The sequence below is a fragment of the Humulus lupulus genome, chromosome 5 (assembly GCF_963169125.1).
Source record: "Humulus lupulus chromosome 5, drHumLupu1.1, whole genome shotgun sequence".
In the NCBI taxonomy this organism is placed as follows: domain Eukaryota; kingdom Viridiplantae; phylum Streptophyta; class Magnoliopsida; order Rosales; family Cannabaceae; genus Humulus; species Humulus lupulus.
Window position 1 is genome coordinate 155188092 of NC_084797.1, and position 56361 is coordinate 155244452.

Here is a 56361-nt window from a genome sequence, read left to right on the forward strand (position 1 = left end):
GTTCGCAATGAACCCATCAATTCCTCTACTTTCATTGTGTCGAGATCTTTGGCTTCTTCAATTGCTGTGAGCTTTGTTTAAAACCTGTCAGGAAGCACTCTAACAATTTTTCGAACTAACACATTATTTTCCAATTTTTCTCCCAAAGCAAAATATTCATTAGCTATATCAGACAATCTTTCATCGAATTTTGTGAGAGACTCAGTCTCTGTCATTCTAAGATTTTCAAATCTAGTAGTTAACATAACAAGCCTAGAACGTTTTACATCAGCAGTTCCTTCAAATTCAGTTTGAAGGATTTCCCAAGCTTCTTTGGAAAATTCACACGAAGATATTAATTTTATGTAACCTTCACCAACGCCATTAAAGATAGCATGCAAGGCTTTGTTGTTATAACTGGATAATTTATCTTTAGCATCAGTCCAGTTAATTTCAGATTTTACCTTTGTGACATCATCAGATTCAGACGGAGGTGTCCAATCGGTTAAGATTGATCTCCAGACCTTTTCTTCTTGAGATTTAATAAAGGCTCTCATCCTAACCTTCCAATAAGGATAGTTAGAATCATTCAACAAAGGAGGACATGTTATAGATCCACCTTCTGCAAAGAAAGACATTTCACAAGACACAAAACAAACGGAAAAATACAAGATCGCACTAAGAGTTTAGTGACCCGCTCTGATACCAATTGAAATTTCGTTTTTAGTAATTACCAAATTAATTAAACCATGAATTAATTAAAATGCGGAATGGTAATTAATTGTTTACACAGAAAGCAGTTCTGTCGGAACAGAATCCGAACTTGTCACGACAGAACTGAACACAATAAATAGACAGTGCAAAAATTAAAGAACACAGCGAATTTTTACAAGGTTCAGAAACCCTTTCGGATAACCTACTCCTTGGGGCCACGCCCAGAGAATAAACCAATTAGTAAAGAAACAAAGTGTACAAAAGCATTGACTTAAACAATGTAAGACTCCCTCTTAAACTATTGCCGCAATCTTGTTGTACTCTTCTCTACGAATCTGGTTTGATGAAACGCTGATTCTCTTGAACTCCCTTCAAAGAATAGCGAGTGCACACTTCCTCCCGAAGTGAGACTTAGATAGAATCCTCTCCCAAAGATCCTTATGAACACGTTCACAATAGACATTATCTGATTGCAATGGACTAGATAGATATCCACAAGTACACTCAGCACTCTCACAAAGATTAAGGTGAACAAACTTAATCTCTACAAATAAACACACTCTTCAAAATAACATAACGTATACAAATATTCAAAATGGAAGAGGTGAAAATTCCAAAGGCCTTGGAAAGGTATTTATAGGCAGGGAAATCGTCCAAGGCCATCATATTGTGGTATCTTTGAAATCAATTTGCGAATTCCTTTGATTTAGGAAAACAGCCAGCCAGATGGATTATGTGTCGACAGAAAAGGAAACTGATGAGTCAGCAACGAAATCAGTCTCATCTGGCAAAACAAACATGGTCATTTCTTTTGATCATATTCATTTTCGACATCAACTTAATTCCAGAATACACATAATCCCATATAATCCCTGAAAATAATCTCAAGGTATTTGCACAATATATTTTTACCAAAAATTGATTATTTGAGATTAATAAGGCAACAAATATATTAACACTTAAAGATCTTTTCACATTACAAAACCAGCTAAAAATATTGCCAATAAAACCGAAAATCAATATGGAGATATGCTACTGATTTTTCTTTAAACAAATAAAATATTTTGTCTAAATTAAAGTTTAGCCAAAAAAGGATTTTACAATCCTGTACAAATCTTCGCTAGAACGTATGAAGTTGTCCGTCAAGGACTTGGAGCCCTGCAACCAAATGATTTACGGCTTCTTCGGTGAGGGACTCGCCCCGGCAGGGTCAATCAGACTTCCAGTAACAGCAGGTACAGCTCCTGCTACCAGGACATTACTTGCTACTTTTATAGTAGTCGATTGTCCTTCGGCGTACAATGCTGTCATTGGAAGGCCCATACTGGTTGATCTTCGGGCCGTCACCTCAGTATGGCACGTGGCCATGAAATTCCCGGTAGACGCAGGGGTAGGACGTGTGTTGGGTAATCAGAGGGAAGCAAGGGAGTGCTACAACACCTCAGTCACAAAGGCGAAGAAGGGAACGTCGAAGAGCACTCCCCCAGATAGGTTGCAGATGGATATTGATACACAAGCCCAATCCAGTGATGGAGTCACCAAATAGGGTGTTGCCCAAAGTGAGGATAGGGATTTAGATCCTCGCTTTGGGGATTTTGAGGACGATGTTGGACCCGTCGAGGACCTGGAAGAGGCCCAACTTGACGAAAAAGACCCGACCAGAGTTGTAAAGGTCGGGAAAAATTTAGAAGCAACAACAAAGCAGGCACTGGTGGAATTCTTGCAAAAGAACCAGGAAGTTTTTGCCTGGTCACACAAAGACATGGCTGGGATAGATCCTGCAGTTATCAGCCATATCCTGAACGTTGACAAGAGTTTTCCACCCATGCAACAGAAAAGAAGGTTGCTCGATAAGGATAGATCGAAAGCCTTAAAAGAGGAAGTCGAAAGACTAAAGGACAATGGGTTCATCAGGGTGGCCTTTTATCCATCGTGGGTCTCTAATCCAGTACTGGTTCCCAAGCCTAACGGCAAATGGCAAACTTGTGTGGATTTCACAGACCTTAATAAAGCCTGCCCAAAAGATTGTTTCCCACTCCCAAGGATCGACCAGCTGGTCGATGCAACTATAGGACATGAGATCCTCTCTTTCATGGATGCATACTCAGGATACAATCAGATCAATATGCATCCCCCTGACGAGGATCACACTAGCTTTCAGACCGATACAGGGTTATACTGTTATAAAGTAATGCCCTTCGGACTGAAAAACGCTGGTGCGACTTACCAGCGATTGGTTAACGACATGTTTAAGGAGTTGATTGGAGTAAACATGGAGGTGTACGTGGATGACATGCTGGTAAAGTCGAAAAAGGCAGAAGGACATGTGAAGGATTTACAAGAGTGTATCAATGTTCTGAACAAATATCAGATGAAGTTAAATCCTCTCAAATGTTCCTTCGGAGTAGGACCAGGGAAATTCTTGGGGTTCATTGTTCATTCAAGAGGAATTGAGGCCAACCCTGACAAGATAAAAGCCCTGATCGACATGAAATCGCCGATGAAAATCAAGGATGTGCAAAGTTTAACTGGAAGAATTGCCGCACTAAGTAGATTCATTTCCAAGTCGACGGATAAATGCGTCCCTTTCTTTAATCTGCTTAGAGGTAACAAGAAGTTTGAATGGACAAGAGAATGCGAACAGGCTTTCCAGGCCTTAAAGGCCCACATGGCACAGCCTCCTGTTTTATCAAAACCCATAGACGGAGAAACTTTATTCATTTACCTGGCGATCACCGAATTTACTGCCAGTGCGGTGTTAGTACGAGAAGAAGAAGGCGTACAAAAGGCGGTTTACTATGTAAGCAAGAGGTTAATCGAGGCAGAATTGAGGTATCCTCCAATCAAAAGATTAGCCTATTGCTTAATCTTGGCTTCAAGGAAGTTACGTCCTTACTTCCAAGCCCATCCCATCACAGTCTTAACTGACCAGCCCCTTCGACAAGTTCTGCAAATGCCAGAGGTGGTTGGACGCTTGTTAAAATGGGCAGTCGAACTCGAGCAGTTCGATATCACATATTCACCGCGAGCAGCAGTAAAAGGACAAGTCTTGGCTGACCTTATCGCTGAATTCACTGAGCTACCAGACGACGAGCAGTGCGAACAACCTAGTGTGCCTAAGCCCCACGTCAAAGCTCCTTCATGGAAGTTATTCACGGACGGATCGTCCAACGAATCTCACGCAGGAGCAGGAGTGATATTGATAATGCCAGAAGGGCATCGATTTCACTGCGCTATTAGGTTCGATTTCACCGCATCAAACAATAAGGCCGAATATGAAGCACTCCTTGCAGGGCTAAGGTTAGACAAAGACATGAGTATAAAAGTGCTTGATATCTTTAGTGATTCACAACTGGTAGTGAATCAGGTCTTAGGGGAGTATCAAGCACGGGGCCTCAAAATGGTGGCCTACTTAAACAAAACTAGAGATTTGTTGGCGCAATTCGAGAAGTATACCCTCCAGCAAAATTCCCGTGATCAGAATTCAAATGCAGATGCTTTAGCCAAACTCGCAAGTGTGAAAGACGCTAACACTTTAAATATAGTGCCAGTAGAGAGATTATGCGAACCGAGCATACGAGCAGACATAACCAATATGGAAATCCGGATGGAGGATACATGGATGGCACCGTATTTGGAGTATCTAACGAATGGTGTACTACTAGTAGATAGAAACAAAGCTAGAACTCTTCAAAGATAGGCTGCTAGGTATATACTGGTCGATGGTGTTCTTTACCGAAGAGGATACTCCATGCCACTGCTCAGATGTATTACACCAGAAAAGGCTAAAGAACTAATGAAGGAAGTACATGAAGGCTTCTGTGGGGACCACGCTGGGGGGCAAAGCTTATCAAAAAAGATTATGAGGCAGGGTTATTTCTGGCCGACTATGAATGAAGACTCAATGGAGTTTGTGCGAAAATGCGATAAGTGTCAAAGATTTCCAAGATCTCACGCACGGCTCCCAACGAGTTAAAGCAGATGCAGAGTCCTTCGCCTTTCGCACTATGGGGGATAGACTTGATTGGATCCTTGCCAACGGGAAAGGGTGGAGTAAAATACGCAGTCGTAGCAGTCGACTACTTCACCAAATGGGCTGAAGCTGAGCCGCTCGCTACCGTAACGACCAAGAAAGTTCTTGACTTTGTCATCAAGAACATTGTTTGCCGGTATGGTTTGCCTCAAAAAATTGTCTCAAACAACGACACCCAATTTGACAGCGATTTATTCACAAACTTCTGCAAAAGGCATGGAATCTTCAAAAGCTTTTCTTCAGTCGCACATCCACATGAAAATGGGCAAGTCGAAGCAGTGAACAAAACACTTAAAAATGCCCTGAAGAAAAGACTTGAAGACGCTAAAGGAGCATGTCCAGAACAACTGCCTGAAGTACTCTGGTCGTATAGAACTTCTCATCGAATAGCGACAGGTCATACCCCGTTTTCCTTAGAATACGGGTATGAACCTATGTTGCCCGTCGAGTTAGATCCTTCCTCACATCGACGAATTACATACGACCAAGACCAGAATAGCCAACTGATGATGGAGTCCCTAGACTCGCTTGTAGAGAAACGGGAAAAAGCCCAACTTCGAGTAGCTGCGTACCAGCAAAAAGTCACCTGGTATTTTAACTCAAAGGTGAAAGAGAGAAAGTTCAACTTCGGAGATCTAGTACTTCAACGAGTTTTCTTAAACACCCGCGACCCAACTGCTGGAGTACTCTGACCAAACTAGGAAGGACCTTACCAGATTGAGGAAGTCCTTCATCCAGGCACCTACAAGCTTGCACACTTTAATGGAGATCTCGTTCTACGCTATTGGAACTGAGAACACCTGCGCAAGTATTATCAATAAACAGTCCTTTTTAAAGGACTGGCTTGTATTAAATTTTACTTTTTACAAGTTTTGAAAAAAGGTTAGCCATGTTATATGGCTAATCGCTTATAAGTGTAAGATCTTTTTAAGATCACTCGTAAAGACATGTTTAGTCCATTTTTAATACGAGAATTATAAGGGACTATGCGCAGCCAGTCATTCTTGCCAACCTTTGTAAATTTTTTACAAGTATTTGTTCATTACGTGTGTTGTTTTGCTGTATTATAAGTGTTGCATTTCCTACCGAGCAGTAATGTTCGTACAGGTCGTGGTCAAGGCAAATGACCAAGGACCTAAAGCTCCTCAGTCACTTGGGGGACATATAAGGTACATTGATAGCAAAGCATACCAAGAGGTATGTAAACACATGAACAAAATGAGTGAAAGCATGCTATGGTACTTAGAGTATTTTTCAAAATTTATATTTTGTTAAATCAAGCCAAAGTACTATGCTAAGTTCGGTCATGCGAACATATGTTATAATAAGCAAAAATATTATAATGTAAAAAAGAATTCTCTTACACCGCAAGCAGTGCTGCTTGGATGTAATTGTTTAAAGTAAAAGGAAAGTTCGCTGCCCATGCAACAAAATTAAAAATAAAAATTTAGTCTTTACATCACAATCTGTGGGTCGTATAATCAAAGAAAAGAAAAAGAATAAAAACTTCAAGGAGCATTAGGAGCAGGAGGATCTTGGTCAGCACTCTGGTCGACTACGTCCCCGGTGACTTCTCCTCCCTCCGCTCCGGCAGCTGGCTGAATGCTTGGGGAAGCGGGAACTCTAGCTTTTTCTTCTTCCGCAGCCAGCCGAGCAGTGTAGCGGGCTAGCTCAGCATTCCTGGCATCTTCTGGGAGGTAGCTGAAGTCGGCACCTTGGTTGTGTTTCCAAAAATCATAAAAACACCGAAGTGTCGCGTTCTTATACCTCTCCAGGTCCTTGGCATTAGTGAGCTTGAGCTGATCCACCTGGCTTTTGAGAACATCAATGGTCGCGTCCTTAGCGAGATGCTCCTCCCTAAGTTTCTTAACTTCACGCCATTGGATTTGGCTGGACTCCAGGTAGTCATCCCTTTGCTTCCTCAAAGTTTCCTGAGAAGCTTGCTTCTCATCCAGTTCTGCTACCGCTGCATCCCTCTGCTGGGTGACCACCTCCAACTCCCCGGCATGCCTAGCCTCTGCGGCCTTAAGCTCCTCAGTAACCTTCGCCCAGGACTGCTCGATGCTATCGGTGGCGCAAGTGCGAGCAGTAGTCATTGTCAGCATGGCCTGCAGTCAAAGAATAAAAGTTAGGCTATATTACAAGAAGGAAAGATAAAGGCCAAGAGAAAGAATACTTACACTGGCCACTTCATTAAGAGCCTTGTTAAGGATCTGATCGACCCCCATGCTCTCAGCTTCAGCCATTGCCTCCCTGCAACGGTCATGCTTCAGGATATGAGCAAGGCGATCTTTAGCTGATCGCAGGGAGCGGATCGAGAGTCTGGCCCCGGGAAGTTCCGCTTGCGGGGCCTGTTCTTTTTGGGCCGCAGGTGAAGGGTTGGCAGTAGGGGTAGTCTCCTTCTCAGCAGGAGCAGGGGGTTGGGTAGAAGGTTGGCTAGTAGGCTCATCCTTGGAAGGATCAGCTGTTCGACCCTTCTTGGCCGAGGGTGCTTGGCTTGATTCGCCATCATGTCTCCTGGTCGATTCCTCTGGCGGACCAAGGGGACCTCCTCTTCCTCCTGGGTCTGGTACAGATCAAAAACATTGGGGGAAGCCATCTCTCCAGATAAAGAAAAATATGCAGACAGTAAGACAAAGGTAGATAAAAAATCATGGCAAATCAGAAAAGAGGTCACAAAGTTTAATACCCGAGCTACAACTACTTGTCGCTACACTACTGACTCTATTGGTCATACACTCACTATCTGGCACGAAGAAGTCTGGTCCTAGATTTGGAGTATACGTAAAATTTCCGTCCCCATCAAACAAGTGACAGGGAATTGGCAAGTTATTTAAAAGCAGAATAACAGTACCGTTTTTGTCTGAAGACTCATCCAAGTCTATGACAGGCTTTATTGCCTTTTGTTTCCCCTTCCCTTGGGGCGCAGAAGGCCTCTCTGCTGAAGGGCCGCCAGTCGGTTCCCTGATCGTAACCCCCATTGGCCTCCTTCGGGGAGGAGACGCTGGGGGTTGCTGCTCGGGATCCCCCTCGGCAGTGGTGTCTGCCACCACAGGTCCTCTCGTTTCATGGCGAGAAGCCAGGAGGCCAGATAGCCTCAAGTTTTCATCAATGACCAGGGACTTAACGCTTTTTTCAGCGTCTGCCAGTGCGTTGGACCTCAACACCATGTCTGGTGTTGGGTTCGAGCGTAACCATGGTCCTGAAAGGCACAATATACTTTAGAGAAGTGTAGAAGAACTTGCGAAGGAAAAGTAGTGAACAGTGAAAAGTGACATTTACCTCCTCGAGCGAAGGCCAGGTTGTTCGTGGTCATGTCTGGCATGAGGAAATACTCTTGATTGTACTTCCCCACGTTGGAGATATGAGTAGTGTCACTCAGGAACGTTCGGTTTGTTTCCTGGTGACAAAGATGAAAAAAGCCTGTCCCGTATTGTTGAGGGTTGGACTTAAGGTCAAAAAGGAAGGTGACCTCGTGAGGAGTGGGTTCTGGCCATTTTTTGAGTTTATAAAGGATATAGAGTGCGACCAACATTCTATATCCGTTTGGGGTAATTTGAAAGGGGGCAACACCGAAGTATTTGGCCACCCCCTGGTAGAATGGATGTAGAGGGAGGATAGCCCCCGCCTCTATGTGATACCTTGACCAAGCGCTGTAGACGCCCCCAGGCAGGTTAGCTCTTTGGTCAGCAGCCGAGATTTTGAGGTTAACTCCGGTAAGGGGATACCTCCTAAGGTAATTGGCGAGCATCCGGGGAGTCACCTGGCTGGTAGGAGAAAGGTACCACTCGACATCAGGAAGGTTTTGATGCCGAGGGCGAGCCCTAACTTGAATGCGAGGGTCTGGGGCAGCATTTTCTCGACCACTGCTCGAGGGAACCCTAGCCTGTGAATCAGGCGGGGCAGGTGGATTTGTGTTGTTTTTGGGATTTGGTTTTTTCTTGCCTAGAGATTTAGAACGGGCCATTTGAGGTGGTGATGGTTGAGGTCTAGAAGAAGTTCTTGAAAACGGAATCTCGCTAACACGCTGGGCCGGCTGTTCTTCGCCTTCAAGTAGTTGTGCAAGAAGATCTTCGTCTATTGGCCGTTCACCTCCCCACAAATCTGGCATTAAAATCTGCGAACAGAAGAATGGGGAGGTGAGGATGAAGAATCTAGAAAGTTTTTTAGAATAACGCTGGTCGAGTATAAAAGTTAAGCCTTTATACAATAGCATTCTAACAAAAAACTAATTTTTTCACACGAACAGTTTGAAAAACAGATCAAAAAGTGAAAACAAAATGTTATTTTGAAAAAAGCTTTTTCAACTCCTTTTAGGGAGGGAAAACCTTGGTTTTTCAACTGGCATAAAAATCAAATTTTTACTTCGGTTTTACGTCCTAAAGTCGTGATCTCAACTATCAAACTAACTCGTAACTCCTTAATGGCAAAGAAATATCATCCTATACAACATCACCCATTAAACCCCCTACTGTCATGCATCTCAACCCAGAAATGTAAAAGCTTAACAGTCCATCCACAGAGACATGCACGGCAAAAATAAAGAGCATAGGAGTTCTGAGACTTACCAGAGAAAAGATCGTAGAGGTTTAAGAGAGTTTCGAGTGTCGACGAACTGACGGACTGGATCTTGAAAACACTGGAAGATGGTCTCCAGAAGAAAATTGATGTTCTGATTTTAGGGTTTCTTGAAGGAGGAATGACTTGTGTAAAAAGGAAAAGAAGGCTCTGGGAAGCCTATATATATATTTTTTCCGTGGCATGAAAGAGGAAGTAATCATCAGTTCCTCTTTTTCGAAGCATTGGGAAGGGTGATAGCCGTCAAAAGGTTACTTGGGAACCGAAAAGCCGTGATTAGACAAGGGTAGGTTACTTTTCCCAAGGTTGCACGAATTACTCTGACAGGTCTGTTGGAGTAATCGAAGGGTCGTTTCCTTAAAGTTTATTTATTAATGGTCGTAATAAATAAACTTGGGGGGCAAATGTTATCCAAAAAACAGACACGGATGATGTGGCAGGAGATTTCTGAACACGTGGCTGACACCTGGCAGAATTCTGTTAGAGTATCGACCAGAAAGATATTGCAAGCATAACAGTTAAGTTTTTCTTACGACCAGCCTGGTCGTACACTCCGCATATTTCAAGATAATTTTGTAAAGATCGTAGTCAATCCCGAGATTGTCTCCAATAATTCCTGATGATCCGATTAATTAGGAGATAATATCTGTAACAAATTAATGTAGTTCTCCTTGAGCCTATAAATAGAGAAAGATAGTTCAAGGAGGGGACTTTTGGCCTTTTGATTACTTGAGAGTATAGATTTACGAGAGAATTAGAGCTAATACATTACGATATATTGTTTATTCTTCAGAGGTTGGTGAAACTCATAGAACTCTAGTTCTCTTATCACTCCTTTAAAATCCTATATTAATAATAGCTCAAGTAGACGTAGGTTATTACCAGTTTCTGGGGCCGAACCACTATAAATTCTTGTGTGCTTTATTGTTTTTTTCATTATATTCATTCCAACGTATCTGTCCACATCAAGCATTTTTGACTCTGTGTCAGTTGACTAAAATTAGGGTCAACATATTGGCCTACTATCTTTCATGATACATATGTTTATTGTAAAGCTTGTGAACGTTGCCAAAAGTTAGGAAGTTTAACTAAAAGAAACACGATGCCTTTAAATCCTATTCTTATTATTAACATATTTGATGTTTGGGGCATTGATTTTATGGGACCATTTCCTAACTCTTTTGGTAATCTTTATATTCTTGCTGGAGTTGATTATGTATCTAAATGGGTTGAAGCTATTGCATGCCACACTAATGACCACAAAGTTGTGCTTCGGTTTTTAAAAGAAAATATATTTTCCCATTTTGGTTCACCACGTGCTATCAATAGTGATAACGGTACACACTTTTGTAATAAGCCATTTGAACATTTGATGAAACAATATGGAATTACACATAAAGTCTCAACACCATATCACCCACAAACTAGTGGTCAAGTTGAAGTGTCTAATAGGGAAGTTAAGCACATTTTAGAAAAAACTGTGAATCCAACTAGGAAAGATTGGTCCTTAAGACTCACTGATGCATTATGGGCGTATCGTACCACGTAAAAACACCCATTGGCATGTCACCCTACAGACTTGTGTATGGGAAGGCGTGTCACTTACCTGTTGAGTTAGAACATAGAGCCTTTTGGGCTATTAAGCAATTAAATTTTTCTTTAGACAAGGCCAGTGAGAAACAAAAGCTTCAACTCAATGAACTAGACGAAATTAGGAATGATGCATATAACTATTCAAAAAAGTATAAGGATCGTATGAAATTTTACTATGACAAAAATGTTTTGAGAAAAGATTTTTCTCCAGGTCAAAAAGTCCTTTTATACAACTCTCGTTTGCATTTATTCCCGGGAAAGTTACGCTCTAGGTGGTCTGGTCCTTACATTGTTCATATTGTTTTTCCACATGGAGCTATTGAAATTGAAAATCCTAAAAATGGTGATATATTTAAAGTTAATGGACAAAAATTAAAACCATTCTTAGAGTTAAAAAACGATGAAGTGGATGAGATCCTCCTTGAGGACCCTGTTTACCATGCTCTTTGATTCCTATTTGATCTTGATAAACTTGTGTTTTATTTGTTTTATGCGCGATTTAATTTTTGTTTGTTGTATCTTTTACTCTTTTCACGATGCACCATATCGAGGTACGACCATTCTAAACTCTAAACTCTTGTCAATTTTAATTTATATTTATATTTTGACACATTGAGGACAATGCTTAAATTAAGTTTGGGGGTATCGAGTTTATATGGTTATTATCATTAAGGAGAGTATGATTTATTGTGTTTATGCTTTACATTGTTTTTAATTTTTTATGTTTTGTGATAATTTTTGTGTTTTATTTATGTTTGTTTGAAAAAAAAATATTTATATTTATGTGTTGTTTTGTTAATTTTTTTTATTTTGTTCATTTTTCATAAAAATTCAAAAAATAAAAAAATAATTTTTTTTGGGTGATATTTTTCATTTTCAATGATAAAAATCTTGATTGAGTTTGAGTTTAGTTCTCTTAAAAATATGAATAATTCTTAAGCTTTGTTTTTAATTATAGGGTCAATTTTGTTTGTAACAAAAATTACATTTTTCATAACAAGAACACTCTTATTTCCTATAAGTTTAAGTGAAAAATAATTTTAATGAAAAACTATTTTCTAAAAGCAAAATTGACAATTTAATTAATTACACAAGCTTAACTTTTATTCATAATAATTTTTTAGATTTATTTTCATTGTGCAATTTTTGAGAAAATCATTTTTATATCACCAGTAAAAAAATGTGTGTTTTAATTTTTCTTTTGCTTGAGGACTAGCAAAACTTTAAGTTTGGGGGTGTAATAACTCTACAAAATAGAGTTATTTTACCATATTTTATTTGCTAATTGTTGCTTAGTTCTTGAGTTCTTAATTAATTTATTAAGTTTTTAAGTAATTTTGAATTTATTAGTCTTATCATAATTTTATATACTTTTGTGTATTTTTATAGCTATTTTATTATAATATGTTGTAGTTTAATTATTTGAAATTAGTATTTTTAGATTAAAAGTTAAAAAATGTAATTTTATTTAACTTAATTGCCAAAGTAAATTAAATTTTAATTAATATTTTCATAGATTTAATATGAGTTATTTTATAATTGAAAATATTTGATTATAATTTAATGTTTACTTATTTTGTAGAATGTACTTTTCACTTTTCATGCTTGAAAATAAAGAAGAGAAAAGAAAAAAAAAAGTGATATTTTTATGAGAAGAACAAAGAAATGTTGGCATTTTTCAAAGGCCCAATACCTCCAGGCCCGCTGGCCATTTCCCAGGCCCAATGCCTGACCCTCTTCTCTGCTGCCTCCCCAGCTCACGCCAAGCACCAACCCGTGCCTCACTCCATCATATCCTCTTCCAGCCGCATCCCTCTCCACTGCCTGAAGCTACACCCAACCGTGGGCCTGCTTCTTCCACTGCCCAATAGCAGCAACCAGCCGCCTGGCCATTTCCCAGCCGTACACCACTGTGGTCCAAGCCCGCCCAGCCGCCTGGTCCCCTGCCACAGCCCACCTAGCCACTTTTCCTTGTTCCCTTGTCCCATAATACCCAAAAATGCCAACTATTAACACATTTTTCACCACAACAGCATCATTACACCCCATAATTTACCTCTACATACCATATTTATTTTATTTAATTAATCTAATCAATTTAAATTGATTATTTTAATAATCTCATTTTGACTATAAATATGGAATTTCAAGACCATTTTTGGTGTGCTTAATTTTTGGGGTTACCATCTTCTTTCTCTCATTTTCTCAACATCATTCCCTCTTCCATTTTGGGTTTTTTCAAGAGCATTTTCAAGTATGTATGTCATTTATTTTGTAATTTCTACTCTAGTTATGTGCTTCTAATCTTTTTCATAAGATTATTAAGATCATTATGAAACAACTTGAAACTAGGTAATATTTATGTTGTATGTTGATTTCCCTTGTAATGCAACAAAGTTTATGGATTTTTCTTCTTCATATTTGTCTTTCATCTTTAATATCTCATATTTTGGATTGTTAGATAATATGCACTTTGTTCTTCATTTTTGCAAAAAAATATAATATTCTTTGTGTAAGATGTTTCATTAAATTGTACACATCCATGCTTAGAACAAAAATATTATGTTTTGCCTTATAAATAATGTTATTTGATTTTTTTTGTTGTTTCATTAGGTTGATTCACATTAAATACTTTGAAATTATAATTTTTGAAAAGTGAAGAAAAATCCTATCTTTTTAGAAGTAACTTGTGCTTAAAACTAGAAATTTATTTGAAAAATGATAGTTTGAATTATTTTAACTATCACTAAAACTTGGGAATCAATATACTAATAAATATTATTAAACTTACATTTTGTGGATTCTATTCTCTTAATAATCTTTTCTTTTAACACTTATTTTCAAATTATTATTGGTTTATTTTTTCTCTTAAATAGCATTATTTTCAATCTTTTATTTTATGTTCATAACATTAAAACTCATCAATCTTTGGAGCTAGGTTAGAATTTATTAATTTTGGTTTAAAATAGTTTTCTTTTTGATATTAGACAACTCCTTTGGGTTCGATCTCGTGCTTACACGAACAATATATTCCATATACGATTCGTGCGCTTGCGAGTATAAATATTTAAAACATACTCGTTTTGGGTCCATCAATATTGATCTGGAAGTTGTTCTAGGATTGGATCAACCACTTGTTTTGTACTGTGATAACAGTGGGGCAGTAGGTAATTCAAAGGAACCCAGAAGTCACAAGAGGGGAGAGCACATCGAGAGGAAATATCACTTGATCCGAGAGATAGTCAACCGAGGAGATGTTATTGTCTTGAAGATTTCCTTTAAAGATAATCTTGTAGATCCATTCACAAAGACTTTATCTATTTAAATCTTTTCAGGGTCATGTAAGAAGCACGGGGTTAAGGAAAATGCCTCATTTGCTTTAGGGCAAGTGTAAGATTGTTGGGAATTGTTCCCTTAAAGAAATTGGAGTTGACAATAGTTTTAATGAAATAAATGGATGAATTGAATTATTGTATATATGTAGCTTATGTGCTATATTAATGCAAATAATATTAAGTATATATCAAAAAATTCTCAAGTTCGTCTATGTGGTCTCAATCTCATATTGGTATGAGAGGATCGAGATTGAGATAATGAACTTAAATAGTTCATAGTAAAATAAAGTTATGGAATATTTAGATTAATTACTGCTAGAAAAGTTCACTAGTATTATGAATACATGTGACCTAGATCTGGGGTACTAGTGTAGTAGGACACTTTAGTGGAGGTACTTTTCATGCAGAGAGTATGTAGAACTAGATCAGATGTGATTTAATAATACTTGTTTAAATATCGTTTCGTAGTATTATAAAACACATCAACTGATGATCATATACAAACTAATCTTAATCCTGAAGTTACTATGAACTCCTATATATGTCATTTGATCTTTTGATTCATGCGTTACAATTTGACAGAATGATCATGCCAAGAACTATTGTTTTGGGGACTCAATAATGTATATGACTGGGGAACTCCTATATAGATTGAATGATGATTTCCTATTGGGTTGGCTTTTGGAAATGAAAAGGTTATTGACGTCAAATTCATAATCGGATTATAAATAAACCTTCACTAGTAAAGTTGATGGTACACTAGGAATCAAGATATAATTAAATGGGTAAAACATTAATTTTATTCCCACTTAATTATGAATCATCAATAGAGGATTAAATTTGTATATAATGATTATATAAATTGACACTTTATGGTTACAATAAAGTACACAGTAAATATATGTCTTTAATTCTCAAGAGTTCAGTCTCATATATATAGTGGAATAATCATGGGATTAATAAATATGATTATTGAATAAAAAAAATTTGGTTAATAATCTTTTATTTATTAGAGCTTGGAATTATTGGTCCATAGGTCCCCAAGGCGGCTCTATCAACACTAATAAAGGTAAGAATTGATACAAGGTTCAAACTGGGAATGCGCTCTTTGAGAGAATATTTATTTTTCGGGGATAAATGTGCAGTTATGTCATAATTGAAGTTCCATAATTTATTATTGCATTTGTGCAATTTTTTAAATTGTGTAGAAATAGACGAAATTGATTTTAATCAATTATTTTATTTAAGTGTGAATAGATAAATATGGGTAGTCAAAATTGATTTTGATTATTATATTATTTAATTAATAATAAGATGATAATGGAAATTCAAATTTTGAATTTTGAAATTTGAAATTTAAGTTGTCATCTTTTCCTTGAAAAGATGATACCTTATTTGAATTTCTAATAATTAATTAATTAAAATAAAAACTCATGAAAAATCAAATCTCTTTTTTAGAGATAGTGCCACACGCTTAGGGCTTGGACTGCTCTATGTGTCTGGCACTACTGATGTGATCAGTTATTGATTTTTTATTTAATTAATAAAACATTTTTAAATGGGTTTTAAAATAGAATGTAAGACTTTGTCTTTTATCATCATTATTATTATTATTATTATTATTATTATTATTAAAGAGGATTATTTTTTTATTATTATCATGATAATAATGTTTATATATTCTATATGATAAAAAATTGAAACAACAAGTTTTTACAGAGAAGAAAAACTATCATCTTTTTTACAAAAGAAAAACTTTTCTCTCTAGCCTATAATTAAGAGTCTCATGTGTTGAGAATACTTTTGATTCAAAAAATTGATTCTTGTTCTCTATGTGCCTACCCACATCTTGAGGTGTGGAGAATGTCTTGGAAGATCTAGGTGTGAGTACCCTAGCGAGGATAGGAAGATCTAAATATATACGAAAAGATTCAAGCATTATTGATAGGCTACAAGAGGTAAATCATTTCGTATTATTTGTTACATATACATATTATATATATATTGATTAACATATTTCATATTAAAGGATCCTCATATAAAGTTGTTTATATGAAACTTTTTGTTGTAGACAATACTACCAGTACTGCAATTTCCGCTGCGCACTAGGAACTGTTCCTAATAGGCTCAACTACATTTTGTTCAAAACCATGGGTCTTAATTTTTCAATTAAACCTTAGGTTCCTCGAGTGCAAAACTTGTTTAAGTCCATAGATTGACCTACTTTGCTTGCCGACTTTCCTGTCAAGCTACTTTAAATCCTTCTAATTGATCCATGTTAATGGTCTCATCAAGATAGCCATTAAAAATGATTATTTTATGTCCATTTGTCTTATCTGTTAATCAAGAGTTGTGGCTATGTATACGAGTTTACTAAATGAATTTCAACACGGCTACCGAAGAAAATGTTTTCTCTAAATCAAAATTTTCTCTCTGCCACGAGTCGAGCCTTGAATATCCCGGCCTTTCCATCAGCTCCTTTCTTCTTCTTATAGATCCACTTGCACCCCATGGGCCTAAAGTCCAATGGCGCATCTACAAGATCTCAGATAAATTTAGAGTACTTAGACTCAATTTCCTAGTACATGGATTTGAGGCAAAGATCCCTTTTAGACCTACCCATTTATTGTTTAAAGGCCATTGGATCATTGTCACTAGTTTTCCCAGCCAGCTTGTGGGTTTCAGTATCCATCTCATAGGTACCAGGTTTTGAGAAGCCCTCCCACTACGATGAGGCACCGTAACTTTCTGACTTTGATTAGAGGTTTCTAAATCTACCTTGTTTTCAACGACTTGCGTCGGTGAAGATGAAACAATAGTTTATCATTTTTTTATCTAATACTATTTTGCTACGAGGCTTGAAATTCATAATGTAGTTGTTATCCAGAAAAAGTAGCATTTGTAGAGCCAAACACATTTTTGTCTACTGGACTATAAAAAAGACCATCCAGAGCACCTTTAGGATAGACAACAAACAAGCAAACCTCAGTTCATAGTTCTAGCTTTCCTACATTTTTCCTTAGGACATAAGTAGGACACCCCTAAATTCCATAATGACGTAAACTAGGTTCACGGTAATTCCATAATTCTAGTGGTGTCTTGGAGACAGCTTTGAGACAGCACAACATTTAAAAAAATGTCACATTCGGTCTAGGTAGTATGTCTCCATAATAGATATGGGGTAAGAAGTCGGTAGTGTTGAATATCTTATCATAGAATACATATTTCCATAAATGCTCGATTCACGTAGCTCAACAACACCATTCTGTTGCGTAGTCCCTGGGGGCTTTAAACAATTTTCCAAGTTCAATTAAATGATCTTGGAATCGGTTATCCAAATATCCTCCACCTCTATCAGATCACAAGATCTTTAAGGTTTTACCTAATTTTGTTTTAAAGCCATAGCAATGAATTTTTTGAACTTCTTAAAAAATTCTTAGAATTCCTATGCTTTAGGTATTTACATGATTCTCTAGAGCAATCGTCAATGAAGGTGATGAAATACTCATAATCACCCCTCGTTTGAACATTCATTTGTCCCTAAACATCTGAATATACTAGCCCTAGTGGTTCTTTGGCCCTTTCTCCTATCATAGAGAATGGACGCTTTGTCATTTTGCCCTCGTGATTAGATTCAAAAACGGGTAGGTCACCCTAGGTGAGTTCCCTCAAAGGCCCAGCCTTTGTTAGTAATTTAATCCTATCATAGCAAATATGACTAAAACGAAGATTCCAAAGGTACGTCATTTCTAACGTTATTGACCTTTTGTCGTTTAATGATCCTAGGTTTAGCTATCTTAAACAACTCATTATTTAGTACATAGGGTTTGTTTATTTGTAATAGGTATAACCCGTTTTCCAGACATCCACCCCATAATTCACATCCATTTAAAGAAATAGGATTTTATTACTTGTGAAAGTAACTACAAATTGATGTTGATGTAATAAGGAAAACTAAAATTAAAATTTCCACTAAAAATTGGAATAAAATAAACATTGTCGTAAAACAATATATTTATTTTCAAAATTTATTCTTATCATTTTGCCTTGTCTGATATGAACAACCCTTTTTAGATTCCGAGCTTTAGCTTTTCATCCTTCACGACTTTCCTAAAGCTAAAAAAAAGTTGTATAAAAGTACATGCATGTGTTAGTAGATCTTGATTCAACAATCTAAAACCAAAGAATCATCCTCTAAAATCACATGCATCCAAGACAAATTTCATTATCTTGGGTTCCATAAGCCTTGAGTACTTGGCAATCTTGTGCCAATTCCCAATCTCCTTGTAGTTAGAAACACTTCCCTTCAGTGTACTTATAATCAGGTCTTGCTCCAAGATGCTTTGCAGCATTTGGTGCCTTGCCAGTGGACTTCTTATTTTTTTTGTTTGGATTTCTTCCTCATTTGCTCTTCGAAGAAGAAGCTTAAGACAGCTTCTCCTTGAGCATCTGGTAGTATTAGCCTTCTTTCTTTTGCTCGGTCCACCATCAACAATCATCTTGGAAAGATTTGGTGATCGTTGCATAGGGAAAATAGGATTATCTTTGATTATCACGAACTCGATGCTATCCAACATCAACACCATGTTGATGTTGGACAAACATTTCATGAGGTTCTCACCATAGAGATATTTTTTAGAGATTAGAGAGAGTATGGAGTGGGAAGCCTAAAGCTACAATAATCAACTAAGTGGAAATTAACACATTGCTTGACAAACATTTATTCATCATAATTTTAGAAATATCATAACATACAAAATCTTTTGAGATAAGCAAAATACTAAAACACTTATCTTCTATTTCTTAGGTACTTTAACTAGCCAAGAACCCATGCGTCCCGGTAGGAGAGAGACACAAATATTCACTTAGTTAAATAGAGTAACATCTTAATTAATAAAATGTCCTAGACTTTTATTAATTACCTGTAGAGTCCCAGAATTTACTTAGCTAGCTAGATAGTAGTAGTATTAGTAATAGCTAGTATTAGTTATAGTATGTTCATTACTGTGGATTTTGGTTCAAGCCGAGACTTAGTTGGAAACTCCTAGCAATAGTTATGGATTTTATAAGTTTAACCTATAGTTTAAGAATATTAATTATAACATAAGGTTTGATTAATATTGTTGGTTATTAATATGATAATTATTATAACCTAAGGTTTAGATAGAACTCATAAGAATATGACATTTGTCATGAGCATGGATTATTCCTAGGGTTTAGATAGAGCCAATAGAAATATGACACTTGTCATATGTATGATTATTAAAGAATTATTATTTTAATGATAAAATAAGGGAAATATAAGACTTAGTCTTCACCAGAATTTGTTAGGAGCATGACATTTGTCACAATTTTATTTATTTGTGATTTAGATATTTTATTTATTTGTGATTTAGATAATTAAATAGATTTTTCGTAACTTTAGGGTACTGTAACTTCCGACCTATTTTTGACCTAGTTATGTTATGCATTTCGAAAAATATTATTTCTAAAAAGTTGTAGATAATTTAATTATCTTTCTAACAGTATAAAGATATTCTAAATCGGAGTCCTACAGCTCCAGATTTGTTAATTTTACTGTAGGTTAGTTTAGAGTTACGAGATTTAGAAAGTTAGAAGTTAGGATTCTATTTTAAATTTAAATTTAAATTTAAATTTGGATTATAATTAGAAGACTTTTATTCCTAGAACTCTATAAATAGGACCTAGCACCAAGCTTTTTCATTCATTCTTCAAGCATTGATCAGAGCCTTCTAGGTGCTAGTGAGACTATAGAGTGATAAACACTTGGGTTGGGGTTATAAGCTTTGTCATTCTAAGCTTATTAGACACTTGGGAAGTAAGGTTCATAGAGTGTATTTCGGTTTCGAGGTGTAGTTCGGTCATAGAAATTTCAAAGGTATTCCTATTCTTAATTCCTTTTCTGTATTGTTAGTTCTTATAGTTTTTCTCTACTCAATTCCTAACCCAATCTTCTCTATTCTTGGTTAGGCATCTAAGTTCTTCGAACTTGAGATTTCTTGTTGGTAAGTATCTTCTCGATGGTTTAGTTCATTCCTCTTCATCTCTTTCTTTTAGAAAACTCACCTCTCTATTAATGGTTTTTAGGAGTGTTCCAAAATCCCGACTTTGTTCTCATTATCCTAGTATTTTGGTAAGGAAAATAGGATAGATCTGGTATGTTTGTATGATATGTTATGCTATGTGTTATGTTATGATAAGTGTATGTTATGATATGTTTATGCTATAATAAGTATATGTATAATATGTTTTGTAGTCCTTGGGCATATGACTTGTTTAGATAACAAGCCCCAAGATTATGTTTTTAGTCGCTTGGGCATAGGACTTGCTTAGATAGCAAGCCCCAAGATTATTTTATCATTTTCATGGTTTAGAGTTATGGTTTACCCTACCTCAGATATTAGACAGGGGACCTAGATGGGTTATCATATACTACCATGTGATCTAACCTACCTTAGATATTAGACAGGGGACCTAGATGGTTTATCACATGCCATGTTAATGAGTTAATGGCCATTAATATTGTAGTCCTATATGATATACGTTTTTATAGTCATATGTTTTTAGTGTATGCTTATGATTTATTATGTATGTTTTAGATAATATTATGTTTTATAGTATATGATGTAGTTTTATGCTTATGATATATGATGTATATTTTTAGTACGTTTTCCTTGCTGGGTATTAGGCTCATTCCTTTATTTTTAGTGTGATGCAGGAAAATGAATATGGAAGGCGGAAGGATTCTTGGTAGCTTGGCTTGTGTGTTGAGGATGGATGGAATGTGTGGACTGCATGTCGATCGAGGATGAAGTTATTTATTTTTTTTGTCTTTTAAATCATGTTTTTTTTCCGCATTTAGTTTTGTAAATAATTTTCTTTAGTTTAAAATTATGTTTTATATTTTAAACAATGGGTACCTATGCCATATTTTCTATTATTATGTATTTGATACAATATTTCACGATTTAATAAAGTTAGTTATATTATTTCTTATGTATCTTTCCCAAAATAGTAGTTATGCATAGTAGATCTAATGGTCCAAGGTCTTAGAAATAGTTGGGTCATTACATTACCTATCCATCCAATCAAAGTAACAAAAACTCATGTGTCCCAATAGGCGAGAGTCACAAATATTTCTTACTTTATGAGTTTGACCCACTTTTTCGATCATTATAGACTTAATTCCTATAGTCACCATAGGGATGAGTCTATAGAAGGTCCATCTATAACCATCCATACTAAGAAATTTAACAATGTTAAAAAGTCCAGTGAACATCTTCCGTAAGGAGACGAAATCAAAGTGCCATGAGGCCCCACTGAACTCTAACCTTGTAAATCAATGATGAAGATCAAATTGATATTTTTAAAACTCATTATTTAATTTTTCTAGATTTAACGTTTTATTCTTTTGAAAATTACCAACTTAGTTTTGCCAAATTATTAAAATAATCAATAATACATAGTTTATAATTTTCCCATTAAATCTAAAATTACCCATTGAAAATTAATCCAAAAATTAGAATTAATTTGTTTCTAATCAATTATTAGGTGTTACTAAAAAGATTAACCTAATACAATTCAATCCAACTTAGGTAAACGGGCCTTAACAATTCGAGCTTGCATGGAGGAGAGTTGGGTTCAGTATGTCGGACTCACTTCTAATGCTCCCTAACTTCCATGCAAATCCCAAAAAATATAGTAATTTGAACATTCGTTTTATTAATTGTTATTCAATTTATTATACTCACCCACAAGAGAGAAATTTAAACTTTACATGTTTAATTGGACCCAAATAAAACCTAACATTTTATGAAAGTCTTATTTGAGTTTTCCTACATTTTTCAAAACAAAAATTTGGCCATCATTATTCTTATATTTAAAGCCCAAATACAAAGAATAACTTAATAATGATGCTTGATATGTTATTAATTGGATGAGTCTAACATGTTACTGTATGAGAAGGTATTAATAAATTATGCAAATATACCAAAATAATATACTATTTTGCAAAAATACCATAATTAATTAACATAGAATTCATGAGACAAAATTCAATATAATTAATTAAACAAGTTAGAAAATATTAAATTAATTAAAATAGAATTTATCAAATAAAATTAAATTTTAAATAATTGATTTAAACTAGGTGGTTAAGTTGTTAAGAATGACAAGATAAAATATTTTAACCAATTTTAAAATATCTTTTACCCAAATTTTTAATATATTAAAATATCCAGAATTATTAGATAATAAATTTCAAATGTTTTAAACAATAAAAATATCTTGAATAATGAGATAATCAATTTTAATATTTCAAGTATTACAAAATTAAAAAAATATCTTAAAATATCCTGATTATCAGATAATCAATTCAAAATATTTTAAAAAGCTAAAATATCTAAAATAATTAGACAATCAATTTTAATTATTTTAAACTTAACTGCACAAAATATCCATTAAAAAAATTAAAATTAATTTTTTTTGGTGAAACGTGCAACTACAGGCTCCGTACGACTAGGATCCCGACGACTCCTTCATGTGTGCCCAACACGCACACTACCAGATCAGTCCAATTTTTTTTTTTAAAAAAATCAGTGCAGTTTTTCAATCCCAAACCAAGCTAAAAACAACCAAATCATTCCTAAATTAACATTACAAAATATACACATGTACCATCCAATTAACACCCTAACATATGTATCAATTTCATACATATTCAATCATGAAAATAAACTAGCAAACTAAGGCTCTGAGGCTAATTGTATGATATGCATATTACAATATCTTTGTTTATTTTCTTGTAATTTACATATTATCAAACAAACATGTAAATTCCTAGAACTTGCTCCTATGAAATTGATACAAAACAGAGTAAAATATAGAAACTTACATTTACGCAGCTGAACTGGAACAACTCATTCCTTCAATCTCTCTAACCCTTGAGTCTTTTCTATAGCAGAGTGTTATCAAGAGATTGAACTAGCTCAGGAACACAGTCTTCCTCACCAAGCCTTTGATCAACTTAGAACTAAAGTGGGCTGGTTCTCAACACATGAGATAGAGATCTAGAAGAGAAGAAGAAGGGCATGAGTGGCCAAGAAAGGATTAGACTATCTAGGTTTTCATTTACCCAATGAATCAACTGAAACTCACTTGTGAAAACTCTAGATATCATATTTCTTATATAGCCAACTTAATGGGCTTTATTTAAATTTAAATTAATTAAAAATAATAAAAAAAATATCAATTCCTTGGGCTCCCACAAATAGACTTGGGCCCAATCTCTTTGTTTTGAATTTAAATTTCAATTGGGCCAAAATTCAAAACATTTTTATTTTTTTATATTTTAATTAATTAAATAAATCCTTATTCAAATTAACTAATTATAATTTGAAACTTGATTTAATATTATTTATTTATATTGACACAAATTTATCAATATTAATAAATTTTCCTAGAGATTCTCTTTTATTTTCTAAATCTCATATATCTGTAAAAAAAAATTCAAATTGACGTAGTCAACTTTAAAAAGCCTAATTTATAATTAAATCAATTAATTAAGACATTCTAGATGATTTACTCAAAGGTGATGCGGGGACCATGGATCCATGAAATCAAGCTCCAATAAGTTATTATGAATTTATTTACGAATAATTTCACTACGTTATTAATTCCTTGTGACTCCAATATAGACTTGGAATTGAACTCTTGAATTCATAGAAGGTATTTTCCGAACCACAAACATGTTATCCATTGTTATAACCATTATAGTCAGTCAATCCTCTATTGATGACTTACTAACAAGCTGGGTGCAAATTACCGTTTTTACCCCTTATCAGTATTTTATCCTTAACTCCCACTAAGTTTTTTATAAATGATATTTCTGTGAACTTAATCACAGAAATGAGATCTAAATCATTTAACATTTTGAACAAAGCAATTAAGGAAGTTGTCTTTTCACTTCTCATACATAAGTTATAGATTTCATATCTATGAATAATACTCCCACTCAATTACACTAATAAATCTCCAAGATGTAAGTATGGGCTAGACCGTAGGGTAAGCTGGTAACAAACAAGTCAAAAAATTTAAATAATATTATCACTGAGAATTAAGATCGACTTGACCTATGGTCAACTTTGTGACATTGATTAGATTCGATAACAACGATATCTATTTATCTATCAATAATCATTATCGGTCCTAGTCCAATGTACCCATATACATCTGATCTTATCTACTTGGTCAATGCCTTAGATAAGACATCACACCCCAAATGTGTAAATAGATCATATCATAGATTATCATATTATTGAAAACTTAATTCACTGATTTAGTCTTAGGACTTGTTCGTTTGAGCAATATAATTACAATCATAATCCACTGTGACATTGTCACTATAATTATAACTATTTATACGTTCGTGATCTTATAAATGTTTGTATAATTCCAATTATCATGTAATAAAACAAGCAAGCAACACGGTTGTCAAACTAAATTATTTTTACTACTTTTACTGACAATATAAAATCGTGTTACATGTCCGACATGGTTTTATAAGGGCATAAAACCCAACCGATTTTGTATGTGCACAAGTGAATTAAGATCATAGATAATGAATAAAATTATCAGCGACATATTAAAGTATGAAATTTTTAATAAATGGTTGCTAGTACAATTTACTATGTATTTTTTGTTAATTCATGTGGTCTAGATCTGAATTGATGATGTGGATAGATATCTTAATAAAGATAATTTATATAATTTGATTATGAATTAATTTCTTTATAAACATACTATTTTCCATAAAGATTTAATTCATATCAAAATGATGATCGTATGTAGATCAATGTGAATCCTGAGTGATCATGAACTTTTGTTTATATCTATTGGGTCTTTTGATTTACTTCTTTAGGTATGTTAGTATAACGAGGCTAGTGACTTTTGTTTTGGAGATTCAATAGTATGAATGACTGGGAACATGATCTTACAAGAATGGAATCTAAGATTTTCTTGTTGGTTTTTATTGATCAAATCAGAGATTATGCGCAGCGGAACAACAATCAAATTGTCAGATTAATCCCATAAGATTTCTAGATCTACTTCTTCACACTCATATATATATATATTGAATCAAGGACAAGAATAGAAACATTACCTCTGGTCCTTCCTTGCTGCTATCTTTTCGTATGGCTGAATCCTTGAGATCTCACACCAAGATCTTCCAAAATGTTCTCAGTCACCCAAAGAACGAGTGTGGGCTCGCTATACAAATAATAGGCAATAACTATTTATCAGATATTCTCAACACATGAGATCTGATAAAGTTTGGACCTAGGTTTTGTGAAGAACAATGACCTTTGTTTTTGTCACTGATCTTTTGCTCTGAGAGAATCCTAGATATTTTTCTATCCCTAAAAACTTACGTTCTGTGAAAACTGATATCCAATATATTAAAATATTTGTTATTTTAAACAAATTCAAAATAACTGATCAGTTATCAGATTTTTGTTTAAATAATAATATTTAAATCAAATCAAAATATCTCATTATTTATTTAATATTTAAATAACTAAAATTGTGGAATCAAGAGACCAAGTCTATCTCTTATGCCTGTAGCACAGTGCCTGTGCACTGTGCCACACGTGTACCACATGCATGTGCAGGCATGTGATTTTTCCCAATTTTATTATTATTTAAATACCAAAAATCCCAAAAATAAATTAATTATATATTTTTTTGTTAAATCAAATAATTAATTAATTATACATAATTAAACAATAATTATGTTTGATACATAGAAAAATATTTTACTTATCACATAAGTCCTTTTTGCCCAATTTTTGTATTTGCCTTTGACTGTGATTGTTTGAGCCATTTTGGGGACCATGGACCTATAACATTAAGCTCCAATAAATTGAAACTAAATAATTAAACTCTTTAATTATAATAGTTAATTTATTAATTCTGATATTACTCCACTATAAATTCAGAACTGCACTCTTTATGTTATAGATATACTTTTACAGAAATCTTTTTCTTAAGTCGTCCATTGATATAACCATCTTACAATAGTTCAACCCTCTAATTAATTAGTTCATAAATTAGAATGGAAGAATTACCATTTAACCTTTCTAATTTACTTCTTATTCCTTAAATACCATTAATTCACTAGTGAATAATTAATCTATAATCTAATTATAGATTTGAGCTCAAAATCATTCAGTTCCAGAATTAACCCTAAGGGAACTAATATACAATCCGTTAGGAAAGATTAGATTCCATATTGTTGATACATGTTCCCAGCCATCCATGATATTAAATCTCCAAAACAAAAGTCATTAGCCTCATTCTTTGAAGAGACCTTAACGAGTGAATCAAAAGATTTAATAAATATGAACAAGAGTTCATGAACACTCAGGATTTAGGTTGATCTATAAATGATCATCATATATGATATGAATTACAAGTCTTTATTGTTAAATGGTTTTTGGATAAAGACTTTAATTCATATCGGTCCATGTCATATATAATCATATTATATAAAGCACATTTACCGAGATGTCTTTCCACATCAATAATCTGAATCTAGATTATTTGTATCATTATGATACTCAGTAAACTGTACTTACAACTCCAATTAAAGAATTCCATAACTTTAATTTGTTGTTGTTGACTATTTTTATTCATTCATGTGATCTTAATTCTCTCGTACTAATACAAGATCACACCCTCAATAATGAATATGGAATTTTTATGATATTTACAAAATTATTCAAACAATAATTTAACAATCTAAATATGACAATAATAATAAACCATTGTATTTATTTATTCACAGAAAAAACAAATGTCTTTACATGCTTTTAGGATACACTCCTAACATTTCTAACAGATCGAATATTGGTTCTCTTAAGGGTTAATTCTTGAATTGAATAGTTTTTGAACTAAAATTTATAATATGATTATAAATTAAGTGTTCACTTGTGAATTAATGATACTTAAGAACAAGAGGTAATTAGAAGAGTAAAATGATAATTTTCACCATCGCTAATTAGCAAACCAATAAATTGGAGTACAAGCCTACTTGAAGTGATTATATCAATTAACAACACGAGATACTTCTTTAAACATAATTCTATAATTACTAAGAGTGCAATTCCATTTCTATAGTGGAGTAATAATGAAATTAATAAATAAGATTATTTAATTATGGGATATTTGCGGCATAAATACCTAATGTTTTCGAGTTTATACACACACTTATACACCCAAATTTTTTATTACAGAAAAACACCCAATGTTACGTTTTTGTTGCTTATGTAACTACCTTAGCCGTTAACTGCTTATTGGGACCGCAAAGCTGACATGTGTCAACATACTATCAGTCCACGTCATAATATTCTTTTATAAAAAAATCTTATTAAATGATTTTAAAATAAAAAAAGTAATTAAATTTTATTTTAATTAATATAAAATAAAATAAAAATCTAATTAATAATAAAAATAAAAGCAAACTAATTTATTTTCTTTTCTTTTCTTTTTTTCCCACACGTTGCTTCCTCCCTTTTCCCACTTTCTCCTTCTTCATCTTCTCTGGTTAGAAAGTGGAACTTGAAGGCTTATCATCAATGGCACTGGCAGAGTTCCTCAATGGTGTTGTGAAGGCTTCCAGATCTAGGCTCGCTAGGAAATGCATTTCCGAGATGCCGAAGGCTTAGATATGAGTTTAGAGGGCAGTAGATATCTGAGATGCCAAAGCTTGGATCTGAGATCCGAGATGCCAAAGGAGCTTGGAACAACATTGGATCGATAAGATTTGCAGCGAAGGGGTCGAGATCTGTTGTGGGGTGACTGTTTTGGCTCCATTTGTAGGGTCCTTGTTTGGGGTTTGCCATGGATGTCGATTATGGTTGTGTAATAGAGAGAAGAAGATGAGGAAGAAGAAGAGAGAGAGAGGGGAATAAATTAGTTTCTTATATTATTAAAATAAAGATGAATTGGTTTTTCAATATATTAAAATAAATTAATAATGTTTGAATTAAAATTATGAAATGGACTAATAATATGCCGACATCTATCACATTAATAAGTCTACTCAGCAGTTAACAATGAAGGTGGTTACATATGCAACAATAACGTAACGTTAGATATTTTTACCATAATTTTTTTTGGGGTATATAAGTGTATAAAAACAAAAGCATTAAGTATTTATGCTACAAATATCCCTTTAATTAAAGAGTTAATAATCTAGTTTATTAGAGCTTAGTATTATAGGTCCATAGTCCCCAAGTCACCTCTATAACACACTGTTAAGGGAGTGGATATAATTGACAAATTAAAATGAGAAAATGATTTAATTGTCAAGGAATTAATTTTTTGGGGTTAAGTTGTAATTATGTGATAATTAATTAATTAAATTAAGTAGTATATTTATTTTAAAACTATATATTAGTCGTGTTTAATATTAGTTAACTTTGGGTTATTTAATAACGAGAAAGAGAAATATTAATTTATTATATGATAATAAATTATTTATACTTTATAAGATAAAATTAATTTTGAATTAACCAATATTTATGTAACACCCTACTAAACCAGGACAGTTACACTAGGTGTTTAAAATTGTGCAGACCCGTTAAGCGAGTCGTTTGGATTAAAACGTGTAATTAGAGTTGATTAAAAATTTGGTATAAAAGTTTTTAGTCAAACGATTGCTACTGTTCATTAAAATATTTGGTATATACACGGGATCCCAGAAAAAATGTTTATAACTGATACAAACGGAAATAAACAATGTACATAACAGCCGACCTAAGCGGCAAAACACTAAACCCTAGATCTCTAAAAGAAGTCTTGACCGTGGCGGTCGAGCACACTGCCTCTGTACACACTGCCCCGAAGCTCTCCAACTCATTACTCGTCCAACTTTCCCTGGCCCTTACCTGCACCACGTAGAACCCGTGAGCCACGACCCAACAAGAAAACTCAATTAAGCATACAGACAATCAACATATTGCAATTATAAACAACTTTCTTAATAATCATAAACAACGCTCAACAATAATCAATCTGTTTGTGTGACCATAGAGCTACCCAAGTGCGCACTGCACTTTCAAGCGGCCATAGGGTCGTACTAGTGCGTACTGCACTTCCAGGTATAACAAACACACACTACATACATAACTTAACTGTGCAAAGCATAATTATTCATACTCAAACAACCATTTCAAAACAGAGTTATAACAATGTTCAATCATAGGGGCTCAAGCCCTAATTTCAACACAGGTGCAATTTTCTTACCTCGAGTTCTATGTTAATGACAATACGGCCTAAAGTATGATCCCGATCCCGAGCCTTGCGAAAATCTAGTCACAACATAAACATCTCTTATTCAGGATTGAATCAAAATCTTGGGGCTAATTTCAAACCCCAATTATAGGACTACTATTCCCAGATGCTGAGATGTTAGAAACGTCCCCCGAGTCCTCAAGTGGGCCCCCAAACAGATTCCCAAATTCCTGGACCTAATCCTAAGACCATAAGAACTGCCTTTCGTGGCACCTGACACAGTTGCACCAAAGATCGCAAAACCCCAAATCAAAACACAATTCCTAAGGGTTTGATTGGTTCGCGATTAGAAAACTGTATTTTTGAAAAGTGGGATTCTGAAATGAAAATCTGAATTTAGTGACTAAAAACATGTTTCTGAAAATGTGATTGGTTCAATGTCAGTAAACTATTTTTGAGTTTTAAAAAAATGAATCTGTGATTGGTATTAAATTTGAAAATAGAACAGAAATTGAATACATGATTGGTTCAGCTGAATCTGAATATTATTTTAATTTTATATATTTTATATACATAGGTTGTATAATATTAAATTCCGAATTATCAATACGTTTAATTAAGTACAATTTAATTATATTGATTAATTAAAATTTAATTATATTGATTAATTAAAATTTAATAATATTGCATTTTCATTAATTTTGATATTTTTTCTATATTAAAGTTACATTTTTTTAATTAACTAAACATTGTTGTTATAACTAAGCCACATTTGTCTAGCAATGTCATCTCTAACATTTTCCATCTAAGCCATATAAGCTTGACTGAAATTAATCTGTGGTACCTCAGAAATTCCTGCTTCATCTCCTTCTTGTTGGTTTTCTATTGTTGTATTAGATTCATTTTTAGTTCCTTCAATATCTTCAACAGGTGTGGCATCAACTGAATATTGTTCAAATATTCTACCATTAATAGAATTCATTTTGATCCAGTCGGTGGATAGCGCAACATGCTATTGGTATTCGACATTGCTTTCCAATCAAGTATGGAGGCATCAACTTCAAAATTGGAAACCTGGGTTTTAGAAGTCCAAAACAACGTTCAATCACATTACGCAATGATGAGTGCCTATAATTGAATAACTCCACCGCACCTCTAGGATGGTTCCCTCTTCCTCTAAAGCGACGCAAGTGATAACGTTCACCACGATATGGTGCTAGAAACCTAGACATATTTGGATAGCCAGAATCAACAACATATTATTTACCTATATTAAAATCACTTATTATTAACAAGGGAATGTGAAAGAAAATTATAATGCATCAAGACAAGTGTAATTTAAGACTTGGTGGTGGCATAGGAAAGTTATCATCTTTTCTAATTGCATCAAGAAGCACTCGAGAGTCATTGGATGTTCCTTCCCATCTAGCGTAGACATAAGTAAACATCATATTAAAGGAGCATGCAGCCGTTACATATTGTGTTACATCTACTTTTCTTCCTCTATAGCAAGTTGTTTTAGAGCTGGTGCAACTGCACTTACATGAGTACCATCAATTGCTCCAACACAATCCTACATAACAAATAAGATAAATCATTACCAACTTCAATTAAATTGATATGAATTATAACAAGTATTTTATTAAAATTAATAAATAAAAAATTACCTTAAACCATGGGAAATACTTTGACTTATTTTGAATTTATGCTTGCAGAGTGTTAAAGTGAAGATGCCTTATTACTTCATTTCCTAAATAACACAATGCATCTAGCACTCTGCCAAACTGACGACTCACAGTTTCTACCGAATGTTGATATCTTTCGGCCATAGTCCTAACTCGTTGGTTTTGTGTTACTATCCATAGAAACATGACAACAACTTCTTCAACACTAATTACCCTGTCATGTTCTATGACTTCCATTTCAACTAATCGACGACATAGAGATCTAAAAGTATTAATGTCCATTCTAATTGTGTAAAACAATCTATTAGGATGTCCATTTAGCAGCTCAAGTAAATATTGATATCTAGACATATCTGAAGTACGTAGTGGTCGTCTAATCTATTCAGATTTTTGCATCTCATGTATTCTATTAGCCATGAGAACTTGACCAATTAGTTCCTCGCTTGATGAAGATGAAGTTTCACCAAATAATATTTCAAACTCCTCATCCGAATCATCCATCTTAGGTACCTAATTATGACAATAATAAAAGTTCAATCACTACAATAAACACCAAGTCAAGTTCATTACACATTATCTAAGAAAATGTAAACTTCATGGTTTAGTAGTTCATAACAGACAAAGTCATAATAAATAAACATTTTTAAATCACTCCAATAATGAATCAAGATAAGCACATTGACGCTCCTCATTCATTCTCATGAATATTCCGCACCATTTTGGGGTTGCTACAAACTCATGCAACGCTTTGAGGTATATTTTGTTATCCAGATCTGGAATACCATCAAGAATATTTTGTCAATCTTCCACATTGTAAGAATTAGCGACATTGTTGGTTTCCTTGCTAATTCTCCGTTATCTCGATTCATAATACTTACGCATAGTCTCACTCCATGTTAATGATGCCTCAGTCTTAGCATAAATACTTTTTGCAAGTTCTTCCATCACTTGGTCGAAGGCAGAATTAACCCCTTTGTTCTTTTCTCTTTTGGTTTTTGTGCATTTGGTGGAGCAGAAGTAGCTCGACGACGTACACCCGTAACTTCTTCTTCCTCTCCATAATTATCACCATCAAATTAAAAACCAACATCAACATGTGCTCCAGTGCCAACAAAATGGCACTCTTGTTGGCATTCCTCAACTAAAGAAGGCGGAAGTTGAGTGGAGGCATAACTCATACCATCACTGGCTGTTGTATTATTGAATATTTCTCCAAGCATCTCATAATGTTGCAATCCTTTTTTTCGAAATCTCTTCGCATTTGGATATTTCTACAAAAATCCAAAAGCACACAACATTACTACATAACATGAATTTAGAATAATCAAGTAATCAGCAACACAAGTATAGTATAAGTCTATTACCTTTAGATAAGTATCCCATACTTCGTCACTTGCTGTAACAGTATTTGTTTGAGGATCCCATCCCATACCAGTTTGTTCCAAAAGATGAGAAAATTCTCGATGTGCCTTTCTCAACCGATTGAATTTGGATTTCAATTGAGGCATTTTATATCTCTTTCCAAATGAATTAAATATGTCATTTTCTATTTTTAGCCATCCTTTTTTGTCCAAGGTTGTTGTTTGTAATCCTTTTTTGGCCTCTTCATATAGAAGACAAATAAAATGTGATTCAATAGCCTCAGGCCAAGAAGCATGATCGTCAATGTCTACATTCTTCGTATCCATCTAATCATAATTTTAACTATCACAATCTATGTCTTCATAAATAATGCTTATTTTAAATTTATTAGCCCAAGTTTTCAAAATCAAACATTCAAATCAAAGAATTCCAAGATGTAAAGAAAGTAGAGAGAGTGAGAAAAAGAGCTCACCTCAGATGTTGCAGATTGAGAACAAATGGACTATAATGGTTCACTACCAAGCTTGTTCTCTGCTTTACAACATACAACCATTAAAAAAGTTAATTTTACCATAAATATTTAATAAAGAAATAATTATGCAAAGAAGATTTTCTTTGTGTTGCAATCAAAATCTAGGCCAAAACTAATACAAGTCCAAGAGTTGAGTTAGCTCACAATCATAGGCAAGAGCGTAGAAAAGTGAAGTGCTTCCCTCGAGTACAATATACTAAATATACCAGCCAAAGTAGTCAACATTAATTAAAAAGTATCAACACATTTTTCATAAATTGTGTTTGAATAAATGGTAGTATGTAGATCCAAAAGCAAAAACATCAACACCTATATAGAAAAATGACTAGCCCAAAAGGTCACCTGCTTCCAAGCTAGTTATTTGCCTTTAATCATTATCATTTGTTAAACAACAAAATCTAAAAGTAAAAGGGAAGAAGTATATATCTTTCAGTTAAACAGAGTAAAAATTACACTAACTAAGCAACTAGGAATGATAAATTTGAAATCACGTTAAGGGGTTGTAGATAAGATTTTTTTGAATGTTAATAAAGCCTAAAGAAAATAGCACAACAAAATACACAGGTGAAATATGAAACAACGAGGATAGCCTGCACAACATGGTTGCATGCTTGGTCTAGTGTAGTCCTCAATTAATATTCCTTTTAGCACTCACAATTTACAAGAACATATAACCATAAACATTATCTAATACCACTCAAAACAAGACACCATAATTAGCACAAATACAATTGGAGCCTAAGACATTAAACATTATAATCACGCTCTAGATTTATACTATGTTTTGTGATATATATATGGAAGACTTCTCAATAGTTATTATCCATGGATGGTTACCATAAATCACTAAACAATTTACGAAATGAGAATTTACTCATTTGGTACCCTGTGTTTTTACAAAGTATCGTTTTGGTACCATTTTTTTTCAATAATGCTCATATGGTACCCTGTATTTTAAAACCATACATATTTGGTACTCTAGACTCATATTTGATAATTTTTTTTTATCAATATGACCAAACTGCCATAAGTTATATGTAATTAAGTAATTAAATTTGAGTTTGGAGCTCTTATAATTGAGAGCAACTTGATTAAATTGGTAATATTTTATTAATTAAATTTTAGTTTAGGATACTAAATATGTATGATTTAAAAATACATGGAACCAACTATGTACGATGTCAAAATACAGAGTACCAATGAACATTATTGTAAACATAGGGTACCAAAATGATACTTTACAAAAAATATATGGTACCAAATGGTAACCTACCCTTAAAATTTTTGTTTTGACCAGTATCTATGATCCCAACAAATTGAACACTTTATTTATTTTGACATATTAAGAGAACAAGTAGTAATTCTTTTTTTTTTCTTCTTTACTAGAACACAAGCAGTAAATTCTAGCACATAACAAAGCATTTTCAAAGCCCAAAAAATTCTTTGCCGAGAACAACCCCTTTCAAATATAAACTTATATATAAACATGAAGGCAGCCCCATTTACACCATAGAATCAGATAAGAACATCAACCCAGGAAAGGATTTTTCTCTGCCATTTTTAATGAACAATTGAAAGCTTTTATTTCATAGCATATTAAAACGATAAACTCTCATAACATATATAAGTATATACATACACACATCCAAAGTAGATTTTAAAGATACCTTATGTGGCTGATGGCAGAGAAGAGATAGATCTGGAGTCGGAGCAGACCAGGCGCAGTTAGGAGGGGTTGGGAGGTACCATTGACAGAAGAAAGATGGAGATGCTTTGTTGTGGAGGGGAAGGGATCAGAAAGAGAAGTGATGGATTTTGATTTTAGAGATTTTGGGAATAATTATCACAAAACAAAGAAAACATGATTTTCTCATTTTCTATTTTACAACATAAAATCTAGATATCGATTTGGATTTTGTTTTAAAAAACCGACTACCAATCAGATATTATTATGGGGCCCACATATTTTAAGTTTCCAAAATGATAAATTGTATCCAGATATTCAACCAATCATGCCCTAAGGTTCTAGAACCCTAGCGCGGTCGCGCCAGGTCGCCAGAAACGCGAATCGAGCCCAGAACTCAAGTGCTCTTCTCAATTCTCAAATCCGTGATTCCCCTGCATAACCAGACCCCAAAAATCGACCAAAACGTACTTTTCAACAAGTTTGCGACCAAAAAATTCCCTATACAACCCAAACAATCTAATACCAATATTAACAAACCTAAAAAATGCACCAAAACTCATCAAGACAACAAAACACCATCAATTCACAAGTTTGAGCTTAAAAAATCCATTTCTTTCTAAATCCAAAATTATGCCGTATAAGTAGGGATTTTAGCTGCAATAAGATCCCCTAGACAATTGCAAACATGTTTCTACTATCAAAACTCTTAAACCAACAATTCAGAAGCATCAAACATAGAAAAAAACTCCAAAATTTCCACTTTTCTCAAGAACACCATGAACCAAGAAAGAAAACTCAAATAATGGCAACTTACCTTTGAATTTTAAATTCTCCTTGGTTGATAATGATTCTAGCAACCTCCAGTCCCAATTAAGAGCTACAACTCACATGAATTCTCCCACAAGATCACTTGGCCAAGCTTGGGTGCCCTTAGCCTTCAAACCCTCTTCAAAAGAAAACCAAGAGAGATGGAGAGGGAGATGTGTACGTGTACGTGCCAAAATGCTTTGCTACTGATCTAACTTTGCCTAGTCTAGTGGAGAAAATGAAAAATTTTCCCCTACTCTAAATTTATCCTCTAAACCAACTCAAGGGCACTTTAGTCATTTCCCAAAATTCCCGTTAACCTTAAATTTCACCACGAATTCCCACTTGAATCCTCTAAACCCAAATACCCGCCTTATAAATTCCCATTTATCAATAAACCCCTAGTAACTTGCAAAATTACCAAAATATCCCTAGGCTCACCTCGACCCGAGTATAAATCCCCATTGTGACTTGCTCGCAAAATTGCTCATAAGGATCGACTTAAGCTAGTTATCGAAAATATATCCACATAATAATGTAGTCTCAATCACATAACACATACAAATACAATTATACCATCAACAGGTCAAAATTACGAAAATGCCCTTTTTTAATGAAAACGGGCCCACAAGCATAATGAATACACATAAGCATGCATAAGCAGTCATATCACAATATAACTCATATATTCCACACAATCACCCATATATTCAATTAAATTCACATATAAAGCCAATTATGCCCTTCTAGCACGCTAATCGAGGCACTAAGCCTTATTAGCAAAATTAGGATGTTACAATTTATAAATTTATTAAATCGTATATTATTTTAATGCATAAATATATTATCTTATTAAATAAATAAATAATTTAGATAAAATTGAGGAAGCACATGTGTAAAAGCGCCCTATTCTATTACTTTGTAAAATGTCTTGCATCTCATAAATAATTAAAAAAATACCATTTAACATATGAAATCCAGTGGGGCCATGATAAAACATGTAAGTTGGGCCTAGTAGTTTAAAATAAAAATAAAGTGTTTTTATACATCGTTTAAAGAAAAATAAATTTTAAGTCCCACTGATAGGTTTAAATCTAAAGTTCATAACATAATTCTTTAAAATTCGACGCTTATGTTTATCGTTTATTCGTTCATAGGATACCCCCACACCATACACACCAAGACGTCGGAACTCCCCACATCACAGCACATGCCAAAGAGAACCCCTATTTACTACCTGAAAGGGGGAAGGTAAGGGGGTAAGCTAAAAACTCAGTAAGGAAGTACAAACAATACAACAATATTCAAGGAAACACAATAAGAACATATTCATATCGTAAAACTCATAGCATATCATACCATAGCCATATTATATTCCTTTCATAATCATATCGTATCACATTCATAATCATAATCATACATCATAATCACACATCATAACCATACATCATAATCATTCTCTTTGTCATCATAGCATCGCTATTGTCCATGTCACATCTTGAAGTAACCAGTAAAACCATAAAACTGGAAAGACCTCCTCTGTGAGGTAAACATGATCTCAGGTCCTTGAATAACCTCAGCGCGTCTGCCCTATGAGTTATGTCATATCCTTAGTAACTCCTTTGTTGTGTCGCATTCAGCACGCTAGCAACCCTTTTCTTTTTCATACAGCATACAAACACATGTAATCCATTTCACATCAAAACAAAGGAAATACATGTTGCAAGATAAAATTCCATATTTCATATTACATGGTCTATCATCATACATAGCACATCATTTTTCCTCATAACAAACCAATCTTACCATTTCATAGCATAAACATAGAAATTCTAACTAACTTCCTTACCTCAGGTCTGACCAAAGCAAAAATGAGAAAAACTTCACAACAAGCCTATAATCATAATCAAATGTCGTCTCTTAGAATCACTTAACAATACTCATGCCCAAGATATATACCCCACGTGTGCATGGGCCATGCACACGTGGTACAAGTTGCCCAATAATTCCAAACAGAGTCATTTTCTTACATAAAATCATAAAAGAATAATGTTAATTCTACCTATTAACCTGTAATGACCCAACTACTCTAGACTTTTGGACCATTAATGAAAACTTTACATACTAATCCTTAATAAAACTTACAAGTGAAAATACCATAACTTTATTAAGAAACTTGTAAAAATAAGAGTTAAACTTACATAAAATTTAGGTTAGGATATGGGATCCCATTGTTTTAAAAACAAAACATATCTTAATGGAAATGAAAAGAGATTACATAAATAGGTGCGGAAAAATACACATAATCCATAAAAACAAAACTACATCCTCGAATCGAAACGCTCGGATCTTGAATCCATTCCGCCTCAATACACATTCTCCAAGCTTCCAAGAACCTTTCCCACCACTAAGACTATTTTCCTGCACATATAAACAAAAAGGAATGAGCCTAATGCCCAATAAGGAAAATCTAACACATAGTTCATATACATAAATTTCATGAGAAACATAAAAACATAACATAACACTTATATCATACACATACTATAATGGCCATTATTACTTGGGGTCCCATAGACTAAACAAGTCATATGCCCATTAGATTAGTGGGGTCCTACTAGCTAAGCAGGTCATATGCCCATAATCTATTTGGGGCTTGTTAGTCATATGGGTCATATGCCCAAGCCTACAAACATACATATCATAACATATTTCATAACATAAAAACCATAAGATAACATATAAAACATATAACATAAGAATTCTATCCTATTTTCCTTACCAAATACCAGGATATGAGGACAGAGTTGGGACTTTGGAACACTCCTAAGAACCATTTGAAAAAGAGTGAGTATAGTGAAGAAGAGAAATGAAAGGAATGGAAGGACTAAACCATTGAGAAAAATACTTACCAAAAACTTATGTGCAAGTTCTTAGATTTCCTAACCAAAATAAAGATTAAGGTTAGAGGGCTGGGTAGAAGACTATGAGAACTTAAAATAAAATAATACCAATGAACTAAGGTGTGGAAATACCTTGAAGACTTGTAGACCAATCTAAACCTCGAACCGAAATACTATAAACCTTACTTCCCCAAGTGTTTGATAAGCTTATGATTCCCAACCCAAGTGTTTACACTCTCACACTCACCTAGCAACTTGCAGCCTTTGAACTTAGAGCAAAAGATGAATAATGGCTGGGTACTAGGTCCTATTTATAGAGTTTAGGAATGAAAGGATCTTAATTTTACTTGAATAAAAATAATGGCTTTTTAGGTGAAAATAATTTGAATTGTTGTTCAGCAGAGGCTGAAGACTCGTTTAGAAAGGTGCTGGACTTATCAAGAGGTTGAAGGGTTGAATGGAAAATGATTTCAAAAACATTCAAAATATGCTGAAGGAGGCGATATATCGCCCCCTATAGGCGATGTATCGCTTGGACCATTATGCCCGAGGCAAACGTGCATCGTTTCGTGTTTTCTGTATCTACGTGCTGCGATATATAGCCCCCTATAGCTGCGATATATCGGCATACGCTGATTATTTAAACACAAAATTACACATTTTTAGCTTAATTCAAATTGAGTAAATAGCCTTGACTAAGCCCTCAAACAGATTCAAAGCTGCTGACTGACCTTAAAGCATTCAAATTTTACCCTTATTAAATTTAATCCTCAAAATACTTAATCCTTAATCACCCATACATAACATGTGCTTAAACTCCTATTGGTTCTTATCTAAATCTTATAGTATAATAAATATTATCCTCAATATTAGTCATATTAATCAAACCTTAGGTTAAAATTAATATTCTTAAACTATAGGTTAAACTTAGAAAATCTACAAGTACTACTATGAATGTCCAAATAATTCCCGGTCTGAACCAAAAATCCACAGTCATAAAGATAATACTATACTTACTATAATGCTTCTATCTAACTAGCTAAGTAAAGTTCTTGGACTCTACATAACCCTCCATGGTTACTAAGTAAAAACCATATGTTTGAACAATATACATATATTTGAACGTAAAAATGCATTTGCATGCGACATGCATATGTGGAAGCGTTGTTAAAATGTAACGTTTTAAAACGATAATTCCTACATGCTTATTTCTTGCTTTTTCAAAGAAAATTCAGCAACATTATTAAATTACCATTATTGGTTTCCTTAAATCCCAAAGTTTGATTAAATCATTTAATTCATTACATTTATTTTATAGAATAATTCATTTAGCTATTTCCTAATGTCTCATAATATAATAATTACATTTATTATTTTAAATAGCATATAAAATAACAAAATTTGTAATCTTTTAGAAATACTTAATAAATTTCTTGTTTCCTTTAGAAAATAATTTTTTCTAAATTAATAAAAATTACATGATTAAATGTGAGAATTTATAATTTAAAGTGTGGGAAAAATGTATTTTCACTTATATTATTTAAGAGTTGAATTATTTAGGTGTAAGACCCATTAATTTTAAACAAAATAATTATTTTAGTTTAATAACTCAGAGTTTCAGCAACAATTTATTTTGTTTAAAAAATCATAAGTAAATTTAAACCAAAATATTTTTCTCATTTAAATAAAAAACTACACCTAAATAATAATGTGAAAATTCATATTTACATTTTAAAAATATCACTTTTACATATACATAACTTATGGCATAATTTATTTGATGCACTAACACTATTTATCTCATTTAAAAGACATTTCTTATTTTTAATGAAAAATTCCAGCAACTAATAATTCATTCGAAATAAAAAACTTGGATTAAAAACCATATTTTCTCATAAAATACACACAAAAATATGCATGTGTTAATTTGATAAAAACACCATTTAAATGTGAAATAGAATACATTTTTATTTACTGAAAAATAAAATATCACTTGAGGCATCACATGTGCATTTTAAAACATTGGTTCACCAATATACTCACCAATTATATATAAAAAAAATCAGCAAGCATAAATAACATGAAATTCATCTTTAATTCATGCTTTTAAAAAAAAATTGGTCAAACCATAACCTTCATGTATCATCAAATTATCATTCATAAAAGACTCAACACAAATTCTTAATTTAACCAATTAACCTAGCATGTTTCTAATGAGTATAGGTGACATAAAATAAAAAAATAAAAAAAAACACAAACATGCATCAACACCCTATAGGCCGAAACCCTCATCATCATCCCATATTTTCTTTTTGCATTTTACAAGAGCATGAAACAAAACATCACAAAGCCTAAGCATATTCTAAATTCCCAAATAACACGACCAAGTTCATAGAACATCAAGATATACATATGCAAATCCCAACATGCAATCTCTACATATGCCTTGGCCGAAACCTACATGAACATAAACATAAAATACCAAAATTATCATATTTTAGTAGATCAAAACCAAAACCCTTGCATGCTTTTACATAGAACTTTAAAATAATACAAAGCATAGCATCATATCATAGGGAAAAACCCTAGGTGTCATAACATTAATATCACCATGCTCATGATTCTAAGATCAAAACAATACCTATAGCAAGAGATCAACATAGTTTCCTTGTCAATATCAATCCATACTCAAAACACACAAAAAAATTAAAGTGGTTTCATTACCTCTCTTGATTGTAGAATGAAGAATACAATAGTGACAAGAACCCTAGAGTACAATCACCTTGAATACCCTATCACCAATTTCGAACCACAAGCAAAGAGAATAAGAAAACTTGTTTAATGGAATAATCAAAATCAATACAAGGATCAAGACCATACATACCAGGAATTTCGAATTCCCTCCTCCCTTGTTTCTATTCTCCTTTCTCTCTTTCTCTCTCTATCTCTCACACACTCTCTCTCTATCTCCTTCTAGCCGATGATAGCAAGGGCAAAATGAGCTCTTTTCTTTCTTTCTTCCCTTTTTAGCTAACCTATGGAAATAACTAGTCCTTATGGGAAATGGGTAACTTTCCGCTTTTCTAATTTTTATTTACTTTGTTTTTAATTGATTTTTCTTAAAATGAGGAAATAAAGAGTACGTAAAAGGATGACAACTCTTCTTCCTATTTTAGCAATAATCATCCAATCAAATTGATTTAAGACCAAACCAAATAGGAAAATAAATCCTTCATTTCCCACTATGCCTTACACGCCCACTCCTCTCCCTCTACTTTTTTTCTTATTTTTTAACTCCTTTAATTAAATAAAATAAATCAAATAAAAGGAAATAATATGTGAGAAATCTATTGCATGCTCACCATGCAACCATGCACATGCACACACCTAAGTGCTAAGGTGCATCACTACCTACCATGCACCTTGGTGCATCAACCGAAACTCATTTTCTTATTAGTTCAATTAATAAATAAATAAAACAGCTAACAATTAAATTCACACAATTCCTACCAAACAATTCAAAAAATTAAAATAATTTCTAACATTTAACAATTAATAAATAAACAAAGCTCAAAATTAATAAAATAAAATAAAAAATTTGGTGCGCCACAATATACCATCCTTAAAAGGAATTTCGTCCCGAAATTCTTTCTTACCAAATAACTCAGGGTATCTTTCTCTCATGTCTTCCTCCAACTCCCATGTTGCTTCTCGTTCCGTGTTATTCTTCCACATGACCTTAACTAATGGAATTCTTTTGGATCTCAGTTCCTTGATTTTCTTTCTGATTACAAGCTCAAGATGTTCATCATAACTCAGGTATTGCTTCAGCTATAACGACTCATAACTCAGAACATGAGAGGGATCTGACACGTACTTACACAACATCGATATGTGAAAGACGTTATGTGTTTCGGCTAGTGTTGGGGGCTGTGCTAAACGGTAAGCAACTTGTCGTACTCTGTCCAAAATCTCAAATGACCCTATATATCTTGGGTTCAACTTCCCTTTCTTCCCAAAATGAATAACGCCTTTCATCGGGGAGCCTCTCAAGAACACAAAATCGCCCACTGAAAACTCGATGTCCCTTCTCTTAAGGTCCGCGTAACTCTTTTTCCTACTTTGAGCGGTAAGCATCCTTTGGCGAACTTTCTCGATCGCCTTGCTAGCTTCCCTAACTGCCTCGGGGCCTAATATTTGCTTCTCCCCAACCTCATCCCAGTGCAAATGAGATCTACACTTGCACCCATAAAGCATCTCAGATGTTGCCATCCCAATAGTGGACTGATAGCTATTATTATAGGAGAACTCCATCAGGGGTAGATATCGACACCAAGATTCCAAATATTCCAATGCACAACATCTCAACATGTCCTCTAGAATCTGTATAGTCCTTTCAGACTGCCCATCGGTCTGGGGATGGAAAGCGGTACTGAACTTTAACCTCGTACCCATGGATTTCTGTAATCCCTTCCAAAAGTTCGACGTGAATACTGACCCTCGAGCAGAAATTATCGACTTCGGAACCCCATGAAGCCTCACGATCTCGCTCACATACAACTCTACATACTAGTTTGCCGAGTAGGTGGTCTTGACTGGTAGAAAATGGGCGGACTTAGTGAGCCTATCCACTATTACCCAAGTAGAATCATGTTGTTTTGTGGTCCTAGGTAACCCCAAAACAAAATCAATTGATGTAACGCCCTGGTTAGCCAAGACCATTACACTGTGTATTTTAAATAGTGCTTCACTCGCTAAACGAGTCATTAGGCCATAATCAAGCATCTAAATTTGATTAATGGTCCAGGGTTAAAAATTTTGCTCAAAAGGATTGGATATTTCATTAAAACATTAAACTGTACATGGGATCCCATAATAAATGTTTAGAAAGTTGTTTACAGTTCCAAAATGGTCATTACAACTCAAAAGTTACAATCCGTCGACCTAAGCGGCGAAAATAGGGTTTAACCCTAATTCCTCTAAGAAACCTTGGCTTTGGTGGTCAAGCGGTCGCATATGTACACATCGCCACCTAAGTTCTCCAACTCATGGCTGGTCCAACTTTCTTTTCCCTTTACCTGCACCACATAGCACCCGTGAGCCAAGGCCCACACTACAACAATTTTGCTTATATATTACGTTAAAATATTACATATATTTAGAAGTGTTATAAATATATACTAATAAAAACAAACAAGCTGAAATTTTACCCAAAGAGGCGGCAAGTGAAAATGCTCACCGCCAAATGAAAATGAAAAATATCATTTGGGGGTTTCCTCTCTCTCTCTCATTCGGATTCAGCTCACCCTAATCACGCCTCATCCTCTCTCTCTCACCTTCATTTTATCAGTTCCCTCTCCATTCTCCATCGCGCTCTCTCTCACCGAGTCTATCGACTCTCTCCATCACGCCATGACCACGCCTAGCTAAAGCTCTCTCTCTAACAGAGACTATCGACTCTCTCTTCCTCAAGTCCCGATACTCTAAAGTCTGACTGAACAACATGTTTAGTCTCTCTTCACTCTTTCTCGTTGAGCTGTTGGAGCACACACGAGCACGGAGCAGCTAAACCAAGACCTAGGTAACCCAATATAATATGTATTGATCCCATATATTTAATTGAGAACTTTTCCTTTCATGTTGATTGAAAAAAAAAATTGACATTAGCTTCAGATATATGAAAATTTGACTTAAGAATTCATCAGTAGATTGAACCAATTTCAAGGATGCTGCTGCTTCTGGAACTCGAACCAATTTCAAGGAAAGCTTGTCGTGGTAGGCTCATAGAAGCCTCGTTCTCTCTCTCATTATCACAGCATATGGTACCTCAACTAGATCCGCAGTGTTATGATTTAACTTTATCATTTACATTTTTTATTGCCCAAATTTCATTTCTTTGGCTTAAAGAAAATTTTGTCTTGACTTTTGCTGTTCCAGGAGACCTGTGGTCGGGTTCAGAGGATGGTGTTATTAAGATATGGCCTTGGGAAGCTATTGAAAGATCTTTGTCTTTAACTGTTGAAGAAAGGCCCATGGCTGCACTACTTGTAGAGAGGTCCTTCATTGACCCAAGGGGCCAACTCGCTGCAAATGGTTTCGTCAATGTCTTTAATTCCGATGTCAAGTACCTCTTATCTGATGATTCCAGAGCCAAAGTGTGGACTGCTGGTTATTTATCCTTTGCATTATGGTACGCCTACATTCCTACTTCCCATTATTTGCTCTCTACACGTCTAAAAATAGTTTTGGTGGAATTTTTTTTTTTTTTTGAACTCTCACAATATGAATATAAGATGACATTTTCAAATAATTGTTTGTGAAGTTCTTGACCAATCATAACTTATATTATGGGCACAATATGTTCCTGATGATTTTTGAACGAACATGATTGAAGCCAAATCTTAGACACTGAATTTAATCATAAGTTGTACTTTCATATATGTGGGTATGTAAAATTGTAAATGATATTTGTTTATCTGCTAACTTTGATACTTTAATGCTTCCATTAAGCGCTCTTGCCCATGCAATATAATATGTAAATCTAAGAATAATTTGATTGCTGAATGCTGGGAAAAGAATAAAATTTAATTATGCAATGAAAATGAGAGGTGAATGTTCAACTAATCACGAGCCTTTTTTCTTAGAATTAATTAAAGGAATTAATACATGGAATTATAACATGATTTATGATTATTTATTTCTTTTGTTTTTTTAGCCCATAAAATATATGTTTCTCTTTATAATGACTTTTCTTGTTTCCTGACTGTAGGTAGGTCTTGAGGGGAGTTCTGTTGGGCAGTGGTGGCTGGATATGATTGACAAAACATTGGATGAAGGATCAACATTTGAACGAGTTGGTTCTAGGCAATTAGCAGGCTTGCTTATTGCTGCATGGTTGGTATTTTCTATCAAAAACTCTTTTGTGAATTGTTATTGTTATTATTTTTTCAATGTCTCAGATGTATAGATTTAATTTTGCGTCACCATTTTTTAAGTGCCGTGTCTGATTAACTCCTTAATAACTTCAAGTCTTTAACCTATTACTAACTGTCTCTCAAGTGAACTCAGTTGTTTCTTACTTTCTTAAAATCAAGTGGGTAATTTTTAGTTTGTTTGTCTTGAACTAGATTTTGTGAGGAATAAGGATAGAAACCTTATATTTAAGATTTTTTTGTTCTTCTCTTCCATGCTTTTGCATTCGGCCTACTTAATCTTTTTATGGTCTCTTTGTCAGTTAAGATTTTTCATTAATGATTGTTGAATGTCATCCTTTAGGGTGAGAACTGTTATTAGAGCTTATGTTGGAGATGTTGATGCAGTAGTAGTTCTGTGTGGATTTGGGCATGCCATTGGTAATAAGGTAGGCTCTTTATGTTAATTTGAATGACATGATTGTGATGCATACATTGTTGTTACTTTTATTCATTCAAAGACTTGATGGTTTCCAAAAGGTTTCTTTATGGTTTCCATTTGGCTTATAGATCTATATATGTTCATGCCTGCTGATGCATATACTCAACATAAGTAAATATGTGAACTGCCTTTTGTCTAAATAGAAATTGATGACTTTTTTTTAGGGAGCTGTTGGTTTGAGGATGAGAGTGTATGATCGAATAATGTGCTTTGTTAACTGTCACTTTGTTGCACATCTAGAAGCGGTTAATCGTCGGAATGCAGACTTTGATCATGTATACTGGACAATGTCCTTCAGTCGACCAACTAATCTCTTCAATGCCGCTTCCGGTACAATACTGTACCTATTCTTGTTTAGTTTGCTTGTCTTCTCAATGTATTTATTTTGGCTTGTTTATAGATCTGGATTGCCATTGGTCCTTTCTATTGCAGCTAGTGCTTCATGTGCTGCTCAGGTGCTTCGAAATACAATTGTATGTACATGTCATCATTGTAGCATGCTAAATTGGTCTGAGTTATTATTTTTTTCAAAGTTAAATAGTTTCAGTTCATTTTATGAAGCATTGTTGTCTTCACAGACTGGTGTTGCCTACTTTGCTGAAGGGATGCCTGAATTATCTGAGGCAGACATGGTCATATTTCTTGGTGATCTTAAGTATCGATTAGATGGGATATCTTATGATGAAGCTAGAGATTTTTTTTCACAAAGATGTTTCTATTGGCTTAGAGAAAGGGATCAACTTAGAGCATAAATGGAAACTGGAAATGTCTTTCAAGGAATGCGTGAGGCAGATATTAGGTTTCTTCCCACATACAAGTTTGAAAGACACCAAGTTGGTTTAGCAGGTAACTGTTTCTGTCCAAGTACGATTATTCAGTTTATTCCAATTGAACTATTTGAGAGAGGGGTGGTTGGGGTAGTTTGTATCTCTTCTAATCAGGTGTTTAGCGGGTAAAAAAAATCTTGCAGGTGGGCTCTCGTTCCTGCTATAGAGCTTTTCACTGAGGCTGATAAAAAGCTTCTGGAAATAATTGACTTGTTTGTAAATTATCTTTTTGTAGGGTATGATTCGGGTGAAATATTTTGTGTTCTTGGATCCAAATTTTCTTGAACCTTCAAATTTCTGATCATTATGTTAATTTATTGCTTCAGGGAAAACAAGATCTCACAGGAACAACTTGTTATGCAAGTGTTAACACTCACCTTGGAGTTGGTGAGCCATTTATAATTCATAATTAGAGAATATGTTATTTGTTTCTCCCTGTAATGCTTGAGACTTTTGGGCTTTATCTAATTGTGAATGTAATCTTTATGCAGAGCAAAGCAGAAGAGATGATTTGGAGTCTCTTGGTTATGTGCTTATGTATTTTTTGAGGGGAAGGTTGGATACTTATGTGATATGCTGAAATCCATTTTCCTTTGTTTCATTGCTCTGTTTCACCATATTATTTACTTATTTTCTTTACTAGTCTTCCTTGGCAGGGATTAAAAGCAGGTACAAAAAAACAGAAATACGACAAGAATAGTGAAAAGAAGATGCTTACTCCCATAGAGGTATGATCTTAAGCTCTTGCAAGTAGTGTAGGGTGAAGTTAGCATTTATAACTCTCATATGAGTATGGTATTATTAGCTCATTACAGATGGTTGGTGGTGAATTTTTCAGCTCACTTCCATTGATACCATGTACTATTATTTTTTAAAGTAAAGGCATGGGAGATACTGATATGCCTACTACTTTGATAGGTTCTTTGTTTATTCTGTATACTCTCTCTTATTCATGTTTATTCTGTTTTCCCCCTTTTGCAGCAACCAAGTGGGAAACTGGTTCTAAATCCTGGGCCATCTGCAGAGAGAATAGAGAGACCTTCAGGTTTGTTCTTTTTTTTCTTGGAAACATCCACCCTCGCTTCCCTAGTGGACATTGTTTGCACATGTTTAGAAACTCTATTATGTGGTCAGGGAATTTTTGAGCCTTTTTCTCCTTATTTAATGTTGAAGTTAAACTAATTTCTCATTGTTTTATGTTGGAAGTTAAACTATGCTGAGCCTTTTACATATTTTATTTATGCATATTCTATAATATGATTTTATCAGGCTTTTATTCATGTGAAAATATATAATATTGATTGTATGGGTTTTGATCATAAATAATGAGATTGTTGTTTGGTGCTGTCATATTGCAATCACATGATACAATTGCAATTAGATGTGTTAGGCATGTCCCATATCTACAGATCTGTTTGTTCAAATAGATTTGAATGATTAATCTTAAATGAAATTTTATTTGCTTAATTGGTTGACCATTAGACTTGTTCAACACAAGCTGTAGGCCATCTTTTTCATGATTTTTGTTGAAGTATCTAATTTGCTATATGGTTTGAGCAATTCTTATAAAAATAAGCATAAACATATCCGGAGACAAATCGAACATTACAAGAAGCACAACATCAGTATTTTTAGGTCATGTTTGGAATGTGAAATTGGATTGGATTAAAAAATATAAGGTAAAAAACATTACTGACTAGTTCAAAAGAGAATTTGGGTTTAGTTTTACACTAATGAACATGACTATTTCATATATGTTTCATATTTTGCAAAGCTGCTTTGTTATGGTTTATACTGTACATATTTTTGTTTAATCTAACATTACTTACTTAAGTAGTGTTGGGTTTCATTGCTTTTTGCTTTTCATATATGTTTCATTGCAGAGTTAAATTGTTTGACAATAAGAAGAGATTAATAGTTGTAGGCTTTAAAAAAATTCAGAGCAACATCATGAGGAGGTTTGCCTTGGAAACCTGAGGAGATTTCAATTTAGAGAGCTTCAGATGGCAACAAACAACTTTAGCAACAAGTACTTAGTTGGATGATGAATTGAAGGATGGAGCAAGGTTCATGCATGATTTACTTTTGTGTATCTTGTAATGTTTCTGTTTTTCATTTTTAAAGTAAGTAGACATATTCATGGTTTGAATTAGTTATTGTTTAATGTAATACTTGTGGTTTATCAATCTATTGAGAATTACATTTTATGATTAATTTTGATTTTTTTTATCAAAATACAATAATGAAAATCTTTTAATTAAAAAAAAACCTTATAAGTATACTTATCAAAATAAAATTTAAAATATATTATCCACACTAAAGTAACAAAATTTTATTACTAGACTTTTAATATGTTATGATTTAGAAATATATTATAAGCATAAAAAATTGTTATGATTTATATAATATAACAAACTAAAAATGCTATCAAAATAATCAAATGTAACAATGGAAAAGTGTTATGCATAAAATAGAAGATTAAGCTCTAAATTTATAATCAAATACTCTAACTAAATGTTATTATTTGAATATTATAACAACTAAAAATGTGTTATTGAATAGTTTAAGATAACATTGAACATAACATTCGAATACTGTTATAGAAAAGATAGGACTTTTAATAACAGGGGCAATGTTAGCATTTTCAGAAGCGTTATCAATACTCCCGGTTAGCAGTTTTTAAGTGTTATGAATACTGTTTTTTCTTGTAGTGCCATCAAGAAAACTTAATACAACTGCATGAATAATATATACATATTCAGATGTACATCTAGCATGCCCAACTGTAATAACCTACGCATGCATACAAGTATAAATAAATGATTATAGAATCATTCTGAGGCCCGCAAACCTAACTAGATAACCATAGAGTTAACTTGGGGCCATATGCCCTAGCTATGTGACCATAGAGTCACCTGGGGCCCTTTCCCATGTATATGATTAATAAATCACACTGGGGCTCATCGCCCTAGGATCTAGGACTAATAACTCACCCCGGGGCCCATTGCCCTATCTTCTGTATAACCAGCCTTAGAGCTGGCCCAGCGTACCTAGCGCTTTAGTTTTCCACAACCATTGGTCGGACAAGCATATAATGCGCTCCTGATTAGGATTAACCATATTGACCAACGATCAGCATGCTATTGTGCCCTTGACTCATTAGTCAATGCTTTACGACCAGCGCTTAGCGCTATTGCCGTCCTTGACTAATAAGTCAATGCTTTTTGACCAGCGCTCAACGCTATTGCCGTCCTTGACTCATAAGTCAAGTATTTTTCAATTATATAATGCTAACATGTATTCATTATATAGAAAATATCCATCTACAGAGAACTCAACATGCTTAATCACTATTCACAAGCATAATTATAATCATACACATTTACAAGGGTCCAAGCCCTAATCAAATCTATAATAAATATTCTGGTCAAGCCCTAATCATGTACATCACATATTGGGTGCAGTTTTCTTACCTTTGGTTCGAGCACAAGTTATATATAAACGACCCTTGATCACGATCCTGTCCCAAGCCCCTAGCGATAACCTAGTCATAACCAAATAATAATCTCATAAGATTCAATCCTTAAAAATAAAGTTTGGGACCACTACTGTGCTCTCAAGACTTCCAATCCAAAACAACGGGGTTGTGGAACCATCCCCCGAGCCCCCAATGTCCTCCCAATCGCTAAAAATGGGCTTTGTTGAAACTAGACTAGGGCAGGGACGCTGAAGATAGTGTAGGGGCACCATCCAAGTGAGGGAGCCACCCCTAATTTTTCCCTGCATAGCGCTAGGGCGCTCAGGATAGCACTGGGGCGCTATCCTTACAGCCCAGAACCTTCTGGTTCTTCCCCTGCGTTTTCCCCCGAGTTCCAATCACCAAACCTCATCTAAACACCATCCAAACTTACAATTTGACCCCAAAACCTCATCAATACACCAAGCTCATCAAATCCCAAGTTTAAATATATTCAAAATACCCACTAATACTCAAAGTCACTACTTGAGATTTTGAAACTCAAGAACACCACCAAAAAACTCAGAAACTCAGGGAATCAAAGGTTAAAATCATTACCTTGGATTCTATGAATGACCTTATGTTACTGCTATACCAATTCCTAGTAACAAGCTTCAAAAATTTCAAGAACTCCGAGGCCCCACCCAAAGACCTTAGAGAGAAAGAGAGAAGCATGTAGAAGGAAGAGAATCTGCTCAGTTTTTTAGAAACTATGTTTTGAGGTTTCCCTTAGCTGAAGAAACCTATAGTTTAAGCCTATAATTAGACACAATGACCTAAATGCTCCTAGGGCCAACTCAATCTCTCCAAAGCCCTTCAGGGCAATTTTGTCATTAGCCACTTACCTTGTTAATCATAATTAACGTCTCAAAATTCCCAATATTTCTAATATCCTCAAATAATTACCAAATAATTTACCCATTGCCTGATCAAGGTAATGTACTAAATTACCAAATTACCCCTAGGCTCACCCAGAGCCCGGTATTTGACCCTGTTATGACCAAACTGCTACTTTGCTTGCTAGGATCGTCTTGTGCCAAATAATCCAAATACATGCACGTAATAATGTGGTCTCAATCCATATACACAAAAATATACAAATATGCCCTCAATGGGTTAAAATTACGAGAATGCCCTTATATTAAGAAACGGGCCCACATGCATGCAGTTACAACCATATAATAATACAACTCACATAATCATGCATTTTTTCACATAATAATACACTAAACCAATTATTGCCAACCTGGCTCCCTAATCAAGGCACTAAGCCATATTAGGGAATTTGGGACACTACAACTATACCCTCCTTATAGAAATTTCATTCTTGAAATGTTACCTTAACAGCTTGGGATACTAACTCGGCATATCTGACTCCAACTCCCAGGTCGCTTCCTCGACCTTGCAGTTCTTCCATAATACCTTAACCAAAGGTATAGTTCTATTTTTCAGGACCTTGTCCTTCCTGTGTAATATTTGGAATAATTGTTCCTCATTGGAGAGATATACCTCAAGCTCCAGATCCTCGTAACTTAACACATGAGTCACGTCTGATACATATTTCTGAAGGACCGAAATATGAAATATATTGTGTACGGCCGACAGTGTCGAAGGTAAGGCCAATCTATAAGCCACCTGACCAATCCTCTCCAAAATCTCAAAAGGTTCTACAAATCTAGGGATTAGCTTGCCCTTATTCCCAAATCTCCTCACCCCTTTCCATGGTGAGACTCTAAGGAAGACATAGTCTCCCATTTGGAACTCCACGTTCCTACGTTTGGGATTAGCATAACTTTTTTGTCTGCTTTGAGAAGTGAGCATCCGAGCTCTGATCTTCTCAATAGCCTTATTTTTCCTTTGAACTGCCCCAGGACCCAAGTATTTCCTTTCTCCTGTCTCATCCCAATGAATGAGAGATTTGCATTTCCTACCATACAACATCTCATAAGGAGCCACCCCAATGGTTGACTGATAGCTGTTATTGTAGGAAAAATCTATCAAAGGCAAATACTTACTCCAGGACCCATCAAAGTCCAGTACACATGATCGCAGCATGTCCTTTAATTATGAATCGTCCTCTCAGATTGTCCATCTATCTGAGGATGATAAGTAGTACTGAACTTCCGTTGTGTACCCATGGCCTTCTGCAAACTTCCCCAAAACATGGAAGTAAATGTGGGGTCCCGATCTGACATGAACAACCTCGAAACTCCATGATGGTGCACTATCTCTTTCATATAGAGATCTGCATACTGGTCAACTGTATAAGTCATCCTCACTGGTAAGAAGTGAGCTAATTTGGTGTATCGATCCACAATAACCCACACCAAATCATGTTGACCCACGATCCTAGGTAACCCTACCACGAAATCTATCGTGATGACCTCTCATATCCACTCTGGGATGTCCAAAGGCTATAATATCCCTGCTGGTCTCTGATGCTCAACCTTAACCTGTTGACATGTCAAGCACTTTGCCACATATTAGGTCACATCCCACTTCATCCCAGGCCACCAATATAGCGATCTCACATCCTGATACATGTTCGTGGTGCTTGGATGTAAAGAGTAAGGGGTAGTATAAGATTCATCAAGAATTTCCCGTCTAATAACAGTGTCCTTCGGAACACAGATCTAATATTTGTACCCCAGCAAGCCTATATCTGACACTGTATAGTCCTTAGACACTCCAGTTAGGACGTCCCCTCCGATCTTTGTCAGTTATGGATCACCCAACTGACCTTCCTCTATTCATTCCAACAGTGTAGGCCGTAGCGTAATGTTGGTCAACTGGCCCACCAGCAACTCCATACCAACTCTAGTCATATCCTCTGCCAACTCTCTGGATATCTATCCAACACAATATATCTGTCTCGAACCTTTCTAGCTTAAGGAATCTGCCACCATGTTGGCCTTCCCTGGGTGATGTAAGATTTCACAATAATAATCCTTCACCAACTCCAGCCAATGCCTCTGTCTCATGTTCAGGTCTTTCTATGTGAAAAAGTACTTCAGGCTCCTATGGTCAGTATAAATCTCACACTTTTCCCCATAAAGGTAATGCCTCCATACCTTTAATGCACAGACCATTGTTGCCAACTCTAGATCATGAGTGGGGTACCTTTGTTCATAGTCTTTCAAGTGACGTGATGCATAGGCAATCACCTTCCCTAACTGCATAAGAACACAACCCAAACTCTGATGTGAGGCATCACAGTATATCACAAACTTCTCATGATCTGTTGGAAGACTCAGAATTGGAGTTGTGATCAATTGCTGCTTCAACTCCTGGAAGTTTGTCTCACACTTATTTGATCACGCAAACTTCAGATTCTTGCGTGTCACTTCAATCAATGGAGTAGCGAACCTGGAGAACCCTTCCACAAAATGCCTGTAATAACCTGCCAACCCAAGGAAGCTACTAATATCTGAGGCATTCTATGGCCGTGGCCAATCTCTAACTGCCTCTGTAACATCCCAAAATTACCTAATAAGGCTTAGGGCCTTGATTAGGGGTCGGGATTGCAATATATGGACTTATATGTTTATTTGATATATTTGATTGTGATTATGTGAGTTATATGATAATATAACTAGTTGTGCATGTTTAGGGGTATTAAATATGCATGTGGACCCTTTTCTTATTAGAAGGGCATTTTTGATAATTTGGCCCGTTATGGGCATAATTGTATATATGTGCATATATATGATATATGTGTGAGACCACATTATTATGTGGGTTTACTTGAATTACTTGGCATGAGACGATCTCTGGGACCATGTTAGCGGGAAAGTCACAACGGGACCCAATACCCGACTCGGGGCAAATGAAGGGGTATTTTGGGTATTTGGTATTTAATTGGGTTATCAGGTAATGGGAATGAATAATTGCTGATATATTTGGAGTTATGGAGTTTAGGAGGAAATACTGGGAAATTTGACCATTTTGCCCTTGAGGACGTTTTTGGTACCCCGAGCCTCAGGATTTTCTTAAGTGAAACTTAAGCCTTAGGAAACAAAAAGAAACACTTAGAAATGTACCACTGAACTCACTCCTTTCTCTATCTTCCTCTCTTTCTCTCTAAGCTACCTTAAACTAGATTTCTTGAGGAATTAAGAGGATTGTGGCTGGAAACCAAAGAATTGAAGGCTTGGGATTGGGATTTGGACAGCTTGTGGCTATGGGATCTTCATTCACAGCTAAGGTAACAATTCAATCTCTTCGTTGTAACTGAATTTTAGTAGAATACATGGTTATTCTTGAGGTGTTTTGAACCTTATAGCTCAAGAGTGAATTTTGTGTTTTGATGAGTTTTATAACTAGATTCTTGTTTGGGTTTTGAACCTTATAGCTCAAGATGTTAGAACTGTTGTGGTGATTGAATTATGGTTTTGGGGTGAAATTGGGATAGTTTGGGTTGAATTTGGCTATTGGAAAATGAGAAAAAATATGGGTTCGCAGGGCCAAGTTGCGACTCTGTTCTTGAGGGACTGCTGCTCAGTTGAACCCAGGGCCCTAGGAAGCCTCTGTCTGGGAGGCATGCCGCGACCCTCTTGGGCAGGTCATGGCCCACATCCCTTTGGCAGAGGGAGAAGGCCTCAGGTTAGAGGGGCGCACTGCGACCCTCAAGGGCAGGTCGCAGCCCGCCTGGGCAACTTTGGCCTTGGGGAGTTTTTAGTGACGGGAACCGTTTCCTTAGGTCTCGAGATCGATTCTACTACCCAGTTTAGTGGGATTCAAGGCCCCGGAGGCTAGGACTCAGTCCAGAAGCCTTTATTTGCTCGTTATTGATGGAATCCAATATTATGGTTGTGACTAGGTTATCGCTAGGGGCTCGGAACTGGGATCGTGCTCGAGGGTCGTCCTTATTTTATGCTATACTCGGATCTGAGGTAAGAAAACTGCACCTAATACATGTTATATGTGATCAGGGCTTGGCTCAAATGTCATCAGTAATTATGATTAGGGCTTGGGCCCCTCAGAACGTTTATGTTTAAGCTATTGTTTCACATGTTGATTGATCCTACTTTAATATTCTATACCTGCTTAAGTGTTTCATGTTTGTTGCATGGATTTTGTGGTTAAGGCCTGAGGCCCCATTAAATAGGTATGATTAGTATTATGAGTATGGTTACTCGATGGTATTATGTGATTAACATACATGCGTGCTTGTTTTGTTGGGATATGCCTATTCATATCTATTTCTGTATTGAAGTTTGAATACCTACATCAGGGCTTGACTTATTAGTCAAGGGCGGAAAAAGCGCATTGCGCACAGGTCGAAAGGCTTAGGCCTAAATCAGCAACGTACTATTACATTGGCCGAATTTATGGGTGTTGGAAAACCAAAGTTGTTGGGCTAGCTCTATGGCTAGTTACTCAAAGCTAAGGGCGAAGGCCCCATGTGACTCTATGGTCACATAGCTAGGGCATAGGCCTAGGGTTGGCTCTATGGTCTACTATTCAGGGCAGTGGCCCCAAATTGGTCCAACGACCATTTGTTTGTAACTAAATGACTGTATGTGTAGGTTATTACTGCTGGACATGCTAGATAAGTATTTGGGAATTTGTATTGTTCTTTTTATGCACATGTAGAGTTTTCTTGCTGAGCCTTGGCTCACGGGTGCTTTGTGGTGTAGGTAAGGGGAAGGGAAAGCTTGACCAGCCATGAGTTGGAGAGCTTCGGTGGCGGCGTGTACATATGTGGCTGCTCGACTACCATGGCCGACGATATCTCAGAGGACCTAGGGTTGTAGCCTTGTTTTTGCCGCTTAGGTCGGTTGGATGCAATTTTTTATATACATACACTTCTTTAAGAATTTGGTTGTAATATTTTGGGAACCCACGAATGTATGAAACTTTGTAAATAAAAGTCAACGGTTCTTTTGACCAAAAATTTTAACCCTAACCCTTGACACTAACCATAGTTACACGTTTTAAGCCAAATGACTTGATTAGCAAGTCTGACACTATTTAAAGCACACAATGTAACGATCCAGGATCAGGAGGACGTTACGACCTCAATCTTAGCTGGGTCCAGCTTGATCCCATCCCTACTGACAATACGATCAAGTAAAGTTA

At 34.9% G+C, this 56361-nt stretch overlaps 3 protein-coding genes across 3 annotated transcripts; 2 read left to right on the forward strand and 1 right to left on the reverse strand.

The window, feature by feature from the left end:
* Positions 1–31610: 31610 nt before the first annotated feature.
* On the reverse strand, positions 31611–33086 carry LOC133779599 (L10-interacting MYB domain-containing protein-like). Its single transcript, XM_062219543.1, has 3 exons — positions 32597–33086; positions 32321–32503; positions 31611–31742 (listed from the first exon to the last, which is right to left on the reverse strand). The coding sequence occupies exons 1-3, from the start codon at positions 32918–32920 to the stop codon at positions 31611–31613; spliced, it is 639 nt and encodes a 212-aa protein (XP_062075527.1). The 5' UTR covers positions 32921–33086.
* An 11256-nt stretch (positions 33087–44342) lies between these two features.
* LOC133779600 (type II inositol polyphosphate 5-phosphatase 15-like) lies at positions 44343–45666 on the forward strand. The gene is made up of 2 exons (XM_062219544.1): positions 44343–44713; positions 45293–45666. Exons 1-2 carry the CDS (start codon positions 44343–44345, stop codon positions 45294–45296), a joined length of 375 nt encoding a protein of 124 aa, XP_062075528.1. The 3' UTR covers positions 45297–45666.
* An 874-nt stretch (positions 45667–46540) lies between these two features.
* Positions 46541–48808, forward strand: LOC133779601 (uncharacterized). Its single transcript, XM_062219545.1, has 5 exons — positions 46541–46782; positions 47255–47318; positions 47407–47491; positions 47745–47808; positions 48705–48808. Exons 1-5 carry the CDS (start codon positions 46689–46691, stop codon positions 48806–48808), a joined length of 411 nt encoding a protein of 136 aa, XP_062075529.1. The 5' UTR covers positions 46541–46688.
* Positions 48809–56361: the final 7553 nt, after the last annotated feature.

Excerpts from the sequence above, each read along its gene's own strand:
- LOC133779599 (XM_062219543.1), bottom strand. The coding sequence starts at position 32,920 with ATGGATACGAAGAATGTAGACATTGACGATCATGCTTCTTGGCCTGAG. Across the intron at positions 32,504-32,596 it reads TATGGGATACTTATCTAAAG|AAATATCCAAATGCGAAGAG; the intron begins GTAATAGACTTA and ends GGATTTTTGTAG. Across the intron at positions 31,743-32,320 it reads GCACTGGAGCACATGTTGAT|GTACCTAAGATGGATGATTC; the intron begins GTTGGTTTTTAA and ends TGTCATAATTAG.
- LOC133779601 (XM_062219545.1), top strand. The coding sequence starts at position 46,689 with ATGGAAACTGGAAATGTCTTTCAAGGAATGCGTGAGGCAGATATTAGG. Across the intron at positions 47,319-47,406 it reads ATGTATTTTTTGAGGGGAAG|TCTTCCTTGGCAGGGATTAA; the intron begins GTTGGATACTTA and ends TTTCTTTACTAG. Across the intron at positions 47,492-47,744 it reads AGATGCTTACTCCCATAGAG|CAACCAAGTGGGAAACTGGT; the intron begins GTATGATCTTAA and ends CCCCTTTTGCAG.
- LOC133779600 (XM_062219544.1), top strand. The coding sequence starts at position 44,343 with ATGGTACCTCAACTAGATCCGCAGTGTTATGATTTAACTTTATCATTT.